This window comes from Triticum urartu, chromosome 6A (genome assembly GCF_056163025.1).
Source record: "Triticum urartu cultivar PI428250 chromosome 6A, HENAU_Tu73, whole genome shotgun sequence".
Lineage (NCBI taxonomy): Eukaryota > Viridiplantae > Streptophyta > Magnoliopsida > Poales > Poaceae > Triticum > Triticum urartu.
Window position 1 is genome coordinate 144,594,606 of NC_141878.1, and position 72,089 is coordinate 144,666,694.

The 72,089-nt window shown below is 46.8% G+C and overlaps 1 protein-coding gene across 1 annotated transcript; it reads left to right on the forward strand.

The window, feature by feature from the left end:
* The first annotated feature begins 22,498 nt into the window (after window positions 1-22,498).
* On the forward strand, window positions 22,499-38,426 carry LOC147964512 (uncharacterized). Its single transcript, XM_087527116.1, has 2 exons — window positions 22,499-23,562; window positions 24,352-38,426. Exon 2 carries the CDS (start codon window positions 26,843-26,845, stop codon window positions 28,520-28,522), a length of 1,680 nt encoding a protein of 559 aa, XP_087383242.1. The 5' UTR covers window positions 22,499-23,562; window positions 24,352-26,842; the 3' UTR covers window positions 28,523-38,426.
* Window positions 38,427-72,089: the final 33,663 nt, after the last annotated feature.

The window sequence follows — 72,089 nt, forward strand, 5'->3', positions numbered from 1 at the left end:
TGCAAACGTAGGGTTGTGTGATTTGACAGCGAGTTACTGTTGGACAGGTGGGGCCCGTGATTTGACTTGCCATTATTATTTTAACTGCGGCACTACGACCGGCTTGAGTCTCCCAGATTCCTGACCACCTCCATACAGGTGCCTCTCCCAATGCTCCACCATGTAGTAGAGGCTGGCTCTTGCATGAGAGCCCACTTCTCCACTTTTTCCTTGCCTCTCTTTCCTCCACATATGCAAAAATTGTCATGTAAAGCACACTATTGTACTTACTTTTACTTGCTCCTATAGGTGCTTAAGCTTGCCACATAAGCATAAAGTCTGATGTGGGAAGTTAATCAAGAAGAGAGAGACTAGTTTGGTGACCCAAGGAAGAAACGGTGCTAAGCGCGTGTACCTAGGTGAAAAGGCAATTTTGAATCTATAGCTAATTAAATGAAGCAAACTTAGCAACACCATTTCATTGGAAGAGGTCACTCCTTGGCAAATGCAATAAATACACGCGCTTAGCACTGTTTCTTCCTTGAGTATGAAGAAAGAGATAGAGAGGAGCAAAAAAATACACTTATAGCCAACCTTGTTGTAGTATGAGCGACTAAGCGATGACTATGTATGACATGCCAACATCAGATAGCCTAACACACCGTGTTAAATCTCCAAGGGCGCGACCGCGCGAGCGATGCAACGGTCGTGGTAGGCGCGACCATGATATGGGCTGCTGGCAGCCCTTGGATCTGAGATCAAACAGTCACATGCTAAGTTGCTGAAAATTTGCAGAATAACCCTCCAGGATAGGATATTCACCCATAGGTCTAGAATCACACCATGCAACTGTTCGATCTCAGATCCAAGGGCTCTCGGAAGCCCGTATCATGGGAGAACGGAAAGCCACTACCCTGCCATTCGCACGTTGGCAGTTCGCTCCTACTCGTCCCCGCACATCCTTCAATACTACGGCGGTTCGCTCCTAGTCATCCCGTCCATTCACATTACGGCAGTTCCACTAATCCTAACCCTCCTCCCAAATCCATGGCGTCCCAAATCTCCATGATTGGCGGTGAGTACAAGGTTAGAACCATCACTGGCGATGAGTTCGACGTCATCTACACCCGTTCTTCCGCGACGGTGAAAGGATGCCTTTCTCGCTTCAGACGCATGTTCGAAGACTCAGAAGATGAGTGGGTCGCTGGGCTAGATGTTGAGTAAACCACAGTCCTGGGACGAGAGAAGAATCTAAAGGACGAAGAGAGGAAGAAGCCCACCGTGATCCAGGTTTGCGTGCATGACTTATGCTTGGTCTACCACATATGCCATGCCGACGTTGAGTGCCAGGATTTTAAGGACTTCCTCGAGAGAAACCTAGTCAAATTCGTTACTGTAGACTTTGGTAACGACAAAGAAGTCATGCATCGGATAGGCCTCGTTGTAGGCAACACCTTCGACCTCTAGAAGAATCGGCTGGTGTCCTCTCGTCAGCCTTCAATGCTGACCCTGGCAGGAGCCATGGTTCATCCTTCGTACGGTAAACTGGAGAAACCTCATTACACGTTTCATTATCATGCATGGCAGCGGAATTTACTAGATATAGACCACATCCACTACGCTGCAATGGATGGCTACCTTTGCTTCAATATCTACAAGGGTTGGATGAAGAGCAACAGCCAAGTGTGCGGTTCAAGCAAAGAAGTATCGGCCAAGAGGAACAGGGACAAGGACGAAGTCGAGGACGTGGACGAGGACTCCGAGTAAGGTGGCAGTGTCGTTGCTCATGGTGGTTCTAATGCAGTGTCTACCGGAATAGTTGCAAAGTTTAATTTCAGGTGTGCTTAATTTAATTTGAGGGGTCTATTGTGCTGAGCCCCCAGCAGAACTATGTTATGTTTCTTCTTGTTACTTTAAATCTTCAGTATGTACATACTAGTATTTCTTACATTTCATCTTTTAGTTGGTATAGTACTACTACTCGTTTCTTCACATTATATACGTACAATATATATGGCCAACATCATATAGCCAGCAGTTTAGTTGTTAAAGAATTTCAGGGTGCTTAGTTTTGTCAAAGAATTCCAGGATGCTTAGAGGGTGCTTGGATCCAAGGGACTTATTTTAGTCTGACTAAAAATAGTCTCTTTAAGAGGCTAAAGTTCCAAGCACCCCTGACTAAAGAGGGGCTAAAACTAGTCTTGAGACTAAAAAAATTTAGTTAGGGGTACCCCTACTAAAATGTGGATTAGTCCTCTCTCTACTCATTTAACTCCTCTCCTTTAACACAGGCGAGTTCTGGATTGGAGGGTTTGGAGGATAATAAATGCTCATTAACTTGATTTTAGCCTTTTTAGTATTTGGATCCAAGCATGGGTGAGGCTAGCATGTTTTACTCCCACTACTTTTAGTCATGGGACTAAAACGTATCCAATCACCCTCTTAGTTTTATTTGAGGGGTGGGTTGTGCTGGACATCATTATTGTGACTAGCCTTTTTAATAGTACTATATGCATAATTTGGTGACGAGCGCTCTCTATATGTACCACCTTTTTTAATTTCAAGTTTTGCTCCATGGCGCAATCCATCGATACTACTGCTGTACAAAACTATACATTTTTAAAAGGCTAGAGGGCGGGGCAGTCTAGCTTGGTCGGTTTCACGAGAGGCGAGGGCCTTTGTGATTTGACGGCTCATTACTGCTGGAAGGTAGGGCCTTGTGATTTGACTGCTCGTATAAATGCACCGACGACCTGATCGAGGAGGAGCAAAGAACCGTGCGGTATACTCAAGTTTTCCACTAGAGTAGTACTGCGACGGAGGAGCACGAAACATGGCAGCCCAGTGCCATATGGCGATAAAAATGATCTAATTTGCTAGTCATCTCATTGTTAGCATTGTTCTATTCATTCCCTCAAAAAAACATTGTTCTATTCATGCCTCACAGAGAACATGACACGTGTAGCGAAACACCCGAAGCAAAAGATGAAACATAGGAGCAAAAGAAGAAGGAAGATTATCACCCCAAATGATCTAATTCGCCACGGAGTCGTAACTGCTTCTTCATCGCCTCCACGACCTCCATCTCCTTGCGCGTCTCCTCCGCCATCTTCATCATTGTGTCCATGACGCGGCATTTCTCGACGCGAGCCTTCATCATCTATTCCACGGCCATATTACATACCTAGACAGCAGTCGTGTGCTCGATGCGGAGCTTCGCCAACTCTTCCTTCTGTTCCATGGCGAGGGCCTGCAGCATCTTCATCGAGGAACTACTATTCTCATGCAGCTTCTTCCAGCCAGCGTTCTTCTCCTTCAATAGGTCGATCTCGTGGCAGAGCTTCGCATTGTCCTCCCAAAGTCACAGGATTTCACCGGTCGCCTTCTTCTCCGAGGCAATGCTCTTCTTCAGCAGCATCACCAAGCCGGCGGTCAACTCACCCTGCTGATTGAGCTCAGCGGGCATGTCATCGAGGCTCTCCTTCAGCAACTCCATCATGCCTTGGATGAACTCCTTCTGCATATTGAGCTGATCGGGCATGCCGTCAAGGGATAACGACTCCAGCTCCGCCGGCTCGGCATGTTCGCCTCCGCGGCTAGGGCGCTCCTGGGAGCCATTGCCTGCCCGTGAGAGATCTTTCGAGGTCTCTGCGTGGCGGCGAGCCCTCTCTTTTTTTCCGCAGCCTTGGTTGCCGCTCCCTTGTTACGAGTAGTTCTCGACCTAGAGCTCTGCTCACCGGCCATGGCAACGACGGACGAAGAAGAAGCACTTATGAGGAGGAAAGGTAGAGTGATTTTCGGTTAGGTAGTTCCCCTTTTTATAACCTAAGTACTAGCACTAGTACTAATATTTGCATAGTGGGAACATGTTCAGGTTTGGTACGTACTACTAGTAGGTGTGAGCAAGCTTTCGAATGTGATGGGAACAAGGTAAAGATTAATTGATGGTTTTGGTTTCGAGGCCCGAAACGACTCCCGATGAGTTTAGCGGAACATAAATTTCAAGTACTACACTACTCAAATGCGTAAATATTATGTTACTATCAAAAATTGGCACAAAATACGAAGGAGACCTATGGAATTACTACTAGCAACCCACGATTTAACTACTCGCATGCGCGCAGTGGAGTAATAATGTCTTTCTTCCGCCCTCACGTCCACTCAATTTGCATGCGCTGTATTAATTGACCATCAATGAAGTAAACGACTTTACACGCGTCAAATTATCACATGGGGTGGATCTTGGTACAAAATTGCGTCCGCCCGTGTACCCGCGTGTGCGTGCGAGGAATGAGTGCGTGCATGGCGTGCGTGCACATCTTCGCTTCGTGCATGTACCGCCAGTATGGCTCTGGGAGGACGAGTACATTCTTCTGGAACCAACAGCACGTCATTGTGATCAATCCACGCAAGGAGGTCGTGACAACGCCTACACATGTGCCACGTGGCTTCATGAACTGTAAGAGAGACACTGTGTAGCGTGCCATTGGTATTATAATTTACATGTTTTGCACATACTCGAAGTACTAGTAAGGTACACGTGCATTGCACGCATCAGATTTTGCAACCAAATTATGAATAAATACCACACTATAGAATGTAAGCTCTGAGTCATATATGCCTGATGTAGCCCTTCGTTTAATTCTTATAGTTCATCTCATTCAAAATCAATTAGTTTTTATAAAAAAGCTAAGAACGCGGGAATAGGAAAAAACATGGGATTATAGTGGAATGTCGTCTTGAATCCTACAGGATTGTACGAGTGTTTGATTGTGCATAGAAAAATGCAGAATTCTTTCAAAGAGGTTTGAGTGGATGGGATGTTTCCTATGAAATCTAGTGCAAATGAATCATATGGAAAAATTCCTATGGTTTACAATCCTACGAATCAAACAACCAAGATAGGAAAAATTCCTAATGATTAGAATCCTCCAAAATTCCTTTGAGAATCCTTTGAATCAAAGAAGCCCTTAATCTATTTTATGATTCATGGAATTGTGCGTTGTAAAGCATAAAGTAAAAACAAATAATGGCAATTCAACTAGAAAAAAGTTTGGGCAGTTATGATACGGAAGATTCTAGAACAAAAGAGAACCACTGTTGTTTTGAGGTTTGTGCATTATGCTTAAGTTCAACCATGGAGTCTGCTAGATTGTACATGTGGCAGAATCCGGTGGGGGGCTAGAAGATGGTGCGAGGGGCCGAGTGGAGGGAGACTATGAAGGAATGCACAAGTGCGAGATCGATATTTAGAGAGAGAGGGCGAACACGTGCGCTGATGCACGCAGTGGTGGAGCCATGAAAAATAAATGAGCTAGGGGGCCAAGCATTGCTAATCCTTTACGAGGAGGGTCAATTCATGAACTTAAACCATTTTTAGCAGCAATTGTCTAATGATCACATTCATATTAGCCTTGATATATAGTGATGTTAGGGGGGCAGGGCCCTTACTGCCCCCTGTCTTCGCCATTGTGCACGCGTTTGAGAGATGAAGCGGCAGGCATGGATGATGAGAGGGGGACGTTGGATACATAATTAATGTGGGTGTATTAGCTATATATGTTAATCCTATATAGAGAGGTATAGATTGATTGATTGGTTTGTGTGGAAAACTATGAAAGACCTCACTGGATATATCGATTGATTGGTTTGTGTGGAAAACTATGAAAGACCTAGCTATATACACACATACATAGAGGAACATCGATCGTTGCGCATGCATGCGTGAGAGATAAAGAATGCCCGATATGATGGAGAGGGGGATGTGTGTTGGTGTGTGCCTTCATGGGAGACCGACCTGAAGAAAAAGATTGCATGCATGCGATGGATAATGCCGACTGGTAGTGTGTGTGCATGCATGCACGAGAGAAAGTTAGTGGTACAATTATAAAGAGAAGACTACTGTGCGGGTGTAAAAGAATAGCTGAATAGGTGAGGTCACAATCAATGTAAAGTTGAATTCAAATATTTGAATAAAAGATCCTGATGTTTGAAACCCATGCATGCATGAATATAACGGAGATCTGCGCGGTGTGGTTTGGAAACGAGCATGTTGTAATGTATGCACATTGAACAAGGTCAGACTGATTTGAATTTGAGATACCGATGGCAGACATCATTTGGCCACGTCGCATCCGTGCATGGACACACTATTCTAATTGGAGATGATGGGCGGCTTTTGCATCACATATCTATATCTATACCCCTATATATATTATATTTTATATATTTTTTATATTGTGTGCGGGTAACTTTAACTTTGAAAGATGGTCGTTGGATGAGGCGAATCCGATGGTCCAAAGATGGCAAATTTGAGCACTACTGGCCATTGGATATCATCTAGATTCCACCAGATTTCGCCACATGTATAATCTAGAAGACTCCATGGTTGAACTTAAGCATAATGCACAAACATCAAAACACAAGCACTTCTTATTTGTTCTAGAATCTTCCGTATCAGCATTGGCCAAATGTTTTTCTACATGATTTGCCATTATTTGTTTTTACTTTATGTCTTACGACGCACAATTCCATGAATCTTAAAATAGATTAGCTTTCTTATAAAAACTAGATGATTTTGAATGAAATGAACTATAAGAATTAAACGAACATCTACATCATGCATATATGACTCAAATCTTGCATGCTATAATGTGGTATTTATTCATAATTTGGTTGCCAAATCTCATGCGTGCAATGCACGTGTATCTTACTCTAGTCTAAATGGTTTTTGTGTGTGTGTTGTGCGTGTTGAGGTGCAAATTGTCTTTTTTGGGTACACGTTAAGCTTGTTCTTCCGAAATTTCAAGCCGCGCCTTGTTATGCCGAAAATTCAAGCTAGAGTCTGTGTCTATCGTGCTGTGAAACTCCCGCCTCTTCAACCCACGCCTTGTTAGCCCGAAATATTTAAGATATATCTTTGTCTCGTTGTGCTCCGACAACTCCCTCCATCTCAACCCGCGCCTTACTATTCTGAAATTACAGCGCGCGCGAAAACTCCCACCTCCTGTGAAATCCCGACACACGAAATGCCCATGGTACCCCTGAACCGAAAGAACCGCATCAAATCCGTGGGGGTACATTCATAACTTACCCCACATTTCGGACAAGCGCGTCTCTAAGCCATGGTTCCCTACTGCCATCCCATCCGCCCACCCATTCATACACTGAGGCCGCGAAAACCCGCGACGAAACCCCACACCCTACTCCGTCCGCCACCCAGCCGGAGCCTCTTCCCCGACGACGTCGTCCACAGCAACATCTCGACGTCCCTCATCCACCGTACCGGATGAGGATCCGTCGTCGATCTCATCGTCCCGCCGGTTCAGCCACACCGTCCACCTCCAAGGAGCTACCCCGACGTTCCCCTCATCTTTCGCGCCACCTCCATTCCCACACCGCCGTCTTCACCTGCACCACCGGAAGAGCATCATCATCACCGTTTCCTCAGATGAAGTTGCGGCCTAATCGGCGCCAGCAAATAGGTTGTACACTAATCGCCGCATTTTCTTCTTGATTTGATCTCACGGTGCTGCCGGCGCTCAGTCCCGAGCCGACACGGCGCGGCTCCATCCACGGCGGCGTCGCCGGCCACTTCCTCCATGGCGTCGCTCCCTCGGCGGCGACGTCCACATCAGTAGGACCTGCTGCTGCTTTAGCTCTCGATCGTGCTGCTACTTTGCTCTTGCTCTCAGTCCCCTGCCTGGTCTGCTCTTGCTATTGCTCTTGCTCGCGCTGCTGCTATCGCTCTTGCTCTTGCTCGCGCTACTGCTATCGCTCTTGCTCTTGCTTGCGATGCTGCTCCAATTTAGCTACACTTCACTCCGATGCCGCCGGGGTGAAGGAAGAACCAGCCGCAGCGGGGAGGGGGGCTCACCGGAGAGGTACCCCACTGTCTATCTTAGGGTTCAGGATGGGGGCGGTGGTCGCCGGCGGTTGCGGGGCATTGGCGGGGCGGTGGCATGGGGATCACTGGAGAAAAAGCTCGGCATGGGGGGCCTAGAGGGATGGCCGGGGCGGTGGCAGACCGGCGGTGGGGAGTGTTTTTGGGGTGGGCGGGGCGGCACACTGCCGGCCGCGGGTGGCGGGGGGCTGCTGTTTGGCCGGCTCAGGGGGGTGGAGGTTGAAGATGAACCGCAGGCCCTTGATTTCGTATCCAACGGCTGCAAAATCGACTGACCAGAGATGAAAAAGTCAGTCGACCGACGTGTAGCCTCACCTTTCTAGTGCGTTCAGTTTCGACAGCAAAATTCAGTTTCGACGGTTAAGTTCAGTTCCGACAATTAAGTTCAGTTTCGACAGTTAAATTCAGTTTCGACAGTTAAGTTCAGAGATGAGCGGCTGATGTATTTTACATCTAGCACTTTGTGTTTATGTATTTTACGTCATGTATTGGAGATGCTATTAGAATTCCACTCAGGTTAACGTTGTTCGTTGTCTCTCTTGTCCTGCTTCAGCCTCGGCGTCGTACAACTCACCGGAGCTGCTCCAACGACGAAACCCTCCATCACAGTGGAGCAGTACCTCGGGCTCCATCTCCAGACGCATAAGATCTTCTTCCCCTCCTCCGACAGCCAAGTCAGCTAGAGCATCCTCACCGGCCAACCCAATCATGCTGAGATCGACATGGCTTCGCCAAAGAGGTTGTACACTTGTTGCATCTCTTTTTTACTCTACACGTTATATATATTGTCCACTGAGCACTCGTAGTAACGGGAAATACGATTATTTTATCCTACTATATGACAAGCAGTGAGGTACCAGGCAACTTAGCTATCCGTGATGGACTCTCTTGAACGCCGTCATTATTTATCTCTGCGCGTTTGAGTTGTGCATTTGTCGATGGGCCTGGGAGTTGAGCTAGTATGGTAGTGGCCTGGGTCCAAAGTAATAGAAGTTGCACAAAAACATTTTTTTAGTGTAGGACTTTCCTTGCTCAAGCCTGCCTACTAGAATCGCCAGTGCTTGAAAGGAAAAGTGAATGAAAAACATCGGAATTGGAAAGTTTCCTATGGTACTACTTTTCATGAATTTGGTGCAAAGGAATGGAGCAAAGGAAAACTGTAGGATATGTTCCTTTAGTGTCGCCTTGAAAGAAAAACCATAGGAATTCTAATTTCCACTTCTCCTCCTTTTCATATTCCTATTCATCAAGCACAAGACTAAGAGATAGTAGCATAATAGCATTATAACCGTACATTTTCTTGTGGTTTGACTTAATCTCACCATGCTTTTTTGCATCCTGTGATCTTCCAATTGTTGTGAATCAAACACCCAGATTGGCAGAAATCCTGTGTTTTTAAATTCTCTATTTTGCACATGCATTCCTATCCTATTCCTGTCTATTTCCTATCCCTGCATTGTTAGAATCCTCAAATTCAAACAAGCCCATACTCAATTACTTCTGTTACAGATATGTGTCAAAGAAAACCTTGTGTGGTTTGTCCTGCTCCTGCGGCGCTGTGTTCCACCCCAGCTCAGCTGCTCCAATGACGGAAGGGTTCACCACAGTAGGGATCCGCCCTCCAGACTGTCTTTCGCCGCCTCAGATCTTCTTCCCCGCCGCCGGCAGCCACGGCAACTGCATTACCATCATCAACTGAGCAAATGACCTTGAGGACTACACGGGTCCGCAAGAGAGGTCGCACTCTTCCGTGTCTGCTTACGTTATGCGTCGCTTAATATGATGACATGCTACATTATCGTCGTGTTCACCTATTAGACTCTGAGTCAGGTCCAAACTAATGCTGAAACTTGAGTTTTTAAATGGTTGTGGGGTACATATTGGGGCAGCAATCAGTACTATCTATCTACTATCTGGCTAATCTCCGGTGTCTACTATGAGTTTCATGTTGCGTGCAAACAAACATTAAAGGAGCCATTATCTGTATTTTTTAACTAAAGCTATTATCTGCCTGCTATCATTGGTTTTGGGTCTATCCACAGTTTGCTACCATCACTCTGGATTTGTGCATGCACTCCTTACATAATCTCACTATGTTTTATTCCTATGCATGCTAGTTATTGTACACAATGGAACTGATCATGTAGAGCAAAAGAGACGAGCCTTGCGTGGCAATAAAATTTCATGCAGACGTCGTTCCATGGTGGGCGCAAAGGCAGCCCCCCTCCACCCATTTCAGATCATAATCAAGAGGAAGATAACTGTTATGAGGGGGATTCAGAAGGAGAAGACCACTCCTATTTACCCCATGAGGTCTTCGCTCTAACTTGGCATGCTGATGTTGGTGATATCATGCATATGGTGCCTTGCATTGCTTACTGTATACATTAAAGATGTCATCTACTTAGTTTAGACATGCTTTGTGTCAATGCCATCTGTTTAGTTTCTTTATCGTATATGTGAATCATGCAATGCCATCTTTTCTAGCCAGGCATCATATATGTGAATTTTGCAATGCCACCCTGGTTAGCCAGTCATCTTATATGTGAATTATATGATGCCATCATTTTTTATTACGTGTTAAATTTGTCAACAATTTTAGTACATTCAATTACTCTTCCTGTGCATCAGCCATTTGGCACGGTCATGGAAAAATCTGGAGTGGAAACAAGGTCTTCAGAGCAGACAATGCTATCTGACGAAGCGCATGTCTTGCTGGTTACCGATAGCTCCTTAGAGGAGGATTCAGAGACAGATGACCAGTCATATCCCCCCCCCCCAAGGTGCATGCCCTAACTTGGCAGGGTTATGTTGCTCATATCGTGCGTATGGTATCTTGCATTGCTATGTCATTTGCTTAGTTTAGACATGCTTTATGTGAATGCCACCTTTTTAGTGTCTAATTACCATATATGTGAATTATGCAATGCCATCTTGTTGCAAGACATTATATATGTGAATTATGCAATGTTATCTTGTTGCAAGACATTATGTATGTGAATTATGCAATGCCATGTTGTTTAGGCAAGCGTCATATATGTGAATTATATCATGCCGTCCTTTTTTGTATTTCTCATTGCTTTTGCCGACATTGTTTGTATATTCAACTGCTCTTCCTATGCATCAGCCATTTGAATTGGTGATGGAGAAATCTGGAGTGAAAACAAGGTCTTCAGAGCAGACAATGCTACCTACTGAAGTAGATATCTTGCTGGTTACAGATAGCTCTTCAGAGGAGGATTCAGAGGCAGATGGCCAGTCCTATTATCCCCCTGAGGTGTATGCTCAAACTTGGAAGGGTTATATTACTCATATAATGCATATGTTATATTGCAATGCTTAGTTTTTACATCATATACACAATATTGAATGCCATCTCCTTAGTTGACACATCATATATGCGATTGCCCTCTGCTCACTTCCTTAGTATATAAATCATATATTTGAATTATGCCATGCCATGATGTTTACATAGACAGCATGTATCTGAATTATGGCATGCCAACCCATTTTCTAAAGACATAATATAGTTATATCATCTCATCCTGTTTACATAGTCATCATATTTAAATTATGGCATTCTATCCGTGAATTATATCATGCCATCATGTTTCCATCGACGGCATGTTTGTGATTTATGGCATGCCAACCACTTTAATAGACACATCGTAAAGTTATATCATGTCATCCTATTTACATAGTCATCATACTTTTAAGTATGTCATTCTATCCTGTTTAGTTAGCCATCATACATGTGAAATTATGTCATGCTATCATGTTTAATTAGCCATCATATATGTGAAATTATGTCCTGCTATTCTGTTTGCTTAGACAACATAAATGTGAATTATTTCAGGCCCTGTTTTCTTCCCTACTATCCATTGCACCTATCTATCTTACAATGTCTGTACATTCAATTACTTTTCTTGTTTATCAGCCATTTCAATTGGAGGGAGTGATGGCAGTATCTGTGGGAGTAAAAACACGGTCTTCAGAAAAGATCATGCTACCTGTCGATGCAGATAGAACCACGGTTGTACTTGCCCAAGAACCAGCCCCACCACACATAACCCACACTCATGTAGATTGTACCCCTACCCAGTTGGATAGAGAACCAACTACACCCCTTCTAACCCCAACCCCAGTAGATAGACACCCAGTTCCCGTTGACACAGCACCATCTCCACCACAGAGCACTCAAACACGAGCAGTTAGTAAGGCAACTGCAGTGCCCAAATCACGAGGACCACCACTCCAAACCCGAAGTCAACGCTTAAAGCACAAGAAGAATTGTTCTCAGGTCAGGTTCCGTAGCTATGGTTCATACTACTTTGCTCTTGCATCACTGTATTTACTGATACCAACTAATTTCAAATTTGAAGGATGCAATTGAAACTCCAATGGTGCAACAGGTATGTTTTAAACATGTTTCTTCAACGTGTTTGGCTATTTGTTGTTGTAACTTGCTCTATGTTGATTTCAGTTTCAATTGAATAAACAGTTATGTTCTCATGCCATGCACATTACAAGTGTTGTTATTGTTGTGTAGTTTCCCACACTTATATTCTGTCTATGCTGCTTTGTCTTAAATAGATTTGATTCGAACTGTATCTATCTTGATTTGGCAACATAAACTAGAATTATATAGACCATACAGTGACCATACTACATAGATATATGTTTGTTTCATGCTGTTATCCTATCCACCTTACTACTGAACTGGTTTACCAAAATGAGTTTCATATACTACATTGTAAACATGAGATGTGTTTATTTGTTTCTCTTATAGAACGCGGATAAAATATTGGAGAAGAGTACCCTGTTATGAAGTGGTAAAGGAAGTAATGCAGATAAGGTTCAAGATAGTGAGACATCACTGTTGGTCTCCAAGAAAGCTGATAAAAACTATATTGAAGACACTGAGACAACCCCAAAGTCTTGTCTTGATGTAGTGTTCGAGTTACTGGCTACCACTGCTGGCACCAGCTCTTCGAACTCATTGCCTGAATCAGTTCAGCTTCTTGAGTCTCAACTTCAAGTTGAAAGACATCGATCAGATGTTATGCGACAGGAAGCCGAAGGACTGAGGAAGTCCCTGCAGAATTCAGATGCATACTTTCTGGTGCAACAGCAAGCGCTGGAGGACTTAAGCGCCAAACAAGAGAAACTTAATAAGCTTGCTAAGCATCTTGCCAGCATTATGGGTACCCAGGATATTGTTTCTTGAGCTCTTCTGAAGTGGTTTCAGTTCTGGACTTGTTTTGCTACGGCGTTTATATGCTGCTGTGTTCCCTATATTTGCACTGGTGGCGAACTTTGATGCCCAGTGGATGTAATATGTGTAATAGCCGTGATAGCCTAGTGTAAGTTGCTTGCTTATTTATTTCCTTGTTGTCTTGTTTTTTGTTTGCTTGTAGTCAGTGCAGTTCTTTTTCTGCGGTTTGCTAGTGGCTGTAATAACCTATTTTTAAAACTAGGCCACAATAACCATGGGCTAATATTTACTGTAGTGACACTGGGCCTCCTACGGGCCGTAGAAACAGTGGGCCTTCTATGGGCCGTAGAAACAGTGGGCCTTCTATGGGCCGTAGAAACAGTGGGCCTTCTACGGGCCGTAGAAACAATGGGCCTTCTATGGGCCGTATCATCAATGGGCCTTCTATGGGCCGTATCATCAGTGGGCCTTATACGGGCCGTATCATCAATGGGCCTTATACGGGCCGTATGATCGATTGGCCAAACATGGGCCAAACAGACCGCATTCTGGCCGTAAACGGGCTAGAGTTGGAATCGTGCGTTCATGGGCCGACCATAATGGGCCATCATTAATAGGCCGTATTTGATGACGCTATGAAAACGACCCAACGTATTAACGGACCACAAACGGGCCGACTATAACCACGGGCTGAATTTGGCCCACAAGCAAAAAATGACAGTAATGGGTCGTAAGTAAACGAATGCTGGAAATGAGCCCAAGAATAAATGGGCTCTGAGAAGGCCGAAAGATAACATGGGCTGGAGACAGCCCAACGGAATAATGAGCCGTTAATGGGTATAAAGTGATACACTGTTCATTACGGGCCAGTTTCACCACGGGCCGTTAATGGGTGTAAAGTGATACACTGTTCATTACGGGCCAGTTTCAGCACGGGCCGCTAATGGGCCAAGAGTTACAAAGGGCCTCATATGGGCCAAAAGACGTCATGGGCTATACATGGGCCGGAAGTGAAAACGGGTTGGAATCATATTGGACGGCCCAGATGATGCTACTGGGCCTAATTCGGATAGGGCGTAACGGGCCTTGGGTTAGCGGGCTGTAAATGGGCTATATGCGAACAGGCCGTTAACAGGCTTTCCATGGGCCGGCCCACCAGCTTTTGACCAAGTCAAATGGGCCGGCCTTTTCACAGGAATGGGCCACTGTTGGGCCGTGCCACGTGTCGACGTATCATAGGCGCCTTCTGTCCAGGGAGTGGATGACATCTGTCCCAACGATGAGCCGACACGTGTTTCCTCTAGCCAATGATGATTTTACATGTGGAAAATCCCCATTGGTCGGGGCTGTTAACGGGTTATCGGATCCAAAACCCGACCTGATAGCTTAACGATGTTCTGTTACGGTGGATGCCACGTGTCGGTCACCCTTGACGAAAGCACTTCTGTGACGCGCGATTTATTGTCATGGAAGTGGACACTTCCGTGATGATAATTTTGGTAATGTCATGGAACACTTCTACGACAGCACAGGTATGACTATCTTGATTCTGTCATAAATTTGCATGGATGTACATGCATGACAAAAAAAGCGACCTACTGTGACAAACACGTATCATCACGGAAGTGTATTTTTTTTGTAGTGTAGCTTGGGGGAGACTTCTCCAATTACTTAATGCTTTTCCTGATCATCCTCTTAAGAAAAATGAAATACTTGATATCTTTTATAATGGACTAACCGATGCTTCCAGGGATTACCTGGATAGTTGTGTTGGTTCTGTTTTCAGGGAAAGAACACCGGATGAAGCTGAAATTCTATTGAATAATATGTTGACAAATGAAAATAATTGGACACTTCCTGAGCCAGCTCCTGAGCCTATTCCTAAACAAACTCCGAAGAAGAGGGGTGTTATATTTCTCAGTCCTGAAGATATGAAAGAGGCAAAGAAATCTATGAAAGAAAAAGGTATTAAAGCTGAAGATGTTAAGAATTTACCTCCTATTGAAGAAATACACGGTCTTAATTTACCGCCTATTGAAGAAACATATGATCTTAATCCATTACCTATTGAAGAAACACATGGTCTTGATAACCCGACACAGGTAGTAAAGGTAAATTCTCTCTATAGATATGATAAAGCTGAAATCCCATTTACTAAGTTAGCTAGCCCATGCTTAGATGAGTTTGATAAATTTATGGCTAAGCAAGAAGATTTTAATGCTTATTTTGGTAGACAATTGAAATACAATTCCAATATGCTTGAACACTTGGGTGATTATATGGCTAATGTCAAAGGTGAACTTAAAGTTATTAGTAAACATACTTCTATGGTTACCACTCAAGTAGAACAAGTGCTTAAGGATCAAAATGATTTGCTCCGTGAATTGAATAGTAAGAATAATGATTATGATGTTAGAGAGGCTACTAGAACTGGTAGAATGACTCGGGAACCTTTTTATCCTGAAGGCCACCCTAAGAGAATTGAGCAAGATTCTCAGAGAAATAATATAGATGCACCTGGTCCTTCTAAAAGGAAGAAAAAGAAACATGATAGGACTTTGCATGCTTCTAGTGAACCTATTGCTCAACCACCTGAGAATCCAAATGATATTTCTATTTCTGATGCTGAAACACAATCTGGTAATGAACCTGAATCTAGTGATAATGTTAACGATAATGTTCATGATGATGCTCAACCTAGTAATGATAATGATATAGAAATTGAACCTGTTGTTGATCTTGATAACCCACAATCAAAGAATCAATGTTATGATAAGAAAGACTTTGTTGCTAGGAAACACGGTAAGGAAAGAGAGCCTTGGGTTCAGAAACCCATGCCTTTTCCTCCCAAACCATCCAAGAAAAAGGATGATGAGGATTTTGAGCGCTTTGCTGAAATGATTAGACCTATCTTTTTGCGTATGCGGTTAACTGATATGCTCAAGATGAATCCTTATGCCAAGTATATGAAAGAAATTGTTACTAATAAAAGAAAGATACCGGAAGCTTAAATTTCCACCATGCTTGCTAATTATACTTTTCAGGGTGGAATACCAAAGAAACTTGGAGATCCAGGAGTACCCACTATACCATGCTCCATTAAAAGAAACTATGTTAAAACTGCTTTATGTGATCTTGGAGCCGGTGTTAGTGTTATGCCTCTCTCTTTATATCATAGACTTGATTTGAATAAGTTGACACCTACTGAAATATCTTTGTAAATGGCTGATAAATCAACTGCTATACCTGTCGGTATTTGTGAGGATGTGCCTGTTGTGGTTGCAAACGTTACTATTTTAACGGACTTTGTTATTCTTGATATGTCTATTATTCTTGGAAGACCCTTTTTGAATACTGCAGGGGCTGTTATTGATTGCACTAAAGGCAATGTCACTTTTCATGTTAATGGTAATGAGCATACGGTACACTTTCCGAGGAAACAACCTCAAGTTCATAGTATCAACTCTATTGGGAAAATTCCATCGATTATATTTGGAGGTTTTGAATTTCCTCTTCCTACTGTCAAGAAGAAATATGATATTCTTATTATTGGGGATGTGCATATCCCCGTTGAGGTAACATAGTGTTATTCGAAATTTCTCCGGTTCCATGTTATTCGGAATGAGTTCGTTAACAAGACTTGATCAACCTTGTTAGTGGATTCCTTTTGATGATCATGAGATGGATGAAACTAGAAGGCACAACCTTCTGTAACCTCCTTTTACTTTCTGTTATTTATAATAAATAAAATAAAAATAAGTATTTTTCTGTCTGTTATCTGATTATCCATGCAATATAAAAATACCCCGAAAATAAAAGTTCTCCAAATGCTGTGAAATTTAAATATGATTTTTTTCTGGAATATTTGAGAATATCTGGCACTGAGAACACAGAAAGAGGAGCTGGCACCTGGCCACGAGGGTCAGGGACGCGCCCTACCCCCCTGGGCATGCCCCCCTGCCTCGTGGGCCCACGGTGGCCCTCCTCCACTTATCCTTTCACCCACACACTCCTTCTTCCTCCCACAAACACGAATATCCAGTTCATACCCGAGTCCGAGCTCATTTTTTTGCCATTTTCGATATCCTTGCTCAAAGCACCTCTCACAAAACTGCTTGGGGGATTGTTCCTTGGTATGTGACTCCTCCATTGATCCAATTAGTTTTTGTTCTAGTGCTTTATTCATTGCAAATTTGTGCTGCTTAGGTGACCCTGTTCTTGAGCTTTCATGTCAAATTTATATGGCCAAAAGTAGTTTCAATGCATGATATAGGCTCTAGGCACTTGTAGGAGTAGTTGCTATCAATATTATTGATTTTGGTTTACTTTTATTTTGAAGTTACTAAAAATTTCAGAATTTTTCAAAAAATAATGAAGAGACTTCTGAGGGGCTCATCGAGCCGAAGCTCGAAGGAAAAGGCACAGAAGCCCAAATATAATCTGCCTCGCACCATGGAGGTTCGGTCGTGTGAATGGCCTTCCGATGATTTCTTGAGAGCAGCTGGGATTTATGAAGATTTTTATGAATTGGCTGAGAATGCAAGCCTCGCCGCTTTCCTCCACGACCAACGCGACCAATATCTCTTACTCAAAAATATCTTTGTGCAAAATTTTCATTTCCATTCTAGGAGCTCACCACCTACGGTGGAGTTTTATTTATATGATGAGCATAAGGAGATGTCACTTTATGATTTTTGTCGGGTTTGTTTGGTCCCTTTCGAGGGCACGACGGAGGAACCACATTGCGGCGATGTGGATGGGTTTATTGATACCATCACTGTAGGGGAACCGAGGAAGGTTTCCGATGCATGAATTACTAGCATACATTTTTTCTGTTTTACGCTACTTTGCAATATTTGCTAGTCGTTGCTTAATTGGTCGTGGAAATTGTGGAAACCTTAGTGTTGCTGGTATTATTATTTTGTTCCATGGTTTATTCAGTGATAACTCTGTTAGCATGGGCCGTATTATCGCTAAACGGTTAAGTCTGAACCGTACAAAGGGCCCCATCTTTGGAGGCATCTATGCTTCATGCCTAGCTGCACATTTTAACATACCTATTAGGCATTATGAGAAGGAAGAAAAATTGCTGCCTCGTGTTTATTTAGATTATAAGAGTATGGTGGCACATGATTTTATTGTTAAGAATAGGGAAGGAGAGCTTAAATACAAATTTTTCTTTGATAAACATCATCCTGAGACTATTACCCTGCTTGCTCCTTCCTTGTTTGATTTACCTGCAGGCTAGTACCTTGTTCCATTAGAGGCTATTAACGCCTATCGGAACCCTACATCAGCCACAGAGCCAGAGCCAGAACCACAAGTTGATCCTCCACGACAGTCTAATTACCAGTGGGATCCGGAGATGATTGCCAACCAGTGGCAATCAGAGTCTTCTTCTTCGCAGTACGACCCCAACTATTATTATGGATATCCGCCAGGCCAACCGTGGCCATAGACCAACTTAGGCCAAAAGCCTATGCTTGGGGGAGTACGTATTTCTCACCGACATTATATTCATGTCACACACTCATTGCTAGATGTCGGTGCTCATACTTTTTCATTGTATCATCCATGCTAGTTTTTTTTTCCTTTTATGCTTTCTTCTTGTGTGTTTAATAAACCTTAAGAAAAACCAAAAAAATAGTTGTAGCTTTTAATTAGTTTAATTTCCATGCTTGTAGTAGTAATTAAAAAGAAAACCCAAAAAGATTTCATGTTCTTCTTTTGCTTTTAATTAGTTTTATTTCTTTTCTTTTCTTTGGGGGTCGATAGGAGAAGACCATGATTAAATTGTTGAAGTGGCTCTTATATGCATTATTGTTGATCTGACAAAAGAGCCCATATTGCCTTGTCTTCTCCTGTTTATTGAATGCTTCCAGATTCCATCTTAGTCCAATGCACGTGCACTATTATTATCCACATCGTTCGGTCGTGCAAGTGAAAGGCAATTATGACTATATATGATGGACTGACTGAGATGAGAAAAGCTGGTATGAACTCGACCTCTCTTGTTTTTGTAAATATGATTAGTCATCATTCCTGATTCAGCCCATTATGAATAAACATGTTTGCAATGACAACTAGAGATCATAGGTCTTGTGCCATGCTTGATTAGCTATGAGATTATAATGGTTTACCTTGCGTGCCAACATGCTATTAAAATGGTTGTGATGTGGTATGATAGGGTGGTATCCTCCTATGAATGATTTAAGTGACTTGACTTGGCGCATGTTCACGCATGTAGTTCAAACAAAATTAACATAGCCTTCACGAAATTTATGTTCATGGTGGATTATATCCTACTCATGCTTGCATTCGGTGTTGATTAATTATAATGCATGTTCATGACTGTTGTCGCTCTCTAGCTGGTCGCTTCCCATTCTTTTGCTAGCCTTCACCTATACTAAGCGGGAATACTGCTTGTGCATCCAACTCCATAAACCCCAAAGTTATTCCATATGAGTCCACCATACCTACCTATATACGGTATCTACCTGCCGTTCCAAGTAAATTTGTATGTGCCAAACTCTAAACCTTCAAATAAATATCATGTTTTGTATGCTCGAATAGCTCATGTATCAACTAGGGTTGTCTGTATCTTCCATGTAAGGCGGGTTATTCTCAAGAGGAGTGGACTCCGCTCCTCACTCATGAGAAAGTGGCTGGTCACCGGGATGCCCAGTCCCATGCTTTATGCAAATCAAATCAAAATAATTGCAAACAAAACTCCCCCTGGGACTCTTGTTAGTTGGAGGCACTCGTTGTTTCGAGCAAGCCATGGATTGATGCTTGTTGGTGGAAGGGGAGTATAAACTTTACCATTCTATTTGGGAACCGCCTATAATGTGTGTAGCATGGAAGATATCGCTATCTCTTGGTTGTTATGTTGACAATGAAAGTATACCGCTCAAAATATTATTCATCTCTATTTCAAAACCGAGCTCTGGCACCTCTATAAATCCCTGCTACCCTCTACGAAGGGCCTATCTATTTACTTTGATGTTGAGTCATCATCCTCTTATTAAAAAGCACCAGTTGGAGAGCACCGCTGTCATTTACATTCATTACTGTTAGTTTACATTGAGTATGACCTGGATCTCTTTTACCATGAATTACAATGTCTAGTCAGTCCTTGATCTTTAAAGGTGCTCTGCATTTATGTTTTGCGGTCTCGGAAAGGGCTAGCGAGATACCATCTTGTTATATCATATTATGATTGTTTTGAGAAAGTGTTGTCATCCGAGATTTATTATTATGGCTTGCTAGTTGATCATGTTATTGATATGAGTAATCATGAGACCTGAGAATTATTGCAAATGTGGTTAGTTATGATCTATGCTGAAAACTTGAATACTGGCTTGACATAGTTACAACAACAAGAGCAAACAGAGTTTGTAAAAGTTTTTCTTTCTTTCTTTCAGTTTGTCAACTGAATTGCTTGAGGACAAGCAAGGGTTTAAGCTTGGGGGAGTTGATACGTCTCCGTCGTATCTACTTTTCCAAACACTTTTGCCCTTGTTTTGGACTCTAACTTGTATGATTTGAATGGAACTAACCCGGACAGACGCTGTTTTCAGCAGAATTGCCATGATTGTTTTGAGAAAGTGTTGTCATTCGAGATTTATTATTATTGCTCGCTAGTTGATTATGCCATTGGTATGAGTAAACTTGAGACCTAAGTGTTATTCTGAATGTGGTTAGTCATAATATTTGCTGAAAACTTGAATGTTGGCTTTACATATTTACAACGACAAGAGCAAACAGAGTTTGTAAAAGTTTTTCTTTATCACTTTTAGTTTATCAACTGAATTGCTTGAGGACAAGCAAAGGTTTAAGCTTGGGGAAGTTAATACGTCTCTGTCGTATCTACTTTTCCAAACACTTTTGCCCTTGTTTTGGACTCTAACTTGCATAATTTGAATGGAACTAACCCAGACTGACGCTGTTTTCAGCAGAATTGCCATGGTGTTATTTATGTGCAGAAACAAAAGTTCTCGGAATGACCTGAAACTTCACGGAATATCTTTTCGGAAATAATAAAAAATCCTTGCAAAAGATGAAGACCAGGGGGCCCACCACCTGTCCACAAGGGTGGGGGCGCGCCTGCCCCCCTAGGGCGCGCCCCCTACCTCGTGGGCCCCCTGGAGCTCCTCCGACCTCAACTCCAACTCTATATATTTGGTTTCAGGGAGAATAAAATCAGAGAGAAGAAATCATCGCGTTTTACGATACGGAGCCGCCGCCAAGCCCTAAAACCTCTCGGGAGGGCTGATCTGGAGTCCGTTCGGGGCTCCGGAGAGGGGAATCTGTCACCATCGTCATCATCATCAACCATCCTCCATCACCAATTTCATGATGCTCATCGCCGTGCGTGAGTAATTCCATCGTAGGCTTGCTGGACGGTGATGGGTTGGATGAGATTTATCATGTAATCGAGTTAGTTTTGTTAGGGTTTGATCCCTAGTATCCACTATGTTCTGAAATTCATGTTGCTATGACTTTGCTATGCTTAATGCTTGTCACTAGAGCCCGAGTGCCATGATTTCAGATCTGAACCTATTATGTTTTCATCAATATATGAGAGTTCTTGATCCTATCTTGCAAGTCTATAGTCACATATTATGTGTTATGATCCATTAACCCCGAAGTGACAATAATCGGGATACTTACCGGTGATGACCGTAGTTTGAGGAGTTCATGTATTCACTATGTGTTAATGCTTTGGTCCGGTACTCTATTAAAAGGAGGCCTTAATATCCCTTAGTTTCCGCTAGGACCCCGCTGCCACGGGAGGGTAGGACAAAAGATGTCATGCAAGTTCTTTTCCATAAGCACGTATGACTATATTCGGAATACATGCCTACATTACATTGATGAATTGGAGCTAGTTCTGTGTCACCCTAGGTTATGACTGTTACATGATGAACCGCATCCGGCATAATTCTCCATCACTAATCCATTGCCTACGAGCTTTCCATATACTGTTCTTCGCTTATTTACTTTTCTGATGCTATTGCTATCATCACTACAAAATACCAAAAACATTACTTTTGCTACCGTTACCACTACTATCATATTACTTTGCTACTAAACACTTTGCTGCAGATACTAAGTTTCCAGGTGTGGTTGAATTGAGAACTCAGCTGCTAATACTTGAGAATATTCTTTGGCTCCCCTTGTGTCGAATCAATAAATTTGGGTTGAATACTCTACCCTCGAAAACTGTTGCGATCCCCTATACTTGCGGGTTATAAAAAACATCTCCATTTTGTTAATTGGACTTCCTAACCTATATTTTCTCGATCACCCGATAATGATCGGATGGACCGTATAGCCCCTAAGCTTAATCCCACCGCTATATATAATGGCCAACCCTAACTTCTAGGGAGTTTGTCCCAGCAATCCCCTCGCAGTGCCGCCACCCCCCACCTAACTCCACTCAGTTTTCTGTGCGCGGCCAATCAAGAGCGTAGCTCCTCCCTGCCTCGATCTGGATCGAGAGGAGCGTCGAGTTGAAGCCCCAGCGCCTCCCATGTCCCTCCTAGATTCCCCACCAAACCAACCGATCCATCCAATCCCGCAGCCATCTCCTCATTTCTCCTCTGCCTCGACCGGAGCAAGGATCCCCCTGCTCATGGCGCCCGAGCACCACCCAGCGCCGGAAGCAGTCCACCCCATGGCCGTCCTCGCGGGCCCGCGCCAGGAGCTCCAGGACCGGCCATGCCCCGCTGCTTCTCCTTCCCTTCTTCTTCTCCCGTTCCATCTGGTTCCCTCTCTCATCTGCTCTCTATCCTCTCCAGGAGACTGCAGGAGGCAAACACCCCGCCATGGCCTTGCAGCTCTGCCACCGCGCCATCTTCAGGCGCTCAGGCACGAGCTTGCCCACGCCCCGTCTTCCTCCTCGTCGCATGGATCTAGGCGGTTCGATGCCCAGACGCTTGCCTCCCGCTCGCGTTGACGCTACCGCTCCCCCTGCATCGCCCTGTTGCCGCATCAGTAGCAGCCGTTGCCGTGGTCTTCTCCATCGCCAAGTCCCAGCGCTGGACCTGGAGCCCGCGACTCCCACCGGGAATCGGTTCCCCTCAACCTCGCGCCTCCTCCGGTGGTCGTCCCGCCGTCTGCCGTCGTCGGAAGGACCAACGCCACCATCACTCGTCTTCCTGGAATGCAGGCAGCCACTTCGCCTATGACCCCAGCTTCGTTGACCGGTCGTGGCGCGTCCCTGCCGCGCCAAGTCTGTCTCCAGCCGTCGCGGAGCCGCTCCTTCGCCCGCCCCGCAAGCCTGCTAGCAGCCGCCGCCGGCCTCTGCTCTGCTCTGCACGAGCAGAGGAGTTCGCTCGATCCCGCGCAGTCAACGCTCGCAGCATCGCGTCGAGTCCAAACCGCAAGGCCTGCTCCAGAGCCCCGCTTGGGCCTCTTCGAGAGACGGCGTAGTTCCAGTTTCGGCCAGATCTAGCCCGATGTGAGCATCCGCCCAGCCCCCACACTGTGCACTGTTGGGCTTGACAGATCCGGCCCATTTAGTGTTTTTTCCCTCGGGATGAATTTAGCTATTTTTCTAGGATTTTTAGTTTTGCAGAAAAACCCTTCTAGTTCATTCATTTAATTACTCCACAACCATGCTTCGGATTAAAATGATTTAAATATGAAAAATGCTTAGAATTTTGTGTAGATTAATAATATGCCACTTTCATCCATGTTAAAAATATTTAAAATGTTTTTTGATTAAATTTGCTCTAATAATATGTTAAAATGCTTTAATTCATAACTAAATAACCGTAGCTCCAAACTTAACAAACTTTATATGTAAATGGGGTGGAAAATGCCTAGTTTAACATGGTGCACTCATCTTGCATGTTTAATAACTCTGAAATATGGTTTAGGGCAGAACAGTACCAAATCTAATATATGCACATGAGGATGTTCTGGACTTGTTGTTTGTTGTTCCGGACTCATTTAAACTTGCCTAGTTAAGTAGTTATATTATGCTTCACCCCTTGCCATGCTAACCAACATTTAATTTTATTGAGTACTTAAATGGGAGAGAACTAAATAATTGTTGTGGTGCTCCGTCAATATGCAACTCGTTGCATATTGAGCTCCACTTAATTTGTAGTATTGTTTGTGAACTTTGCCATGCCATGTTTCATTTAACTGTACATGCATCATACTTGTTTGTGCATCATGCCATGCTTATGTGTTGGTTGTTTACTATGTCGTTTGCTTCTTTCTGGGTTGCTTCTCGCGTTAGCTTCGGTTTCGTTCCGGAGTGGTGAGGATCCATTCGACTACGTCTGTTTGTCTTCTTCATGGACTCGTTCTTCTTCCTTGCGGGATTTCAGGCAAGATGACCATACCCCCGAAATCACTTCTATCTTTGCTTGCTAGTTGTTCGATCTATTGCTATGCCGCGATACCTACCACTTGCTATATCATGCCTCCCATATTGCCATGTCAAGCCTCTAACCCACCTTTCCTAGCAAACCGTTGTTTGGCTATGTTACCGCTTTGCTCAGCCCCTCTCATAGCGTTGCTAGTTGCAGGTGAAGATGAAGTTTGTTCCATGTTGGAACATGGAGTTTGTTGGGATATCATTATTATATCTTATTTAATTAATGCATCTATATACTTGGTAAAGGGTGGAAGGCTCGGCCTTATGCCTGGTGTATTGTTCCACTCTTGTCGCCCTAGTTTTGGTCATACCGGTGTTATGTTCCTTGATTTTGCGTTCCTTACGCGGTTGGGTGTTATGGGAACCCCTTGACGGTTCACTTTGAATAAAACTCCTCTAGCAAGGCCCAACCTTGGTTTTACCATTTGCCTCACCACCACCTACCTTTTCCCTTGGGAGTCACGCTCTCGAGGGTCATCTTATTTTTAACCCCCCCCCCCGGGCCAGTGCTTGTCTAAGTGTTGGTACGAATCGGGCAGCCTGCGGGGCCACCTCGGGGCAACTCGAGGGCTGGTCTTACTCGTAGCTTGACCTATCCGGTGTTGCCCTGAGAACGATATAGGTGCAGCTCCTATCGGGATTGTCAGCACATCGGGCGGCTTTGCTGGTCTTGTTTTACCATTGTCGAAATGTCTTGTAACCGGGATTCCGAGTCTGATCGGGTCTTCCTGGGAGAAGGAATATCCTTCGTTGACCGTGAGAGCTTGTGATGGGCTAAGTTGGGACACCCCTGGAGGGTTTCAAATTTTGAAAGTCGTGCCCGCGGTTATGTGGCAGATGGGAATTGGTTAATGTCCGATTGTAGAGAACTTGACACTTAACTTAATTAAAATGAATCAACCGCGTGTGTATCCTTGATGGTCTCTTCTCGGCGGAGTCCGGTAAGTGAACACGGTTCTTGTGTTATGCTTGAACGTAAGTAGTTTCAGGATCACTTCTTGATCACTTCTAGATTCTCGACCGTTGCGTTGCTTCTATTCTCGCTCTTATTTGTGTACGTTAGCCACCATATATGCTTAGTGCTTGATGCATCTCCACCTCATTACCTTATCCTACCCATAAGCTTAAATAGTCTTGATCTCGCGGGTGTGAGATTGCTGAGTCCTTGTGACTCACAGATACTTCCAAACAGTTGTAGGTGCCGATGATACCAGTGCAGGTAGCGCAACCCAGCTCAAGTGGGAGCTCGATGAAGATCTTGATAGTTGTTTTGTTTCATTTCCTATTGATCAGTAGTGGAGCCTAGTCGGGACGATCGGGGATCTAGCATTTGGGGTTGTATTATTTTATATTGGTTCTGTAGTCGGACCTTGATTGTATTCTGGATTATGTTTGTTTAACTTGTATTTGTGTGAAGTGGCGATTGTAAGCCAACTCTTTATCCCTTTCTATTCAGTACATGGGATTGTGTGAAGATTACCCCTCTTGCGACAAACCTACCATGCGGCTATGCCTCTAAGTCGTGCCCCGACACGTGGGAGATATAGCCGCATCGTGGGTGTTACAAGTTGGTATCAGAGCCATCCCCGACTTAGGAGCCCCCTACTTGATTGAATCGCTGACGTTGTTGAGTCTAGAACAAAATGTTTTGAGTCTTAGGATTATATATATCTGAGAGTAGGATTCTTTTTACTCCTCAGTCCCTTCGTCGCTCTGGTGCGGCCTCCTGACGTAGAAGTTTTGACTTTTCTCTCCTCAAATTTCACGAATTTTTTTAGGATCACGCGGGTAATTTGGAATCTATGGGGGATATTATTATCAGACATGACCCGCCCAGGAGGGGCCGGGTTAGCCCCAATGGCGGGTTACACTAGAAGCCTAGTAAACACTCAAGACGATAGTTTATTAAACCTTATAGAAGGCCCAAAGGCCTGGAGGCAGCTTAAGTCCCGATATTGTAAACCGCCGAATGTAAGGAAAGACTTGTAAAGAAAGGCATGTAAAGGAAGTCACCGAGCCGGACACGATTATGAGCCGGCCGGGACTCTGTAGGCCACCAGGCGTCAACCCATGTATATAAGGGGACGACCCGGTGGCGGCTTAGGGCAAGAAACAACAAATCGATAACCAAGCCGGCGAGTTGAGCCGCTTGGTGATCGAAACCCCAGCAATACCAATCCCAACTAGACATAGGCTTTTACCTTCATCGTAAGGGGCCGAACTAGTATAAAACCCTCTCGTGTCCTTTGTCCCGATTAACCCCTTTAAGCTTCCTAGTGCGATGGCCCTACGACTAAGTCCTTGCTCTAGGACATCTGCCGGGACAATTCCACGATAGTTGGCACCCACCATGGGGCCAGCGCATGATGGATTTGAGTTCTTGAAGGGCAGCTTCGAAGGACTCAAGGGATACACTGTGGGACGGATGACCAAGAGTCGTCGAGGCAAGCTCTACATCGACGACGAAGGCTGGGGCCCCGAGGCCGGCTCAATTGAGTACGGGTACCAGGTCCCCTTCGGCGGAATTCACGTCTTCATCGGCCAGATCAGCGAGTCAGGTCCTGAGCCGGACGTCCACACCAACCTCATCGAAACGGCTCAGCGCGCGAGGACCGCCCGTGTTCAATCTGCCGTGAAGCATGCCTTCTTAGGCTGCGTCCATAGCGGTGAATACTCTGAAGGATCGGTGGAGGGCGGTGAGATGGCCGTCTGTTCTGACACTGCATCACCAACGGGCGAGACGGACTCTTTGTACCAGCTACAGGACGGCATGCTCGGGGGCTGTTCCGATGGCAGCAGTATTCCGGACCCCCTTGAGCCGACAAATTGGGCCGGAGTCTTCATGGCAGGAACACAGCCTGGGCAGAACTCTACAGCAGCAGCGGCAATAGCTACCGGGTCGGCTGCAGCCGGGTCAGGAGACCCCGCGCGCCCTCCGGCTCAGATCTTGATGGACCTCATGGATAAACTGACAACTCTGTTGACTTCCGTGGTAGAGCCGGCAGATAAGGCCCATCATGACGCAACGGTGGCACGCGTACGTGAAGAGATGGTGCAAGCTAAGGAAAATCTAGCCGCAGAGGAAGTCAGGATGGCGGCAGAGCAGGCGGCTTTGGACGTTCGTGCTCAACAGCTTCAAGCGGAGACCTTCCGGCTCTCGGTGGATCTGAACACATCGAACGAGGTCATGAGGAGGAGGCATCAAAAAACTCAATCACGTCTGCCTCTGACGCTCGATCCTAGGAATCTTTTTCATACACCCGGAGCCGGGGGAAGTAACTCGCCGGAGGCACCCCGGATTACAACGCCCGGCGCGCTGGTCCAGCCGCGTGCCATGGATCCACCTCGTATAATTACCGCTCCGCCTCATTACGTCCCAACACCGCCGGGTCACTTCTCCAACCCCTTGGAAAACCTCATCGCAGCATCGGCTCGTCTGGCGGCTCTTCCGATGGAAGGTGACTCACCGGCGGCGGTTGAAACACGGAGGGTAAGAGAGCTTCTTCAAACAGCTCTGGCACAGCAGGATGCCTACTCCTACAGTCGAGACAGGATCCATTCAACTCCTTGTCCAAGCCAGAGCCCGAGTTACAGTAGGCATATGGAATCCGCAGACATGTCAAGCAATTCTCAACGCCACAACCGGTCGTACAGGCATGAGCCGGTGCGGGCTGGAGCCCTTAACTTGGCAGATCAGGAGAGGATTCGACAAGAGGCAGAACGAGCAGTTCAAATGGCAGCAGAGCAGGCGTCTCATCAAACTTTTCCGGCTTATCCAGCAACCTCAGTCGAGGCAGGAGTGGCCACAAGAACCGGAGGTGTTCCTTGCTTGGTACCGGCCATACATAATGGGCGTTTGCCAAAGGATTTTAAGGGGCCTCTTAAGGTGCCTAATTACACGGCTGACTTACAGCCCGGGGCTTGGATTGAGAGTTATGAGATGGCTATGGAGTTGTTGGAGGTCAGCGACGCAGCAATCGCCAAGTATTTCACTATGATGTTGGATAGAACAGCTCGTACTTGGTTGTAAGGATTGCCACCCAATTCTATCGGCTCATGGGCGGAGTTGAAGGCCCGGTTCATCCAGAACTTCAAAGACACGTGTAAGTAGCCTATGTCAATTGTGGACCTGACCAATTGCAAGCAAGAGGATGGTGAATCCACAACCCATTGGGTGCGCCGGGTCAAGGAGATAATACATTCATCTGATAAAATGGATGCCGGCTCAGCAGTCTTAATGTTGGAGAAAAAAAATGCCGTTTTGAACCTCTGAAGCAGAATCTGGGGCGGCTCAAGCGTGACTGTAATGACATGGGAACGTTGATGGAGGCTCTCGTCAAGTATGCTGATTCTGATACTACCAAGGACCCGGTGTCTGACGAAGAAAAGGCAACAAAGGGAAAGAAGAACGGCAACGGCAAGGGTCATCGGCATAACCCGGTGAATCAAGGAGGTAATAAACGTAAGGCTAACGAGTTTGTTGCTAACACCAATGCACAGGGCGGAAATCAAGGGAGCAAGGGCAGACAGCCCCCTCGGTCGGGCGGGTCAGGTCCCACCCTTGAGCAATTATTGAATGAGCCTTGTCCAAAGCATGGCACCCGGGAGAAGCCAGCCACCCACCTATGGAAAGATTGTACGATCATGAAGGCGTTTCAAAATTCAAACATGTTTGATGGAGGTCACGGCCCAGGTGGCAGCTCAGGTAGAGGCGGTTTCCAAGGCCCGGGCGCCGGCTCAGGTGGAGGAGGATTCCAGGGTTAGGGCCATCCCGGTAACCAAGGAGGGTATAATCCGCAACCCGGCCAAGGTAATCAGCAGTAGTAGTCTGGATATCAGAGCAACCCGAAGCAACTGAATAGTGGGAAATACCATGTATTCACCACTAGTTTATGTAAGAGAGACCAGAAGCTTCACAAGAGGGCCGTCAATGCCGTTGAGCCGGCGATTCCATGTTACTTACGTTGGTCAGAGCAGCCTATTGTGTGGAGCAGAGAGGATCACCCACCCCGGGTCGATAATCCGGGCCACTTGGCTTTGGTAGTGGCACCTTAGGTTGGTGGATACAAATTCACTAAGGTACTCATGGATGGAGGCAGCAACATCAACATCCTCTACTACGAGACATTCCGCCGGATGGGATTGACTGATAAGAGTCTTAAACAATCCAACACTGTTTTTCACGATGTGGTTCCTGGCAAGTTGGCATACCCAGTGGGTAAGATTGAACTAGAAGTAGCTTTTGGGGATGAGTATGACTCCAGAGCAGAAAAATTAACCTTTGAGGTGGTTAAGATCAAAAGCCCGTATCATGCTCTGTTTGGACGGCCGGCTTATGCGAAATTCATGGCTCGGCCGTGTTATGTGTATTTGCAGCTTAAGATGCCGGGTTATAAGGGCACCATTACAGTACACGGGAGCCTGAAAATAGCTTTGGAGTGTGAAGAAGGTGATGCTGCCTATGCTGAATCTGTCTGTGCAACAGAGGAGTTAAAGTTTTAGAAAGAGCATGTTGACCCGGCAGACATGACATCACTAAAGAAACCAACAACAGAGCATAAGCCGGTGTTGAAGTTCAAATCAGCTGATGACACCAAGATGGTTGACTTTGTGCCTGGCGACTCATCCAAGCAGTTCATCATCAGTGCAAACTTGGATCCAAAATAGGAAAGCGCGCTCATCGAGTTCATCCGTGAGAACCGGGACATCTTCGCATGGAAACCTTCCGACATGTCGGGTGTCCCGAGGGAACTCGCTGAGCACACTCTCAATATTGATCCAAAGTTTAAACATGTCAGACAGTTTCTCCGACGGTTCAATGAAGAAAGGCGCAAGGCCATTGGAGAAGAGGTGGCCCGGCTTTTGGCAGCTGGGTTCATTGTAGAAGTCTTTCACCCGGAGTGGTTAGGCAACTCGGTGCTTGTACTCAAAAAGAATGGCACGGGGCGTATGTGTGTGGATTACACCGATTTGAACAAGGCTTGTTCGGCTGATCCTTTTGCCCTCCCTGTATTGATCAGATCATTGATGCTACGGCGGGTTGCGCATGTTTGAGTTTCTTGGATGCTTATTCTGGTTATCATCAGATCAAGATGGCAGTCAAGGATCAGGAGAAGACGGCTTTTATCACTCCTTTTGGAGCTTTCTGCTATGTGTCTATGCCTTTTGGGCTTAAGAGTGCCCAGGCGACTTACCAACGGTGTGTGCAGAATTGTCTTCACGATCAAATTGGGTGTAATGTTCATGCTTATGTGGATGATATAGTGGTAAAATCCAGGAAAGAGGAAACCTTGGTCACAGATCTGAAAGAGACTTTCGATAATCTTCGGATCTACAAAATGATGCTTACCCCGGCCAAGTGTGTTTTTGGAGTCCCAGCCGGCAAACTCTTGGGTTTTTTGGTGTCTAACCGAGGTATTGAGGCTAACCCGGAGAAAATCAAGGCAATTACATCCCTGGCCAAACTAACATGCATCAATGACGTTCAACGACTGGCGGGCCGTGTTGCTGCTTTGAGCCGGTTCATAAGCCGGTTAGGGGAGAAGGCAATGCCTCTGTATTAGAAGATGAAGAAAACAGATGATTTTGTTTGGAGCGATGCTGCGAACTCTGCTTTTGAAGATCTGAAGACACAGCTTGCTGAGCCACCGGTCCTAGCTGCTCCAGTTGAGAAAGAGCCGCTGTTGTTATACGTGGCCGCCAACTCACGAGTTGTTAGTGTGGCTATTGTGGTGGAGCGCAAGGAGTCTGGCAAGGAGCATCCGGTTCAACGGACGGTTTACTACATCAGTGAGGTGCCAATTGAATCCAAGCAACGATATCCACATTGGCAGAAGCTCGTATATGGGGTGTTCATGGCAAGCCGGAAGCTTAAGCATTATTTTCAGGGACATCCAATCACCATGGTTAGCTCTGCTCCTTTGGGAGACATCATTCAAAATAGAGAAGCCACTGGGCGAGTCGCCAAGTGGGCGATTGAGCTTGGGTCTGATGGGTTGAAGTATGTGCCACGTACCGCGATCAAATCTCAAGCACTGGTTGACTTCATTAATGACTGGACAGAGATGCAGATGCCAGAAGAGAAACCAGACAACACGTATTGGACTATTCATTTTGATGGGTCCAGACAGTTGGAAGGTTCGGAGGCTGGAGTTGTGTTAACCTCTCCGCGAGGTGACAAATTTTGTTATGTGTTACGGTTGATGTTTCCTTGCACCAACAACGCAACAGAGTATGAAGCCTTACTCCATGGTCTTCGAGTGGCAAAAGAGATGAGTTTGAGCCGGGTCAGATGTCTTGGCGACTCAGATCTAGTGGCTCAATAGGTATCAGGCAAGTGGGATTCCAAGGACCCTCTCATGGCGGCTTATCGCCGGGAGGTTGATGCTGTTGCAAGGCATTTTAAAGGTTATCAGGTGGAGCACATTGACCGTCGAAAGAATGAAGCGGCTGATGCTTTAAGCCGGTTGGGGTCTCAGCGTAAGCTGGTACCACCTAACACCTTTTTGGATGTTTTGCATAACCCATCTGTCAAGTTGCCCATAGAAGAAGATTTAGTTGTTCTTGATCCGGAGGCTCAGTTGGTGGCGGCTCTTCATGTCATCCCAGATTGGACAGTGCCGTTCTTGGCTTACATGACCCGGGGAGAGTTGCCAGTGGATGAGATCCTGGCTCGATAGATAACACGGCGGTCTAAGTCAATGACGATTTCGGATGGAGAACTATACAATCGCAGCGTCTCCGGAGCATTTCAGCGGTGTGTTTCCCCCGAAGAAGGTCAAGAAATACTTCGTGAGATCCATGAAGGCGATTGTGCTCATCACGCCAGGTCAAAATCTCTGGTGGCCAAGGCTTTTCGTCATGTTTTTACTGGTTGACGGCTCATGCTGATGCAGAGGATCTGGTCAGTAGATGTGATGGATGTCAAAAGTTCGCACGACGAGCACATGTGCCGGCTCAAGAGCTCCGGATGACTCCAATCACTTGGTCGTTTGCGGTCTGGGGGCTTGACATGGTGGGACCTTTCAAAAGGTCTAAGGATAAAAAGACACATCTCTTAGTGGCAATTGATAAATTCACTAAGTGGGTTGAGGCGGAGCCAGTGAGTAAGTGTGACGCGGCCACAGCGGTTCAGTTCATGAAAAAGGTGATCTTCCGTTTTGGTTTTCCACACAGCATTATCACTGATAATGGCACTAATCTGTCCCAAGGGGCTATGGAGGAGTTTTGTCAACGTGAGCATATCCGGCTTGATGTTTCTTCTGTAGCTCATCCTCAATCCAATGGTCAAGCTGAGAGAGCCAATCAGGAAATTTTGAAAGGTCTCAAACCCCGGCTTATGGTTCCCTTACAGCGAACGCCGGGTTGTTGGGTAGAGGAATTACACTCGGTGTTGTGGAGTGTCAACACCACGCCTAACAGGTCTATAGGTTACACACCTTTCTTCATGGTTTATGGAGCATAAGAAGTGTTGCCTAGTGACATCCTCATGACTCGCCCCGTGTGGCGGCTTATGTTGAAGCTAATAATGCACAAGCCAGACAGGATGCACTTGACTTGTTGGATGAAGAAAGAGACTTAGCAGCGGCTCGATCAGCAATTTATCAACCGGACCTGCGCCGTTATCACAGCCATCGGGTTAAGTCCAGGACTTTTCAGGAAGGCGACCTGGTGCTCCGGCTCATCCAGGATCTGTCAGATGCGCACAAGTTATCCCCACCTTGGGAAGGACCCTTTGTGGTCAGCAAGAATTTAAACAACGGGTCGTATTACCTCATCGACGTTCGAGAGCACAAAGATTCATGTAAGTCGGAGGAGGAGACCCGTCGGCCGTGGAACATTGCTCAACTTCGGCCATACTACACCTGAGCCACCAGCTCTCATCATGTACATGCTTTAACATTGTATATACCATGATAAAGCAAAAAAGTAAGACCATCGGTCTCTTTTCTTTTCAAAGATTATGCATCTTTGTTATTTCTTATTTTCAAATGACTATTAAGGAGCTGATCATATTTGAATCAAGTCTAACCTTTTTTGGTCCGGCTTATGATCATATTCGAATCTAGCTGCAATTATCATGGTCACTTGGGGGCTTCCTGTTTAAACATAGGTCGTATTCGAACCAAAGGGAACATAGCTGTCGTAACCCTCTTGACCGGCTCAAGGCCAAACTCACTAGGGGGCTTCTTGATCGTATCCGAATCATAGCTTAACCCCTTTTGGGTCCGACTTGGATCATATTCGAATCAGGGTCGTTAAAAACCTCTCAAGGTCATTTGGGGGCTTCCTGTTCAAACATAGGTCGTATTCGAACCAAAGAGAACATAGCGTTCGGTACCCTCTTGATCGGCGCAACGCCACAGCCACTGGGGGCTATATGGTCGTATTCGAACCCTAGCTTAACCCCTTTGGTCCGGTTTACCGATCGTATTCGAATCAGAAGCCACCATCCTTTAAATATAAGGTTAAAGCATACTTGTTAACTGTTATTTGCCTTGGAGTTTCTTGTTACAAATAATTAGCATGATCTTCTTCATCGGCTTGTCTATTTGACAACAAAGCTACCAAGGTATGATGATCATTAAAGTATTCAAAGGCATTGATTTCTCAGAAAGATTGAGTTATCAACTTCATTACCCGGGTACTCAAGCCGGTGGTCTAAGGATCAAAGGTACAAGTATGGCTATTATTTATATGTAATTGCCTGCGGCATTAACTAAAGAGTTAGTTTCAGCCCTTGTCCTTTATTTATATCTATTTTCTGTTTTCTATTGTGATAAACATATTGGATATAAGCCGGGTGTTTTAACCCGTTCGGTTCTAAGCCGCCAAGCCAGTCTTTTCTCTTGTATCTACAGGGAACAGAGCTAAAGTATTGCAGAAACGATCATCAAATATAATGCATATATTGCCATCAGGAAACACAGAGTCACACACAGTGGTTTCTGCACGATGGCATAAGCAAGGCATTCAGTGTTTTCACAGCTAAACTATTACACGGCTATTTATAAAGCCAATGAAGATGGTTGTTACTCCTCCCTCACCGGTTCACTGCCCTCTTTTGGCTGGAAGTTGGGTTTTGACCAGTCAAACCCATTCACGGCGACAAATTCGGCTTCATCGTCGATCAGGCCTGCCAGGTCAACTCCCGGGGCAAATGTATTTTCTCTTATAGGCAGGATCAAATTTGTCACCTTGTATGAGGGAGTCGCCATCTTCTTATTTTCAGTATCAAAACCCGGCTGATATTTGTCAATGTTGGTATCATCTCCAAGGGTAGTTGCCTGAGGCCGGACTCCGCGCATGCAAGCCATGAAGTCATCCTGCTCAAAGGGAGATCCATCTTCCTTCACAGTAGGATAGCCTCTAGCCACGTCCGTCGGGTCTAGGTCTGGCACCCAAGCCTTGGAGCGGCTCAGGGCAGTCAAAGCCCCGGCTCGCGCACAGGAGCACTTCACTTCTTGAAATCTGGCAGGCAGGATTGATAGTTTCTTCAAGACGCCGCTAAGCCGGTTGGGTCCTTGATTGGCAGGAGAGATGGCGGCAAGTGCCCATTGTGCACCAATATACAGTTGTTCTACTAAGGTGTACACTGCCTTCAATTTAATCAAAGGATCTTGGCTCAGGTTTTTGCTTCATGGGCCTGCACATGTTTTATACACAAAGTCAACTGGCGGTTTATATTTTGGATCAGCAAAAAGTACATAAGATTAAAAACGGACGGCTTACCAAAAATGGCAGCCACCATTTGAGACACCCGGCCTTTTAAGCCGTTCAGCTCTGTTGACACCTCTTCAAGGGCCGCTTCGGCTCTCTCAGCGCGTTGTGTCAGAAGCATTTTTTCCTCTGCCCAGGTTTTCTTCTTGGCAGCCAAACTGGTCTTTAAGTTTTCCGTCTCAGAGAGACTTATTTGCAATTTGGAGTTAGCAGACTTAATTTCTACTTCCTGACCAGCTAGTCGGGTCTTCGCATTAGTCAATTGCGAGTTTAGTTCGAATAAGGCATTCTGTAAGAATACATACTCAGATAAGTCACGATTTTGCTCAAAGGTTCAAATATCAAGATTCAAGTCTCAAGTATTTTCCAAAAAACCACTTGACACTTGGGGGCTAATGTATACCAAAACAATTTCTTATGGCTCTAAAGACATACTTGAAGTCCCAAGTACTTTACAAAGTAACATCACTTGGCACTTCGGGGCTAATGTATGCAATTCAGCAAGTTTCTCAAGGTTAAGCTGGAATGTTAAGTTCTTTGAATACAGTACAAAACATTTTAAGGTACCGGCTCATTTATGATCAAAAAGAACCGGCCCTTGGGGACTACGGGTGGAGTTTTGTTCTATTTTATTGAATTCAAGAAAATCAAAGGTAAAGGTCTTGGCCTATATGCTAAAATCTATAGATCATTCTGGTTGTTTCATAATCTGAAGACTTGGGGCTGAAGGAATGTAGATAAGCCGGAAGAACATACCTCATATTTCAGTTGCAACTGTTTGACCATTTCGATCTCAGAGTCGCGACTGGAGTGCACGTGGCTGAGATAGCTGGATAAAATATCGTTGGCATTTAGATGGTCATAATTGGCAACGTCAAAGCGCACTTTATGCCTCTCCAATGCCTCTTGTTTCGCAGTACACCGAGCCAGCACAGTTGGATTCCCTGGTTCAATAAAGCGACTCCCGGTGATCTGAACGTCTTGTGCAGAAGGTGATGGTGAGTTGGCTGAGCATGATGATCCAGTAGCAGAAGGGTTCACAGTGGTCTCATCAAACGACGGCTCAGGAGGATTTGCTTCTGCATCAACAGGCAGGTGCGTTGGTTAATGGAGAAGATGGCCTAGCCGGGTCAGATGCAAGCACCGGTGGGTCTTCCGCCGGTTTAGCTACCTTTGCCTTCTTGGATTTAGCTTGGCCACTAAGAAAAATGTTGCAGGATTGTCAGTATAAAGATACAATTTGAATAAACCGGAAAACATGAGGATTTTTCATTACCCAGGGGCAGTCTTGAAGGCCGGAAATTGCGTCTGCGATGAGTTGCCAGAAGAGTGAGACACCTCCTGAAAAGATAAAATAGAGTTAAAGTAATACAAGGGGAAGGATCCATTAAACAGAGTTAAAGACAGAAAGAAGTAAACCTCATTCGGCCGCTTCTGAGGAGTTTGTTGAAGAATGACAGCCGGCTCATCTTCAGTCCGAGCTTGACGGCGGCTTTCATGTTGCTGCTTTTTCAAATGAAAGTTGGGATCCAAGTGAGCTAAAGGGGTAGAAAACCTTACTTTACGGATCACTCATGGAACTTTTTGTCTTGGCAAGGGCTCTGAGTCGGAGGAAATGATAGTTACCTCTGCTTCCACAGCCTGACTGGCCCCAGTGTCATCCTGGTAAGGATCAGTGTCAATAAGATTGTTAAAAAATTAGCCAAGGGAATCAAGGGCTACCTCTGAATCAGATGTGTCATCAAGCTTCATCCAATCTTCAGCAGTGTTCTTTTTCTTCTTTTTCGACCTCCGGGTCGTTTTCTTGGCATTTATGGCGGCGGCTTCCGCTGTCTTGGCAGCCTCATGGTCATACTTAACTTTCCAGAAGTCAGAGTTGGCCTGCAGACAGGTAAAAACAAGATAAAGAGTCAGGCAAGTATTAAAACAATACGGTTGGGAAAATACAAAGGAGAGAAATAACAATATCCTTACTTCTGGCACCAGGTTAAGCTGGCAGAAGGGGTTTAACCCAACGACACTGCAATCTTCATATTTCCCGTTCACCAGAAGAGTTGACATTGAAACAATATCTTCTTCTGTTAATTGAACGGGGCTATGACGAAGAGAGTCATCCGGGCCTCCACCATACTCATACATCAGCTTTGATCGACGGCTTAAAGGGATGACCCGCCATGAGATCCAGCAGCGAGTCAGATCAACTCCAGTTAACCCGTTCCCTAATAGAGCATTAACCCTTTTGATGGAGGGTATTAGCCTCTTGCGTTCAGCGGTAGTAAGTTTGTCGAAAAGCGCGAACTTGGAGTCAAGATGATCGGGGCGATAACCCGGCAGTGGCTTCTCATTCGCCGATGAAATGTCTTGACAGTAGAACCAAGTCTGGTTCCAGTCCTTTGGGTGACTTGGTAAGACTATGAGAGGGAAGACAGCACCCTGCCGGCGCTGAATTGAGATGCCTCCGAGTTCTAAGCTGAGGCCGTTGGTGCACTCGTTCTGCCGATTCAGATAAAAGTATTCTCTAAACAACTCCATGGTCGGCTCTTGTTGAAGATATACCTCACGGAGCACTTGGAAGTTACAGATGTTAGATACGGAATTGGGCCTGGTATCTTGAGGGTGGAGTTTGAAAAAGTGGAGGACCTCTCTGAAGAACTTTGAGCCGGGCGGTGAGAAGCCACGGTTCATGTGGTCAGTAAAAACAATTCCTTCACCGTCTCTTGGATTGGGCCGTTCTTCTTCTGAGTCAAGGGCACGGTAAGACATGACGGTTTTCGCTGGCAGAAATCCTATGGTGAAGAACTCTTTCAAACGCTCCTCAGTTATGGTTGAGGGAACCCAATTACAGATGGTTGGTGCTTTGGACGGCATAATGTGCAAAGAAGAACTGAAAAGAAAAGCAACATGCCAGTTCAGTTTAATGGTGAGATTGAAAGTTAAGTGATGAAGATGCAAACCAGTAATGGCGGCTTAGTTAAGGGCTAATGACATATAAGGAAAATTAAGCCGGCATGATAAGCCGCCATGACTACAGATATTTGAAGAAGGCAATTTCAGCTAAGTGTTGAGACAAACAAGTTTCATAAATGGTTTGGTATTATTCCAGATCAAATGGCTATTCAAAATGGAAAAAATTCTAGACCTAAAAAAGTTCAGCGCAGAAGAGTATGTAAGTTCTAATGCAGCCTTTGAAACAGAGAAAGGGATCTGTGAATCAAGAAAAGGCACAAGAACACTACCGCACGAGCATATATATAAGAAGATAAGAAGAGTGAAGATAAGAAGATGGATCAAGAAGAGGCCTGCAGTGGAAAAACTACAAGGGACTGCGATGAACCCGGAAGAACACGAAAGAATCTGGAAACCCTAAGTGAGGATCTGAGAAGTGAAAAGAAGAGAACTTACAGTCACAGGTCTTCTGCGGAGGTCGCTGCTGTTCTCTGGATCGGTTCAGGTTCATGCTGTGGCCAACGTCGACGGAGACAGAGGTGAAGCGCGGCGGCGGCGAAGCTCGAGCAGCAAGGGGTGCGCGAGAGGAAGAAGACGGAGCGAGAGAGGAGAATGAGGAAGGCCGAGGCGTGCCTATTTATAAGGGAAAGATGCGAACAGATAGGCGCAAAAATCGAGGAGAGCCGAATAATGGTTATCTAGCTACACAGACGCCTCGATTCTCGGGAAGCATTAAAGATAAAAGATCCATTGGGAGATGACGTCATGAAAGTTTTTTGTGTTTTCAAGAGATGACGTCATGGCGGGTTACAAAAACTTCAGTGAAGATAAGAAGATGGATTTTGGTCTAAGTATTGAAGATTGACAAAGAATGAAATTCGAAGTCAACCTGGGGCCTAATGTGGGGGATATTATTATCAGACATGACCCGCCCAGGAGGGGTCGGGTCATCCCCAATGGCGGGTTACGCTAGAAGCCTAGTAAACATTCAAGACAATAGTTTATTAAACCTTGTAGAAGGCCCAAAGGCCTGGAGGCGGCTTAAGGCCCGATATTGTAAACCGCCATATGTAAGGAAAGACTTGTAAAGAAAGGCATGTAAAGGAAGTCACCGAGCCGGACACGATTATGAGCCGACCGGGACTCTGTAGGCCACCAGGCGTCAACCCATGTATATAAGGGGATGACTCGGTGGCGGCTTAGGGCAAGAAACAACAAATCGATAACCAAGCCGGCGAGTTGAGCCACTTGGTGATCGGAACCCTAGCAATACCAATCCCAACTAGACGTAGGCTTTTACCTTCATCGTAAGGGGCCGAACTAGTATAAAACCCTCTCGTGTCCTTTGTCCCGATTAACCCCTTTAAGCTTCCTAGTGCGATGGCCCTACGACTAAGTCCTTGCTCTAGGACATCTGCCGTGACAATTCCACGACAGAATCGTTCCGATGGTTTTGTGACGAGAACACTGTTCTTGGTGCCTCCTGACATTTAGGGGTTGTGGCAGTGTCCCGGGGAGTTGAGCTCCGAGGTGTTGTCATCACAATTTTATCGTTGCAGTTCTGGAATACCTGAGTTCGCCGACATCGAAAATCTCTTTTATGCAGTTGTTGGTGAGATAACCTCGACGCCACCCAGTACTGGGATGGGAGTTCGGGAGTATTGCCGTAACTCGTATAACGGATGATTTTTCGAAGGTTGAGGTAAATGATTTCCGAAGGTTTCTTGGTTATGTGTTGAAGGATGGATACAGCTGGATGTAGGTATTGTTAGTTTGGGTGAGATATTATGCTTCCCCTGTATCCCCAACACCTGATTGCATAACCAGAAAGTTTCAGGAGTTTATAAGTGGGAATTCAAGTATCACGTAGGATATCTTTCCAACAGACACATGATAAGATATGGGATCTATCATATGTTTGTTCCGGCTTATTTTGCAAGCCAGTCCTTTGTTTTTGTTTTTGTTTGTGGTATTCGAGTTGCTTCGAAGTCAAGTGTTGATTCCATACCTTTTCTAAATGGTGTTCTCATATTTCTATGTGAATACCAATCCTTCTTGATCATCGAGATTGTCTTGTCAATTCTTTCCAATTGGCGTTCTTCTCTTCGAGATGATCCCATCATTCTCCCCATCCGTAAGATCAATTATCAGTTCTTCTCAACGGTGTTTGTTTCATCCGTCCCAAGTTGCCTTTTGTTTTACCCACCCTCCCACCCTTTTTCTTCAAGGACTCAGATTTCTGAATCAAGTATACATCTTATGGTTGTGAAGTTTCTTCATTCTTTCCTCAATGTTCTTATCCGCTGATTCTCAGGAAGATACTAACGGAGCCTCAAGTTCATCATTATTCGTTATTTTGTTCTTCGGTGGACTAAATTCAAGCTTTCGGTATTCATCATTTTCACCTTCCCCAGTTCACATGTTTTTCCATGTTGGAATTTCTTATCCAAGGCTCTCTTATTTATTCACCTCTATTCATATCCGGAGTGCTGAAGATATCTCGGAAGATTTGTGTCTTCGTTATCAAAATGTTCAAGATATTTCGAGGTTGTTATCTCATTCAAGCTATTTAATTCAACCAACGCAATCTATCTTTTAAATCATTTCAACAATGTGTCTTTTCAGTGGGCCCTAACCCACAGGTCTTTTCCCAGGATCTTACCTGACACTTCTATTTTTCCGGAGCTACTATCAAATTCTTCTCCAAGTTGACGTAAGAATGAATTATCATCAGTCATATGTCTTTCTCCAAGATCTTTCGAATTCTTTTCATCGTTGGTTCAACCTTTCTAATTTATATTCCGGAGTGCCTCAATGATTCAGGGTGGTGTTTCTCATCGTCATTCTCAACATTTGAAGACCGAAGAAGAGTTTTTCCTCCAAATCTTATCCGTTCTCTCAAAGATTCGTGATTCTAGCTTGATGTCTTCCTCCCATAATTGTTTTCGATTGTGAGAATCCTTTTCACCCTTCCGGAGCAATTCATGAGTCTTTTCAGTTTGATTCTTCGAAGGCCATCATTGCGGGATTATTCATTCCAGCTTTTCAGCTCTCGTTCTCCAAATCATACCGGTGCTTCATTGAAATATCCTCTAATTAGTTCATGATCTCTTCGTTCTCATGTATCTAAATCCCAGCAAGTATTTTCTTTCATTTTTCTAATTCTTCCCGGTGATTTGTGCCTTTGCTACTTTCATTTTCAATTCTTACGGTGGTTCATTAAATATTTCTCCTCCTTCGTTATCGTATCAATTCATTCATTCTTTCCAAATCCTACCGGTGGCTTGTTCAAGACTTTTCTCAAGTTTACGATATATCTCTCCTCAATCCTTTTTCAAGAAGAATAAGTAGTATGCCAAATTCGTTGCTTGTCATCAATTTAATTGATGAAGGATAAGCATAATGTAATTCTTATTCTTGTTTTCTTTCAAGCGATTAATTCCTTATTCTGGAGGTTCACCAAAATTCTTGATCTCATTTGTTCATCTTTCTTTCCGGAGTTCCAAGTTTTCTCGGTTATGTCATCGTGAAGCTCCATCTAATCATTGCAAGGCTTCACCTTGTGTTTTCAACTTCTTTTTTCTTTTGATCATTCTTTTATTACTGGAGTTCTTCATGGAGGTTCTACATGATGGTTCATTAAGGATTTAATTCCTTCTCGAAGTGCTCATCGAGATTCTTTTCAGATGATCTCAAGCATTCTTCTTCTTGCATTCCAAAGTGCAATTCTTTCTACCTTATCATTTGATGTGGTGTTATGTCATTGTTGATAATTTCCCTTCGTGTTTCATGACTCACAAGTTTTCAAGAGTGACATATCTAAATCCATCATTATCTCTTCGCTCAAGACATCTTTTCAACCGATCTACCTCTTCATTGGAGTTATCTTGGGTTATATTTCACCTAAAACTTTCCCTAAGGATTGTTTCTATTTATGGTGCTTATAAATGACCCAAGTTCTTCATTTATCCTCCCTATGAGATAAGCTTCTCGTCTCCTTGTTCATATCAATCCAATCTATTGTTTCCGCTAGTGGCAAAATTTCACCTCATAGTTTTGAGAAGTTTTCCATAACCCCACTACAAGCTTACTCTTTTCGCTGTTGGTTTTCCAACAACTCCGTTCGACCCTTCTCCTAAAGATGCTATTTCAAGCTCATTTGAGGCAGAAGATGTGGTTTTCTCCTCCGTTCTTTTGATTCGATTCTTACATTCATTCCGGAGGCATTATGTTGTTGCTATATTCACCCATTATCTCGTTTTGTCAAAGATCGTGTTCTTTTCGGGCTTATCCATTCAACCGGAGTGTCGTGCCCTCTCTTCAAGTTCTTCCTATTTTGTCAAGTTTTACCGCCCTTCTCAACTGGAGTGCTGTTTGAAATCTTTCTTACCCATTGTGCCATTCTTTCAATAGTTCCAGAGACAGTGTGTTGTTGATATCATCAAGTATCCTCTCATCTTGTCAATTCATGTTCAATTCCTTCCATTTACAGTTGGAGTGATGTCCAAATTATATCATTCTTATTCCTTCTCTATTTTTTTATAACGGAGTGTTTTCAACTTTGTTCACCTTCGTTGTTTTCTTTCTTTCAATTGTTTAACCTCTCAAGGTCCGTGGTTTCACTCGTTTGTCCAAGAAGCAACTTAGTTTTACCTCTTCTCTTCCTCTTCTGTTTCCCTCCGATGCCAACCTAGATCTTGGGACGAGATCCTCTCGTAGTGGTGGAGTGTTGTGACGCCCCGAATCCGATGTGCCAGGTGTCTTCTAGTTATTCACCGATGTTTCCATGTATTTTTCTTGCGTGTTGCATTTCCTCATGTCATCATGTGCATTGCATCATCATGTTTTTCAAAACTTGCATCCGTCCCGGTCTCCTCGTTCTTTCCGTTGTCCGTTCTGAGCCCAGACACACTTGCACGCGCCCGTGGCACGTCCGAAATATTATTTTATAAGTGGCCGAAAAAAGTTCTCAGAATGGGTTGAAAGTTGACACGCGGTGTTGTTATGTTGTCAGTAGACCGCCTGTCAAATTTCATCGCATTCGGAGTTCATTTGATAGCCCAACCGTTAAACTATAGTGGCAATAGTAGTCGGTCTATCGTCGGACGTTTTCGGTCTCCGGAAACAGTCGCTAGACTGCATTCCCCCTCTTTCCTCTCAGCCCAAGCCCTTCTTCACAGTCCACCTAGGCCCAGCCTACCCCTCTTTGCGCAGTGCATAGACCCCACTCGTGCGTCCGAAACTGTCCCGAACCCGACCCGGACAGTCGTCACCGTTGGACTTAGATCATCCCCAAACATCTATAAAACATCTCTGTTTTATTAATTGGACTTCCTAACCTATATTTTCTCGACCGCCCGATAACGATCGGATGGACCGTATAACCCCTAAACTTAATCCCACCACTATATATAATGGCCAACCCTAACTTCTAGGGAGTTTGTCCCATCAATCCCCTCGCAGTGCCACCACCCCCACCTAACTCCACTCGGTTTTCCGTATGCGGCTAATCAAGAGCGTAGCTCCTCCCTGCCTCAATCCGGATCGAGAGGAGCGCTGAGTCGCAAGCCCCAGCGCCTCCCGTGTCCCTCCTAGATTCCCCACCAAACCAACCGATCCATCCAATCTCGCAGCCATCTCCTCGTTTCTCCTCTGCCTCGACCGGAGCAAGGCTCCCCCTGCTCATGGCGCCCGAGCACCACCCAGCGCCGGCAGCAGTCCACCCCACGGCCATCCTCGCAGGCCTGCGCTAGGAGCTCCAGGACCGGCCATGCCCCGCTGCTTCTCCTTCCCTTCTTCTTCTCATGTTCCCTCTGGTTCCCTCTCTCATCTGCTCCCTGTCCTCTCTAGGAGACTGCAGGAGGCAAACACCCCGCCATGGCCTTGCAGCTCTACCACCGCACCATCTTCAGGCGCTCGGGCACGAGCTTGCCCGTGCCCCGTCTTCCTCCTCATCACGTGGATCTAGGTGGTTCGACGCCCAGCCGCTTGCCTCCCGCTCGCGTTGACGCTACCGCTTCCCCTGCATCGCCCTGTTGCCGCGTCAGTAGCAGCCGCTGCCGTGGTCTTCTCCATCGCCAAGTCCTAGCGCTGGACCTGGAGCCAGCGACTCCCGCCGGGAATCGGTTCCCCTCGACCTCACGCCGCCTCCGGTGGTCGTCCTGCCGTCTGCCGTCGTCGTAAGCACCAATGCCGCCATCACTCATCTTCCTGGAACGCAGGCAGCCACTTCGCCCATGACCCCAGCTTCGTTGACCGGTCGTGGCGTGTCCCTGCCGCGCCAAGTCCGTCTCTAGCCGCCGCGGAGCCGTTCCTTTGCCCGCCCCGCAAGCCTGCTAGCAGCCGCCACCGGCCTCTGCTCTACTCTGCACGAGCAGAGGAGTTCGCTCGATCCCACGCAGTCAACGCTCGTAGCACTGCGTCGAGTCCCAACCGCAAGGCCCGCTCTAGCGCCCTGCTTGGGCCTCTTCGAGAGCCAGACCAGTTCCAGATTCGGCCAGATCTAGCCCGATGTGAGGATCCGCCAAGCCCCCACACTGTGCACTATTGGGCTAGACAGATCCGGCCTGTCGTGGGTTTGTCACGGCAGATGTCCTCGTGAAAGGACTTAGTCGTGGAGCCATTGCAACGGGTTAGCTTAAAGGGGTTAAATCGGACAAGGGGACACGGGGAGTTTATACTAGTTCGGCCCCTTCGATGAAGGTAAAAGCCTACGTCTAGTTGTGATTGGTATTGCTAGGGTTTCGATGACCAGGGAGCGAATCCGCTTTGACTGGCCCTTGAGTTGTTGTCTGTTGTCCCTAAACCGATGTCGGGTTGTCCCTTTATATACATAGGTCGACACCCGCCGGTTTACAGAGTCCCAAAGACGGATCATAAACGTGTCCGGTTCGGTCTCTATACTTCCTATCTTACAATGCAAGTATAATAAGGTCGGTTTACATCTACAGGCCTTAACTCGCCTTTGGGCCTTAGGCCTTCATAAAGCGCCATCATTCTTACGTCTTCATGGGCTTCTAATCTTCATAAAGTTAATCCGGCTAATCCTGGCCGGTTTACGTCCAGTAGTAATATCCCCAACATTAGGCCCCAAATTGGTTTGAAATTGTTCATGTCAATCTTCAACACTTAGAAAAAACTCCTCCTTTGCATCTTCACCTTGATCTTGTAAACCGCCGTGACGTCATACCCCAGGATCATGATAAACCACCCTGACGTCATCTATTCGTTGAAGCCAAAGATTACTTTCATTAATGCATATCCAATCATCGAGGCAACACCAGTATTAACTACCCATTTTTGAGCTCCTCGATTCCCGCACTTGTCGCTTTATCGCTTCGCCTTATAAATAGGACCATAGGTCCTTCTTCTTTTTCCCCTTCGTCTCCTTCACTTCTTCTTCCTCCTCGCGACATCTCTACTCCTGAGCACTGCCGCCGTCACCGAGCTTCACATCTGCTTCGACAAAGGCTGCTGCATCAACCTGACCGTTTACCAGAGACACGCGGTGACCCTCCGCTGCTTCTTCCTGCACCAGTAAGTTCCTCTTCTCCTCACCCCAGATCCGCCATTAGGGTTCGGTGTCCTTCAGAAACTGAAGTTGTTCCTCCTTTAGTAACACCAATGGCCAGTTAGATCTGATTGTTTTCAGCGCCCTTTGTAGCTTAAACTCCTTTCTTCTTGTTAAGGCATCTGCTTGATATCAAACTCATCTGAACCTACTGAACCTTTTGAGCACTTGAGATTAGAACAGAATATATTTTGATTATCCAACTCACGGCAGATCTGAAATTCCCATGCTAAACTGTGAAATCTTTTTTACCTTACTTAGCCTTTTTCGCCTTAGATCTGTATCCTCTTTACCATGTAGGTGGTTTACCCTTGTAAAAACAATCTATATCATACCATTAGTCCCCTGGTAAACCGGCAAACCTCCTTTACATTCATTGTAACAATCCGGTTTAACAACACATGTATACTTTTGATATGACCTTGCCATTCATTATTGTATCAGTCTCCGGTTTATGTAATTTCACATATCTGTATATTTTTAATCCATTGCATCTTTCGTGCCACCATGAATGATTTGCAAACCGGCATTTCCTTTTCAGCTTTTCATTTCACAATGGCCAAACAGTTTTTTGCTTGCAACTAGGCTCGCTCCCGGGTCACCGAAGAACAGTTGAACGGAATGGTCAATATCGGCACCTTGCCCAAGAAAACTGAAGTTCGATGGCGAGTTCTAGGAACAGAGAATCCTCCTACCCCGAGGCAGGGTGAGGTAGTGGTCTTTGTCGACCACATAGGCCGTGGTTTCAAACCGCCCGGGTCGAAGTTTTTCCGAGATGTGCTTGCCAGTTTTCAACTCCATCCTCAAGATATCAGACCCAATTCGATGTCCAATCTATGCAACTTCCAAGTCTTCTGTGAAGTATACTTACAAGAAGAACCAACTGCTGAGCTGTTCCAGGACTTTTTTCATCTGAACCGGCGTACAGAATTTGTAAACAGTCCCAACACTAAACTTGGTGGTGTCTCCATTCAAAAGCGGAAAGAAGTTGAATTCCCTCATGCCAAACTGCACAGTCACCCTAAGGTATGGAACCAGACTTGGTTCTACTGCATAGATACCTCTCCTCAAGATGAGAACCCTCTTCCAGGCTACCATGATCACCGGCTTTCCAACACTCATCCAATGCCGCAACGTTTAAGTTCCGTGGAACGGGCCAAATATGCCCCTCAACTCGCCAAGCTCCGGGCCTTTATGGCCAACGGTTTAACAGGCGTTGATTTTGTGTGTTGCTGGATATCTTGGAACGTCTTGCCACTAAGCCGCCGCCCTGGTTTAATGTGTGAGTACACCGGTGAATTAGAAGACCCCCAACGCCACATAAACATTCGGGTAACCGATGAAGAGGTCACTGAAAGCATCAAGAAAATTTTGAATGAACCAGAGTCAGTCTGTCACCAAACTGGCTTGAACCCCTTCTACACTCAAAATAAACCGCCTGCTGTAAGCACTATGCTTCCTTTTTATCTTTGATATCTTTAAATTGTTCAACTTGTAAACTTTCTTCTGTTTGTGTATAAACGGGGTGATGATCCCTTCTGGAAACGGAAATCCGCAGATAAAGCGGCAAAGCCATCCCGTCCCAAAACCAAAGCCGTCAAGTGTACCTCAAAGCGGAAAATGGCTGACCAGATCAACATGGAACTTGATGAAGATGCAGATGATCTGGAAGTTGAGGTAGAACTTGACTCACTTGGCTCCCTTTTCATGCACCTCATTAACAATGATCTTTATCAGGAGGATGTAGAAGGCAGCTAGGCTAATGATGTAGGGGTAATTACCCTTTCCTCAAGTTCAGACTCTATGCCAACACAAAAAACCCGTCAAGCGATCCGGAAAGTAAGCTTTTCTCATCCTCTTGCTTACTTGGATCCAACATTTATTTTGAAGATGCAGCAGCATGAAGCTCGCCGAACCACCCGGCACAGCGGCCAACAGGTCACTTCGGCCGGTTTACCTGATACCCCGGTTCGGAAGCGTCGATCTGAGGTCTCCCCCACTTCTGACAATTCTTATCCCAAGGCAGGTTATTTCAGACAACCTCTTAATCCGTCCGATTCAAATTATCAGGTGACACCTCCCTCATCTTCTGGCGAGTCAACAGCAACCCTACTCCCTCCTCTTAAAACTGTAGCTGGGTGAGCATTCAAACCCTTTCTTTAAATGCGTTGTAAATCTTGAATAAGATGCTAAACCTCTTTTAATTTTGTTTGCAGAGCCAAAGCCAGACCCAGCAACAAATCTCGTGTCAACAATCCGTCAGAAGACCAGGTGGTTTTTGAAGAAGAGCAAATAGGTGAACCGGACCAAACTCGTGAACCGGAGGGTCCTCATCCTGAAGCTAACTTTGATGAACCGCCCCTTCAAGACCAGAATATTGATGAACAACCAGAAGCTGATCCTGCTGTGCCTGACACTGAACCAGCAGCTCCAAACCGGGCTAGTCCGGTGAGAGGTACTGATACTCCATCATCACCCGCAAAAACTACTGAAGGCCAAGGAGATGATGTTATCATTACTGGCATGGGCCACAGCTCTCCTGGCCATCCTGTAATCTTGGCCCAACATAGTGCCAAAGAAGAGTGTGCTGCCAGGGGAAAGGGTAAATGGAGCACTGACTTACCAAGCTATGCTCATCTCAGTGTTGAAGAACTTCACTCCAGTTTTTTAAACCGTCTGCACTCAAACCGTGACTATGAAGCCGGTTTAGTGAACCTGATGAAGGAACGCTATGAGGTATTTTCATCTCCCTTTATTTCTTGATTCCAAAGTTGAAACACTAGCCCAAGTAGCCCCCAAGGGCTGTTTTATGATGTTAATCTTAAACTGGGACTTTGTAATACTTTAATCCTTTCCTGCTGATCCTCAAAATGTCAGGTCCTTAGTGAAAACAAAACCGATACTTTACCAATGTAATTATGTAGCTTTCCTCAGTGTAGCCCCCAAAGGCCGGTTTAGCTTTGCGAGGTAATCCGGGTCTTGAATCCATGCGTCCGTTTTGAACAGATATACATTAGCCCCCAAGTGTCAAGGATAATGCTTGCATTGTTCTGGAGACTTATAAAAGATGTATTGATAATAGAGCAAATAGGCATTAGCCCCCAAGTACGAAGTGCATAACTAGTTATACACTTAGTACTTAGAAAATACATATCCTGTTGTTGACATATCTTCGCTGTTACAGGCCGAGCTAAGCAATAGAGATGCCCGAACTGCTGATTTGCAAGAGAACGTGAAGTCCCAACAAGAAGAGGCTGTGAAAGCCAAGGAGGAGCTGACCAAAGCCCTGACAGCTATGGAAAAGCTAAAGGAGTCTTTTAACAAGGAACGTGCTGAGTGGGAAACTGAAAAGGCCGGTTTAACCAAAAGAGCTGAGGATGTCGAAGCAGCCCTGAAGCCAGTGATGAAGCTGTGTACCTAGGGTAGGGTCATGGACCTGTCCAAACTGACCTACCCAAGGACATCTCCAGAAGAAATCATCTTTCAATCGACTTGAAGGTGTCTCACTCGACAGACTTGAGGATACTCGACCAAGAAGCAATCACTCGACCAAGACCAAGCCACTCGACGGTCAGGTGACCTAAAGGCGCTCCGCATGCTAACGGTCGGTTATTAAGTAGCTTTTATGGTAATCATAGCACTTTATTACTAGCGTTACCAGTAACGCCCTGCCTTAATGTACATTGAACCCTTTGTATCGTGGGCTGGCTGGGGTCTTGGCGCACTCTATATAAGCCACCCCCCTCCTTCGAAACAAGGGTTCGCACGCCTGTAATTCACACACGCATAATCCAGTCGACCGCCTCCGGGCTCCGAGACGTAGGGCTATTACTTCCTCCGAGAAGGGCCTGAACTCGTAAATCTTGCGTTCCTACAACTCCTCTATAGCTAAGATCTTGCCTCTCCATACTTACCCCCCTACATCACTGTCAGACTTAGAACCACGACAGTTGGCGCCCACCGTGGGGCAGGTGTTTTAGCGTTTTGTTGGAGGAGTTGCGATCTTTTCCGACCCGAATCATCATGGTTTTCGGCAGAGTTTTGGTGGAGGGCCGCGAGATCCGTCTCGGCACGCTCACGTTCATCGCCGACGACTCCGCTTGGCTTCAGGAGGCTCCGCTCGACGTGGACGCACTCCCTGTCCGCGCGGCAACGCACTTTAGCGCGTGCGTCCGCGGCGTTCTCCTGCGGCAACCGTCGACCCCCTACCGGTCGGCTCCTGTGTTGTCCTCCCTCCCAGTTTCCCGCCGGCGCAGGCGCTCTGGTCGGTCGAGACTTCAGCGGTGGGTGAGACACGCGGTGGCGCGCCAGTCGGCCATCCCTCAAGTCGTGGCGATCGAGCCCGACGAATCCCTCTACGGCCTGTTCGACCTGTCGACTGGCTCCACAGAGACCGCATCCGAGTGCGACAGCAGTGATCCGGCGGCGGAGGTTCTGATGGTTGACGGACTGCCCAGTCCTCCCGGGTTTCCCCGCACCGATGGAGGCGCGGGTGGAGGCGACCCGTCGCGTCCTCATGATGAATATCTTCCCGAGCCTCTCACGTCGCTGCAGAGAGAAGAACTTCGCCGCCGGAACATGGATGCATTACACACTCCTATCATTGGAGAAACCCCCGAGGCTCGTGCCTTGGAGGACGCGCGCCTGGCAAACTTGGCCGAGCGCACTCGATTGGAGAACCTCCAGCGAGCACTCGATGAGCGTGCACAGCAACGGGTTCCTGAATCCAGTCGACGTCAGCTCTTCCCACCCCCACAGGTATATCGAACTCCGATTCAGAATTTAGCAGCTGCAGCCCGCATAGCAGAGTCGATTCAGCCTTCCCAGTCGGAGGTCGGCAGAGCCTTGCTGCAGATCAAAGCGTTGCTCCGGGCAGCAGGAGACCAGAATTCCGCTGTTTCTCAGTCGCGGAACAGGATTCACAGCAGATCTGTTGCCGCAGACACAGTCCAGTCGGCTCATAGCCCAAGATCGCCCCCAAGGCGTGAGGGACGTGGGGACCGGCGTAATCAGTTTGGTAACCGTGAGCAATTTGATCACCGATTCGATCATGATGATCGACGTCGAGTGCCCACCCCTCCCTCGAGGAGCGGGTCGTATGCGCCTCGACAACAGGATGACAGGCGCCCTCGTAATGTTGGGCGAAGGGTTCCAGTCGACTCCAGGGAGCCAGGCTTTGATGCGATATCCATTCTTGTTCAAGGTTTGGTTGACAGGAACAGAGCTCACCGGGAAGGACACGACAGAGATGCTCCTACCAGCATCAGAGCACATGTTTCGGGGCCAGAGTGCTTTAGTAGAGCCATCAGGGCCGCTGTGATTCCTCCCAACTTCAGGTTGGTGACTGGAGTCGGCAAGTTCACTGGCGAGTCCAAGCCTGATACTTGGCTCGAAGACTACCGAGTGGCCGTCCAGATTGGCGGCGGCAATGATGAGGTGGCCATTAAGCATCTGCCTCTCATGTTGGAGGGCTCGACCAGAGCATGGCTGAACCAGTTAGCACCCAGCAGCATTTACACTTGGGAAGATCTCGCCCGAGTGTTTGTCACCACATTTGAAGGAACATGCAAACGGCCGGCAGGGTTGACGGAACTGCGGTCCTGCATGCAGAAGCCGAATGAAACCTTGAGGGATTACATCCAGAGATGGATCATGTTGCACCACACGGTAGAGAATGTGCCTGACCACCAAGCAGTCTGTGCCTTCAAAGAAGGCGTCAAGTACAAAGAACTGAATCTGAAATTCGGTCGAACCGGAGATATGTCTCTGAACCGAATGATGGAGATTGCCACCAAGTACGCTAATGGTGAAGATGAGGATCGGCTCCGGAGTGGCAAGATAAAGTCAGTCGCCCAAAAAACCGGAGGAAATTCCAATCGGAAACAGAAGCGGAAAGCCGAGCCAGCTGCTCCTGGGGAAGCCTTGGCTGTGACTCAAGGAAAGTTTAAGGGGAAACCCAAAGGACCTTGGAACCCCAAGAAAGTTAAAGACCAGGACGGAAATGATGTGTTGGATTTGCCGTGCCTCGTCCACACCAAGAAAGATGAAGAGGGTAATTTTATTTACCCGAAACATACCACTCGACAATGTCGACTCTTGATCCAGCAGTTCCAGGGCAAGCAGCCCAAAGATAAAGAAAAGGAGTCAGACAAAGTTGAGGACAAGGAAGATAGCGACGATGGATACCCTCAAGTCAATTCCACCCTGATGATTTTTGCTGATGTTGAGAGCAAAAGTCGACTGAAAGTCATCAACCGAGAGGTGAATATGGTTGCTCCGGCGACGCCAAGTTATATGAAATGGTCTCAGACTGCCATCACGTTCGACCAGTCCGATCACCCAACGCATATTGCCACCCCGGGGAGGCAAGCTCTGGTGGTCGACCCAGTTGTTGAAGGCACTCGACTGACCAAAGTCTTGATGGATGGTGGCAGTGGTTTGAACATATTGTATGCTGAGACATTGAAAGGGATGGGCATTCCGATGTCCAGACTCAGTGCCGGCAACATGAGTTTCCATGGAGTCATTCCTGGGAAGCAGGCTGAATCACTCGGCCAGATCGCTCTTGATGTGGTTTTCGGTGATTCCAAGAATTACCGCAAAGAAAAGTTGACATTTGAAGTTGTAGACTTCCAAAGTGCCTACCACGCTATTTTGGGCAGGCCCGCTTATGCACGCTTCATGGCCCGACCATGTTATGTGTATCTCAAATTGAAGATGCCTGGCCCCAAAGGTGTGATCACTATTACGGGCAATCAGAAGAAAGCGGAAGAATGTTTTCAGAAAGGTTCGAAGATTGCTGATGCTCAGATGGCAGTGGTGGAGTTGCAGGAATACCAGAAGACTGCAGACCCGAGTGATTTGTTGCGAGCCAAGAAGCCCGCTACAGAATCGGCTTTTCAGTCGACTGGCTATACGAAGACAGCTCACATCCACCCGACCGATCCCGGCGCTGCTCCGACTCATATCTCGACAACACTCGACTCCAAATAGGAAGAAGCGCTCATCCAGTTCCTTCGTGAGAACTGGGACATTTTCGCATGGAAGCCTTCTGACATGCCAGGTGTTCCCAGTGAGCTGGCTGAGCATCGCCTGAGAGTCAACTCAAAAGTAAAACCTGTCAAGGAACATCTCCGACGGTCCGCCGTCCAGAAGAGAAAGGCCATTGGCGAGGAGCTGGCTCGGCTCTTAGCAGCGGAGTTCATCCGAGAAATCTACCACTCCGAGTGGCTCGCCAACGTTGTTATGGTCCCCAAGAAGGACAAGTCACTTCGCATGTGCATTGACTTTAAACATATCAATCGGGCCTGCCCGAAAGATCATTTTCCTCTCCCCCGCATCGATCAGATAGTCGACTCGACTGCGGGATGTGAGCGATTGTCTTTTTTAGACGCCTATTCCAGGTACCATCAGATCCGTCTGTATGGACCTGACGAGATCAAAACAGCTTTCATCACTCCATTTGGGTGCTTCTGTTATGTTACCATGCCGTTCGGCCTCAAGAATGCCGAAGCCACGTTCATGAGGATGATTCAGAAGTGTTTTCTCACTCAGATCAGTCGGAATGTGGAGGCGTACATGGATGATATTGTGGTCAAGTCACGGAAGGGTTCCGACCTGCTGACTGACCTTGCTGAAACCTTTGCCAACCTCAGGAGGTATGATATCAAGCTTAACGCATCAAAATGCACATTCGGAGTTCCTGGCGAAAATTGCTCGGTTTTCTCATTTCCGAACGGGGAATCGACGCCAATCCAGAAAAAGTCGGCACTATACTCCGAATGAAAAGTCATCTGCGAGTGCACGACGTCCAGAAGCTTACTGGTTGCTTGGCCGCTTTAAGTCGATTCATATCTCGTCTCGATGAAAAGGCATTGCCCCTTTACCAATTGATGAAGAAGTCCGACAAGTTCGAGTGGACTCCTGAAGCTGATGCAGTGTTTGCAGAGCTCAAAGCTCTGCTCTCCTCCCAGCCGGTGCTTGCTGCCCCAATCAGTAAGGAGCCTTTGCTGCTTTACATTGCAGCCACGGGACAAGTCGTCAGTACGGTACTTACGGTCGACCGGGAAGAAGAGGGAAAAGTCTTCAAAGTTCAGCGCCCAGTATATTATATTTCTGAAGTTTTGACCCCGTCGAAGCAAAGATATCCCCATTATCAGAAGCTTGTATATGGGATTTATATGACCACAAAGAAAGTTGCTCACTACTTCTCTGATCATTCCATTACAGTCGTCAGCGACGCCCCATTATTAGAGATCCTGCATAACAGAGATGCAACTGATCAAGTGGCAAAATGGGCGATTGAACTCCTTCCTCTAGATATCAAGTTTGAAGCAAAGAAAGCTATCAAGTCCCAGGCAATCGCAGATTTCGTCGCCGAGTGGATTAAACAGCAACTGCCGACTCAAGTTCACTCGGAGCATTGGACCATGTTCTTCGACGGTTCCAAGATGCTGAATGGTTCCGGTGCCGGACTGGTGTTGGTCTCCCCCAGAGGAGATAAACTCAGATATGTTCTTCAAATCCACTTTGATTCCTCCAATAACGAGGCAAAATACGAAGCACTTTTGTATGGGTTGCGCATGGCCATTTCACTCAGCGTCCGTCGCCTCATGGTCTATGGCGACTCAGATTTGGTGGTTAATCAGGTGATGAAGGAATGGGACGTCAGAAGTCCAGCCATGACTGGTTATTGCAATGCAGTAAGAAAGCTGGAGAAGAAATTTGAGGGGTTAGAGCTTCAACACATACCCCGACTGAAAAATCAAGCAGTTGATGATCTGGCAAAAATAGGTTCCAAAAGAGAAGCCATCCCCAGGAATGTGTTTTTGGAACACATTCACATACCATCAGTTCAGGAGGATCCCTTCAGTGAAGAGGCCCCGCAGCCAAAAAGCGCCACGGATTCGACTGAAGTTGAAATTCCAGCTGTAGTCGACCTGATCATGGAAGTCTTGGTCATCACTCCCGACTGGACAGTACCGTACATTGCATACATCCTAAGGAAGAGCTCCCAGAGGACGAAGAAGAGGCTCGACAGATCGTCCGACGATCCAAGGCCTTTACAGTCATAAAAGGACAGTTATATAAAGAAAGCGCGACTGGAGTCAGTCAGAGGTGTATTACACCAGAAGAAGGTCGGATGATCGTTGATGATGTCCACTCGGGGACCTGTGGTCACCATGCGTCCTCTCGGACCATTGTGGCTAAAGCATACCGAGCGGGATTCTACTGGCCAAGAGCCAATGAAATGGCAAAAGAGATAGTTGACAAGTGTGAAGGATGTCAGTATTACTCCAATATGTCGCACAAGCCCGCGTCAGCCCTGAAAACCATTCCACTCGTCTGGCCCTTTGCTGTTTGGGGGCTGGACATGGTTGGACCACTGAGAACAGGCAGGAGCAGCTTCACTCATGTGCTAGTAGCAGCCGACAAGTTCACCAAATGGATTGAAGCCAAGCCTATCAAGAATCTTGACGCTTGCGCTGCTATCAGTTTTGTCAGAGGGTTGATATTCAGATATGGAGTTCCGCATAGCATCATCACTGACAATGGGTCAAACTTCAATTTTGACAAATTCAGGGCCTTTTGCGCCTCTCAGGGTACCCGAGTCGACTATGCTTCGGTCGCTCACCCCCAGTCGAATGGGCAAGCAGAAAGGGCAAACGGCCTAATCCTCAAAGGACTGAAACCCCAGTTGATGCGCGATCTCAAGCACGCAGCAGGTGCATGGGTCGACGAGCTTCCATCAGTCCTTTGGGGATTGAAGACAACCCCAAACCGATCGACTGGAAGAACCCCATTCTTTCTAGTCTATGGAGCCGAGGCGGTCTTGCCGTGTGACCTGCTTCACAACGCTCCCCGAGTCGAGATCTACTCTGAAGATGAAGCAGAACAAGCCCGGCGGGACGCAGTCGACCTCCGGCCATGATCCGATCGACCGTCTACCAACAAGACTTGCGTCGATTCCATGCCAGAAATGTGAAGGGTCGAGCCTTCCAAGAGGGAGACTTAGTCCTCCGAGTGGATCAGCAGAAACCACACAAACTCGCCCCTACTTGGGAAGGCCCCTTCATAGTCACCAGAGTTCTTCACAATGGAGCATACCACCTCTACAATGTCGATCGCCAGATTGATGAGCCGCGAGCCTGGAATGCGGAGCTACTCCGCCCCTTTTATACTTGAATTCTCACTCGGATGAGATGTAATAAGAAAAAACTCATGTAGTTTAATTTTCCTAGTGATTGTTATTGTTTTTTGTTTGCAAATGAAATCCCCCAGTGGGTGGCTTAGCTGCGAATCCGTTCCGCCTAAGTTTGAAAAAAATCCTACCGAGTGGAGAGCAGTCCTCCCACTCGGGGGCTTAGCTGCAGTCCAGTACTCGCCTAAGTTCTCTCACTCGAGGACTTAGTTGCAGTCAGGCACTCGCCTAAGTTTGAAAAAATCCTACCGAGTGGAGAGTAGTCCTCCCACTCGGGGGCTTAGCTGCAGTCCAGTACTCGCCTAAGTTCTCTCACTTGAGGACTTAGCTGCAGTCAGGCACTCGCCTAAGTTTGAAAAAATCCTACCGAGTGGAGAGCAGTCCTCCCACTCGGGGGGCTTAGCTGCAGTCCAGTACTTGCCTAAGTTCTCTCACTTGAGGACTTAGCTGCAGTCAGGCACTCGCCTAAGTTTGAAAAAAATCCTACCAAGTGGAGAGCAGTCCTCCCACTCGGGGGCTTAGCTGCAGTCCAGTACTCGCCTAAGTTCTCTCACTTGAGGACTTAGCTGCAGTCAGGCACTCGCCTAAGTTTGAAAAAAATCCTACCAAGTGGAGAGCAGTCCTCCCACTCGGGGGCTTAGCTGCAGTCCAGTACTCGCCTAAGTTCTCTCACTTGAGGACTTAGCTGCAGTCAGGCACTCGCCTAAGTTTGAAAAAAATCCTACCGAGCAGAGAGCAGTCCTCCCACTCGGGGGTTTAGCTATAGTCTAGTACTCGCCTAAGTTCTCTCACTTGAGGACCTAGCTGCAGTCAGGCACTCGCCTAAGTTTGAAAAAATCCTACCGAGTGGAGAGCAGTCCTCCCACTCGAGGGCTTAGCTGTAGTCCAGTACTCGCCTAAGTTCTCTCACTTGAGGACCTAGCTGCAGTCAGGCACTCGCCTAAGTTTGAAAAAACCCTACCGAGTGGAGAGCAGTCCTCCCACTCGGGGGCTTAGCTGCAGTCCAGTACTCGCCTAAGTTCTCTCACTTGAGGACTTAGCTGCAGTCAGGCACTCGCCTAAGTTTGAAAAAATCCTGCCGAGTGGAGAGCAGCCCTCCCACTCGGGGACTTAGCTGTAGTCCAGTACTCGCCTAAGTACTCTCACTTGAGGACTTAGCTGCAGTCAGGCACTCGCCTAAGTTTGAAACAAGGGGCAGGTCGACTGCTACCTCCTCCTTGGGGAGCTTCGCCACAAATACAACGCGCACTTCATCCTGCTCTGCAGTAACAAGGGGCAGGTCGACTGCTACCTCCTCCTTGGGGACCTTCGCCACAAATACAATGCGCACTTCATCCTGCTCTGCAGTAACAAGGGGCAGGTCGACTGCTACCTCCTCCTTGGGGAGCTTCGCCACAAATACAACATGCGCTCCATCGCTGACCCGCAAGGACAACAAGGGGCAGGTCGACTGCTACCGTCTCCTTCGGGGCTGCGCCGCAAATACAAAGGTTGTCTCGAATAAAGAACGATTTCCACTCGACAGGGAATGCATAAAGATATTCAACGATAAACCAAGTTCGGATAAATCCTAAAGGTTTCCGGACCACAGATCAAAGTGCTCGGGCATTCAGCCCAAAAGAGTTTAACGGTTACAAAAACCACTCGGCATTCCGAGGCAAATTTAAGGTGAGGCATAAAAGTTTGTTCACTCCGCAGGAGGAGGGCTGGCAGGCTCGACGAACTCATCCAGGTCGACGCTGTCGGCTATCCGAGTGGCTGCAGCGATGAAAGTCTCCATAAAAGTTCGGAAGTCATGCTTCTGGGTGTTGGCGACCTTGATTGCTGCCAGTTTGTCTTGTCGCACCTCCTTGCAGTGGACACGAACCAAAGACAGAGCCACATCAGGGCCACACCGAGCAGCAGACTTCTTCCACTCCTGCACTCGGTCAGGGATTTCATTTAGTCGAGTCATCAGGGACTCAAGATCATTTTGGAGCACAGCCTCTGGCCAAAGTGCCGGGTCGATCCGTGACATGGCCACCTTCAGTCGAGCCAAGTAGTCCATGACACCGTCAATGCGAGATTCCATTCGGAGCAGATTCATGGCAGTTTCATCTTTCACGGGAGAATTGATCGGATCCAAACCAGGTTCGATCCGCCCAGTCTCCTCCTCGAAGCTCTGGCAAAACTCTGCATCACGATCCAAGGATAAGTCAATTTACATACGCCGAGTCGACGCAAAAAATCAGTCGGAACAAAATGTGCACCTTCAAGCTTGATGAACAATTTCTTGGCAAGACTCCTCAGGTAGCTCTCCAGATCGTCCCTCCTGCGAGCAATGCTTTCCATCTTCTCGCCCAGGATGAGATTCTCCTTCTTCCAGCGCGAGCACTCCTTGTTGGCGTCATTCAGAGCAGATTTCAGCCTGGTATTCTCTTCTTCCAACTGGCTGACCGAAGCCAGTTTCTGTGCAGCTAGAGCGGTTTTGTCGTTAGCCTCCTTTCGAGCAGCATCCAAATCCTGATCCTTCTTCGCCAGAGCTTCTCTCAGTTTCTCTACAAAGAAATGATGCCTGATTCAGAAAGAGCAGAAGGGTACTCAAGCTTAAGACAGACCAGTCGATCAGTAGCGCCGTCCTTGACCCTTTGCAGCTCTATCTTGGCCAGCTCCAAGTCAAGGTTCAGTTGGATCTGCTGTTTCTCCAAGTCAACAAAGCGAGCTCCAAGATCACAAGATTTATGAAATCAAAGGGGAGAAGTTATTTTTACAGCAAAAAAAGAGTTACTAAGGCTACGGTCGACTGCACGCAGTCCACCATAGCCTCGGGGACTACACCCAGTGGGTGGACTTTGCGTGCCCCCACCAGTTCTGATCCCACTCGACCGGCCCGCCAGAGTCGAGTGCAGGGAGTAAAACAAAAAGGGGGAACAGAAAGAGCTCAGACCACAGTCGACTGCCAGCAGTCGACCGCGGTCTCGGGGACTACACCTAGTGGGTGCACTTGGCGTGCCCCCACCGGTTCCGACCCCACTCGACTAGACCGGGTGGAAGATACAAACTATCAATTCGGTTTACACACGACAAGATACAAAGACTACAGTCGACTGCCCGCAGTCCATCACAGTCTCGGGGACTACACCCAGTGGGTGCACTCAGCGTGCCCCCACTAATTCAAAGTTCAAGCAACGCACCCAGTGGGTGTACTAACGCAAAGATTTTCAGAAAGGAGTCTTCAGATATCATATCCTAACAGAACAAGCGGCGACCAACTAACCTGAATGTTGCTTTGGAGAGCCGAGCTGGCGTCATAGGCAGCCTGACTGGCGTCTCGCACCATCTTCATCTTCTCCATCATGACACCCGCCTGGCGTATAGCTTCCCTGGCAGCGTTCACTTCGTCCTCCGGGACATGATGGGTCGCAAAAACCAAAGGTGGGTCAACAGAGGCCTGAGTAGTCGACGAAGAAGGCAAGGCACTCGACAGTGGCACGGCGAAGGTAACAGAACCCCGATTGGCGTCGCCAGCGTCCTGAACGACTAGTTCCGCCCTCGGTGTCGACTGTAGCGCCTTGCTTGTAGGAGCTTGCCTACTCTTCCTCATCAAAGGCCTCTCGGGCTCTTCGTCATCGTTTGGGAGGTCAATAACGTTGGGAGTTGTGCAGAGTTCAATTGCCAAAGTCACATCACTCAATGATGCACATTGCAATTGGATTGACCAAACAAAGACAGTATGGCAGAAATCATACCCAGATTAGAAGTGACCGCATCCTCCATCACCTCGTCCTCGTCCCTGTAAGCTGAGGTCCCGGAAGTGGCAGCACTGACAATCCCAAATCCATCCAGTTAAAACAAGAAAAACAAACAGCATGAAGCGTCGAGTGAATACGAAAGGAGACACTCACGCGGAAGCAACGGGGATGTCAATCTTAATCTTCAGCAACGCCTTCCGAGTCTTCGGCTCTGCAACTTTGGGGTGCTTTGGCGCTTTCTTAGTCGGGGTTGGTGAAGAGACCCGAGGACGCTTCGAAGACTGACCAGCCTGAGCAGTTACCTTTTCACGGGCACTCGGTCGTTCTTGGTTGAGCTTGGATCACCTCTCCCGGCGAGGAGGCGACTCGACTTCTTCTCCATCACTTGAGTCGTCGCTTCCTCCACCCCCTTCACCGTCGGAAGTCCACTCGCCACTATCGCCGCCGCTCGCCTCGCCTTCCAGGGCTTGCTCTTGCTCTCCATTGGGCATTGAGTACATTTCAATAATGGCCTGAAAGAAAGCGGGGAGAACAAAGTCAGTCGACGCAGTGTGTGCAGGAGCAAATTCAAATTACAAAGCAAAAACTCAGAATCAGACCTTCTCTGGTGCATGAGACTGGTCGAATGGAGGGACTCTCCTGGCTCCCCTGGGGTTGTCCTTGTTCTCGGTAATGCCCGACAGCCACTTCTCCAGTGTGTTGTCATCGACCTCCTCCGGGTGGATCCGAGTGGAGTCTTCAAGACCCGAATACATCCACATCGGATGGTCTCGGGCTTGAAGAGGCTGGATACGCCGCTGAAGGAAGACCTCCAAGAGATCCATACCGGTGACCCCGTCACGGATAAGCTGGACCACTCGATCGACCAGCACCCTCACCTGCGCCTTCTCCTCCGGGAGCACCTTCAAAGGGGAGGGTTTCCTTACTCGGTCCATGGTAAAGGGAGGGAGGCCAGTCGACTGCCCTGGCGTCGACTGGTCCTTAAAGTAAAACCAGGTCGACTGCCATCCGCGGACTGAGTCGGGAAGAATCATGGCCGGAAAATAAATTTTCCCTCTCATCTGGATACCAAGACCCCCACACATCTGAATCACTTGCGTCCTCTCATCACTCGGGTTAGCCTTTTTCACCGTCTGGGAGCGACAAGTGAAAATGTGCTTGAAAAGACCCCAGTGAGGCCGGCAACCCAGGAAGTTCTCACACAAAGAAATGAAAGCGGCGAGATAAACGATTGTGTTGTAAGTAAAGTGGTGGAGTTGTGCCCAAAAGAAGTTCAGAAACCCTCGAAAGAAAGGGTGAGGAGGCAAGGAAAATCCACGGTCGACGTGGGTGGCAAGAAGAACACGCTCACCCTCCCGAGGTTGCCGCTCAGATTCCTTCCCCGGAAGCCGCGCCGAGTCATAGGGGATCAGCCCCCCTTCGGCCAGGTCGTTGAGGTCTTCTTGGGTGATCCTCGAGTGGATCCAGTCGCCCTGGATCCAGCCCTTCGGCAGGCCGGTTCACGAGGAAGATCCGCCCCGACTGGTCGCCTTCCCCTTCGACCTCGCCACCGCCTTCTTTGCCCGCTCCAGAGCCGTCGTCTTCTCCTTCCCCATTGTCACCGGCGAGACGCGTACGGAGCGGTGGCGCTGGGGCGAGAGCGAGCACAGTGGAGGGGCATGAAGAGGAGAAGAGGTAATGGGAACGCACTGTTCGGGAGACCCCGGTCCAACGCCTTATATGAGGCCACTTCCGAGTGGCTGACGGGTAGGCCCAGGCGGCTCTGTCAAATCCCGTAACAATCGCGCGCGCGATACGTGGCGAAAAAGGTGGTGCGGGGATCGAGGTGGCTCTGCTCTATCCCATCTGATTAATGCGGCCTCCCCCGTCCCGCGCGCTTCCCAAAATTCGGATCCCACGAAATCCGCGGGCAGCAGAACAACTTGTCAAACCAAAGATCTCCTCCGCACCATCACTCGGAGCCTTTCGAGTAAAGAAACTCACTCGACAAAGAATTAAGAATGGATCAAGGCGACTGGAAAGGAAGTCACTGTCAACACTCGAGTTCATTGATCTGAAACAAGGTATGCTCGCGGTATGAAAAACGAGTTCGAAAAATGCTCAAGCCATGTCCCACTCAAACCTCGATCCATTCGGGGGCTAATGATGAAGTTGTGTACCTAGGGTAGGGTCATGGACCTGTCCAAACTGACCTACCCAAGGACATCTCCAGAAGAAATCATCTTTCAATCGACTTAAAGGTGTCTCACTCGACAGACTTGAAGATACTCGACCAAGAAGCAATCACTCGACCAAGACCAAGCCACTCGACGGTCAGGTGACCTAAAGGCGCTCCGCATGCTAACGGTCGGTTATTAAGTAGCTTTTATGGTCATCATAGCTATTACTAGCGTTACCAGTAACGCCCTGCCTTAATGTACATTGAACCCTTTGTATCGTGGGCTGGCTGGGGTCTTGGCGCACTCTATATAAGCCACCCCCCTCCTCCGAAACAAGGGTTCGCACGCCTGTAATTCACACACGCATAATCCAATCGACCACCTCCGGGCTCCGAGACGTAGGGCTATTACTTCCTCCGAGAAGGGCCTGAACTTGTAAATCTTGCGTTCCTACAACTCCTCTATAGCTAAGATCTTGCCTCTCCATACTTACCCCCCTACATCACTGTCAGACTTAGAACCACGACAGCCAGTTGTAGATGCACTAACTGGTTTGAAGCGGCAAATCAACGCCATGACGTCCGTTGTATTTGGTAAGTATCTCCTTATGATGTTTGTCCAAGTCATGAGATCTTATTGTGTACCAGTTGGGTTGATATCAAACCATGACAGGCACTCGCATTACTCATCTGGGCGCTGATATGCGGATGAAGCTTAAAGTGGCTTACACCTTAATAGAACAGCTTTACTCTGGATCCCAGTGTGCTATATGCACTGCAGCCTACAATAAACCGGCATCAACACTGATAAAAGAAACCCTTGACAAGCTGGCCATGCTACCAGCCCGGATTACTAAACTGAAGAAGGCAGCCGCAAGAGCAGGAGCGCTGACCGCACTAATCCGGGCCAAAGCATGGATTCCGGATCTTGAAGCGGATGACATCATTAAAGGATATCCAGGTGTGAAGGAGGACGGTTCAAACTTCGACAATGATGATCTCCGAAGGCTAACAAAGGAGATGCGGCCAATAGCCAGCAAACTGGCAGAAGACACATATTTATCTCATTTCCAGCCGGCTTACGACACTAAAGGGAAGAGACAGCCTGCCGAAATCCATGAAGTCAAAGAACTTGTGCCTCCAATCCGTAAGCATACTTACGCTCCTGACATTAACCCCTCCAGCCTTATCCATGAAGAAGCCGTGTTTCAAGCTTTATCCGGAATCGATTGGTCAACGGTTGATTTCCATCGTCTGGGGAGGGATGAAGAAGAAGTGATTGCACTAGACGAAGCATCTTAAACCGGACGCCGGTTTACCAGCTATTGTGTGCCACTGCTTAGAAACAATTATTCAATTGGAGCCATTTTGAAGCTTCTTGTAATAGGATAGCAAAAACCCCTTTATCTGTCATGCCATCGAGCATGTTTTGTGGTGCTTTGACATTGGGAGAACTTGCTCCACTTTTGGAATTCATGTATGCATAATCCTTTATATTCCTGCATATGAAAACTAGAAAGCATCCTAGTGGTTTACCACTAGACGGGTTATGATGCCCAAAAGCCATACACAACTTGGATGGATAACCAAAGTTTGTAGTAATCCGATAAAATAAGTAATACCTGTGATATACCTCGTTGGCTGACCAACTGCTTGTATGGTAGAGGTAAAAACATTAATCTGGAGTGTTAATAACTCCTGGCCCTCTTGCCGATTCATGTAGAAATCATACTGGGCTAAAAACCGTTGATTTGTCCGTATAAGGTCGGTGACATCTAGTCAAGACCAGTCCGGAGCAATGCGCTACCAGTTTAGAATCTGATCATGTACTAACAACGAAGCGCTAAAAGTCATGGCGGTTTGTAATGAACACCGGTTTTTTAGAAAAAATGTTTATAAATCCCTTATCATGAAAATAGCAAAAACAACAAAAATGTGCAAGGCTTTTCATGGGCTGCCAGGCCCTAAATCGAGGCTTTTCATGGGCTGCCAGGCCGCTGAGTTAAACCATTTTGCAAAGCCTTTTTAAGATGGACCTCAATCTTTAACCAATCACCGATTTAACTTTGACAAGTTCAGGGTCCATGGGATTGACTTGTGAAACGTTCGATGGGTCATACCAGGTTTACCTGGACGGAGTGACTTACTTAAAGAGGCAGGATAACCCGGGGTTTTAGGTGAATACATCTGGCTTCCAAGCCTGGCTTGATAGCCTATTACATGGGTTCAAACTCATTGTTCTTTGAGAAGCAAAGAGCCCCCAGGTAATATGTGAGCTGTGCTCGGTGGTTACCTATGTTTGAACTGTGCTTAATGCAACAGACTCTCTTTGGCTCCACATAATTTCCTTTTTGGCTTAACGCCTATCAAGAGGTGTAGCTATGGTGTTATAACAACCAAGCCCCCTAGTGATATCCCTTTGTGGTGTTAAACCGATCAAGAGGTGTAGCTATGGTGTGACAACAACCAAGCCCCCTAGTGATATCCCTTTGTGGTTTCAAACCGATCAAGAGGTGTAGCTATGGTTCAGATATGACCAAGCCCCCTAGTGATTTTCTTTATATCCGTGCGGCTGCAGAGACCGGTTTAACAAAACTCCGCTTTGTCAGTAGAAACTCTTGTAAGCACACACATGATGTAAAAAGAACAGAGACCCCGCTTTATTCGAGGCTCCGGTTTATTATATAATATATACATTGTCATAAATATGTACATATGAAGAGCCTGTGGCTCAAGTATAGTAAGGCCGAAGAAGAGCTATATTCCACGGCCGCTTGGTCTCCTCCTCCGATTTACATGAGTCTTTGTGCTCTCGAACATCAATGAGGTAGTATGACCCGTTGTGCAGATTCTTGCTGACCACAAAAGGTCCTTCCCAAGGTGGGGATAACTTGTGCATATCAGTCTAATCCTGGATGAGCCGGAGCACCAGATCGCCCTCTTGAAAAGTTCTGGTCTTAACCCGGCGGCTGTGATAACGTCAGAGATCTTGTTGATAAATCGTCGAACGTGCTGCTGCAAGATCACGCTCCTCATCTAACAGGTCCATGGAATCCTGACGTGCCTGCTCATTATCAGCTTCAACATAAGCTGTCACACGGGCGAGTCATGACGGATGTCACTAGGAAGAACTACCTCCGCTCCATAAACCATGAAGAAAGGTGTGTAACCCGTAGATCTGTTGGGTGTGGTGTTGATGCTCCATAACACAGAAGGTAACTCCTCAACCCAACAACCCGGTGTCCGTTTCAAAGGAACCATAAGTCGGGGTTTAATACCTCGCAAAATTTCTTGATTTGCCCTCTCCGCTTGACCATTAGATTGGGGGTGAGCCACCGATGCTATATCAAGCCGGATGTGCTCACGTTGGCAAAATTCCTCCATCTCTCCCTTTGATAGATTAGTACCATTATCAGTTATAATACTGTGTGGAAAGCCAAACCGGAATATCACCTTTTTGATGAAATGAACCGTCGTGGCCGCATCACACTTACTGACTGGCTCTGCTTCCACCCATTTGGTGAATTTGTCAACTGCCACTAACAAGTGGGTCTTTTGTCCTTGGATCGCTAGAAGGGTCCAACCATATCAAGCCCTCAAGTTGCAAACGGCCACGTTATTGGAATCATCCTCAACACCTGAGCTGGAATATGAGCACGGCGTGCAAATTTTTGACAACCGTCACATCGTTTAACTAAATCCTCAGCATCAGCATGAGCTGTTAACCAATAGAAACCGTGGCGAAAAGCTTTAGCCACCAAAGACTTTGAACCGGCGTGATGACCACAATCCCCTTCATGGATTTCTCGCAAAATATCACAACCCTCCTGAGGAGAGACACAACGCTGAATTGCCCCTATCACGTTGTAACGATGTAACTCCCCGTTGATTATGGTCATTGACTTGGAACAACGGATTACCTGTAGGGCCAAGGTTTCATCCTCCGGTAACTCGCCCCGATTCATGTAAGCCAGGTACGGGATTGTCCAATCCGGTATGACATGCAAAGCTGCCACCAATTGAGCCTCCGGATCAGGAATAGCCAACTCCTCCTCTGTTGGTACCTTGACCGACGGATTATGCAGTATGTCAAGAAAGACATTTGGTGGGACCAGTTTACTCTGAGAACCAAGGCGGCTTAAAGCATCCCCCGCTTCGTTCTTTCGCCGGTCTATATGGCCCACCTGATAACCCTTGAAGTGACCAGCCACTGTGTCCACCTCTCGTCGATATGCAGCCATGAGTGGGTCTTTAGAATCCCAAGTGCCAGACACCTGTTGAGCCACCAGATCTGAATCCCCAAAGCACATAACCCGGCTTAAGTTCATCTCCTTAGCCATCCGAAGACCGTGGAGTAAGGCCTCATACTCAGCTGCATTGTTAGTACAAGGGAACATTAAACGGAGGACATAACAAAACTTGTCACCTCGTGGGGAAGTTAGTATGACTCCAACCCCTGAGCCCTCCAATTGTCTGGATCCATCAAAATGAATAGTCCAATATGTGTGATCTGTCTTTTCCTCTGGTGCCTGCAACTCTGTCCAATCATTGATGAAATCCACAAGTGCTTGGGATTTAATTGATGTGCGAGGTGTGTATTTGAGCCCGTGAGGTCCAAGCTCAATAGCCCACTTAGCAATCCGGCCAGTTGCTTCTCTATTTTGAATGATATCTCCCAGAGGGGCTGAACTAACCACTGTGATAGGATGACCCTGGAAATAATGTTTGAGCTTCCGGCTTGCCATAAACACTCCATACATCAGCTTCTGCCAATGTGGATACCTCTGCTTTGATTCAATGAGCACCTCACTGATATAATAAACCGGCCGTTGAACCGGATATTCCTTTCCAGCTTCCTTGCGATCCACCACAATAGCCACGCTAACAGCTCGGGCATTAGCAGCCACATATAGCAATAACGGCTCTTTATCGATCGGGGCTGCAAGCACAGGCGGTTCAGCTAACTGCCTCTTCAGGTCCTCAAATGCTTTATCAGCCGCCTCACTCCAGACAAAATCATCTGTTTTCTTGAGCATCTGATATTGAGGGATAGCCTTCTCCCCAAGATGACTGATAAACCGGCTCAAAGCCGCAATCCGGCCGGCCAAACGTTGAACGTCATTGATACATGTCGGTTTAGCCAAAGATGTAATTGCTGAGATTTTTCCGGGTTAGCCTCAATGCCTCTGTTTGACACCAGAAAACCCAAGAGTTTGCCTGACGGGACACCAAAGACACACTTGTCCGGATTGAGCATCATCTTGTAAACCCGGAGGTTGTCAAAGGTTTCTCTCAAATCATCTATCAATGTTTCCTCCTTCCTGGACTTTATCACAATATCATCTACATATGCATGAACATTGCGCCCAATCTGCTTATGAAGACAATTCTGAACACAGCGTTGATAAGTCACTTGGGCACTCTTGAGCCCAAAAGGCATGGAGACATAGAAGAAGGCTCCAAAGGGAGTTATAAAAGTCTTCTTCTCCTGGTCCTTAACTGCCATTTTGATCTGATGATAGCCAGAATAAGCGTCCAGAAAACACAAACGGTCACAACCCGCCGTAGCATCAATAATCTGATCAATACAAGGGAGGGCAAAGGGATCTGCAGGGCAAGCCTTGTTCAAGTCTGTGTAATCTACACACATACGCCAAGTGCCGTTTTTCTTAAGAACCAGCACCAGATTAGCCAACCACTCCGGGTGAAAGACCTCCACGATAAACCCTGCGGCCAACAACCGAGCTACCTCTTCACCAATAGCCTTGCGCCTTTCTTCATTGAAGCGGCGGAGAAACTGTCGGACCGGTTTAAACTTAGGATCAATGTTAAGTGTGTGCTCAGCGAGTTCCCTCGGTACACCTGGCATGTCAGAAGGTTTCCATGCAAAGATGTCCCGGTTCTCACGGATGAACTCGATGAGTGCGCTTTCCTATTTGGGATCCAGGTTAGCGCTGATGCTGAACTGCTTGGATGAATCGCCAGGAACAAAATCAACCATCTTAGTATCTGTGGCCGATTTAAATTTCAATGCCGGACCGTGTTCCGTAGTTGGCTTTTTCAAAGAAGTCATATCTGTCGGATCAACTTGGTCTTTATAAAACTTCAGCTCCTCCGTGGCACAAACCGACTCAGCATAAGCCGCATCACCTTCCTCACATTCCAAAGCGATCTTCCTGCTCCCGTGTACTGTGATGGTCCCCTTATGACCTGGCATTTTAAGCTATAGATAAACATAACACGGCCTCGCCATGAACTTAGCGTAAGCCGGCCGCCCAAACAAAGCGTGATACAGACTTTTGATTTTCACCACCTCAAAAGTCAATGTTTCTAATCTTGAATCATGATCATCTCCAAAAGCCACCTCTAAGGCTATCTTGCCCACCGGATATGTAGACTTACCAGGCACCACACCATGAAAAACGGTGTTTGACAGTTTAAGATTCTTATCTGTCAACCCCATACGACGGAAGGTATCATAATATAGAATGTTGATACTACTTCCCCCATCCATGAGTACCTTAGTGAACTTATATACCCCAACTTGAGGGGCCACCACTAAGGCCAGATGACCCGGATTGTCAACCCGGGGCAGGTGATCCTCTCTACTCCATAAAATGGGTTGCTCAGACCAGCGCAAATACTGAGGCACCGCCGGTTCAACTGAGTTCACTACCCTCTTGTGAAGCTTCTAATCACGCTTACACAAGCTAGTGGTGAAGACATGATATTGCCCACTATTTAACTACTTAGGATTGCCCTGATAACCCGACTGCTGCTGTTGCTGCTGCTGGTTCCCCAAATGGTTGTAACCTCCCGGGTTGCCTTGGTTCCCTTGATTGATGTGTCCGGTTTGATTGCCCTGAAATCCTGAACCGGAGTTGTCGCCTCCGTAAGCCGGCCCATGGAAACCACCTCCTGAACCGTCGGGCAGGCCATTATCGTACTGAAACATATTGGAGTTCTTGAAATCTCGCATGATATAACAATCCTTCCAAAGATGCTATGCTGGCTTCTCCTTTGATCCATGCTTTGGACAGGGTTGATTTAACAGGCGCTCCAAATTGGGGCCTGAACCTCCGCCCCTCTGGGGCTGCTTGCCCTTACGGCACTGACCATTCTCCTGAGCATTGGTGTTAGCCACAAAGTCCAAATTGTTGTCGGCCTTGCGCTTACCATTGTTCCCATGGCCTGCCGGATTATGCTGCTGACCCTTGGTGTCGCCATTCTTTTTTCCTTTCCCCGGTTTGTCCTCCTCTGAGTCAGGGTCTTTGGTATTATCTGAATCGGTATATTTAACCAAAGCGGCCATAAGCGTTGACATATCATTGCAGTGGCGTTTGAGCCTTCCTAACTTCTATTTGAGCGGTAGAAAACGGTAATTGCCCTCCAACGTTAGTACTGCGGTATCTGCATTGATACGATCTGATGAATGCAAAATAGCTAAGACCCTCTTTACCCAATGGGTCGTGGACTCCCCATCCTCTTGGAAACAAGCGGCCAGATCCACATTTGACATGGGCTGCTTACAAGTATCTTTGAAGTTCTGGATAAACTGGTGCTTCAATTCGGCCCATGATCCGACAGAGTTAGTTGGTAAGATCTTCAGCCAAGTATGAGTCGTTCCTTCCAACATCATGGTGAAGTATTTAGCACATACCGCTTCATCCACATCTAACATCTCCATTGCCTTCTCGTAACTTTCAACCCATGCCTCTGGTTGCAGATCGGCGGTGTAATTGGGTACCTTACGAGGTCCTTTGAAATCCTTGGGCAGTCTCACATTACGCAAAGCGGGGGTAAGACACGGCACCCCTAAGGAACTGAATACCACACCTAGTTCTACTGAAGCGGTAGGGTGAACCTGAGTAGGTTGATGGGCTCTGTGCAGAGCTGCTAACTCGGCCTCTCGACGTGCGCGACCATGAACCACCACATCCTGCGCATTAGCACCTCCCCCTGCCGGGTTGTACCCTCGCGGTGAGTTACGGCGACGTGCACTGCTTGACACGGCCAGTTCATCCTCAACGTGCCTGCTGTAGCTCCGGCTTGGATGGGGGGTGGAATGAATCCTCTCACGACTGTGCGAATATGCCTGCTGCTGGTTTAGAGCTGTTTGAAGGAGATCTCTGGCCCGTCGTGCCTCAACCGCAACTGGTGATTCGTCGTCGGTCGGGAGGACTGCCAACCGTGAAGCGGCGGCCACAATGTTGTCCAACGGGTTGGAGTAATGCCCAGGGGGTGTTGGAACATACTATGGCACAACGTTGTTCTGACGGGGCGGGTCCATCGTGCGCGGCTAAACCGGCGCTCCTGTCCCTGGCGCCTCCATCCGGTTTAATATTGGCTGGTTACTAGTTCCTGCTCCTGGCGTATTGAAGAGATTTCTTGGCTCATAACTCGGCGGGAGATGCGATCGGTACCTTCTTCTCATGACTTCCTCTAAAGCATTCTGATCCAGCCTAAGCCGGTAGGCCTGAGCTTCCAACTCGGCCCGTTCTGTAGCCATCCTAGCATTCTTTGCCGCTAGGTCCGCTTTAGCCTGAGTTATCTGATCTTTCACCTTTGAGATCTCCGCGTTGTGCTAATCTCGGGCTGCTGCGTCCACCTCCGTGGCCATCAATGTTGCCAAAGCGTCGAACAAATCAGACAGAACTTGAGCCAGAGGTGGCGCAGAGCTCCCTGCCCCCGCCGGCGTGGTTGTTGCTGAACCGGAGAGCATTGCTGTGGTGGTTGATGAGTGGGGCACTGATTGTGTGCCGGCCATGAAGATAGCGGCCCGGTTTGGTAGATCAGGGGAGTCCGGAATACTGTGGCCCTCGGAACCTCCACTAATCCGTCCATCCTGCAACTGATAGAGCGATTCGGTCTCTCCAGAAGACTCGTCGTCAGAGCAGACAACGGTTTCTCCGTCGGATGCCGGTCCGTCCTCATATTCTGCTCCATGGATGACACCTACGGTGGGCGCCAACTGTCGTGGGTTTGTCACGGCAGATGTCCTCATGAAAGGACTTAGTCGTGGAGCCATCGCAACGGGTTAGCTTAAAGGGGTTAAACCGGACAAGGGGACATGGGGAGTTTATACTAGTTCGGCCCCTTCGATGAAGGTAAAAGCCTACGTCTAGTTGTGATTGGTATTGCTAGGGTTTCGATGACCAGGGAGCGAATCCGCTTTGACTGGCTCTCGAGTTGTTGTCTGTTGTCCCTAAACCGCTGTCGGGTCATCCCTTTATATACATAGGTTGATGCCCGCCAGTTTACAGAGTCCCGAAGCTGGATCATAAACGTGTCCGGTTCGGTCTCTATACTTCCTATCTTACAATGCAAGTATAATAAGGTCGGTTTACATCTACAGGCCTTAACTCGCCTTTGGGCCTTGGGCCTTCATAAAGCGCCATCATTCTTACGTCTTCATGGGCTTCTAATCTTCATAAAGTTAATCCGGCTACTCCTGGCCGGTTTACGCCCAGTAGTAATATCCCCAACACGGCTCATTTAGTGTTTTTTCCCTTGGGACGAATTTAGCTATTTTCCAGGATTTTCAGTTTTGCAGAAAAACCCTTCTAGTTCATGCATTTAATTACTCCACAACCGTGCTTCGGATTAAAATGATTTAAATATGAAAAATGCTTAGAATCTTGTGTAGATTAATAATATGCCACTTTCATCCATGTTAAAAATATTTAAAATGTTGTTTGATTAAATTTTCTCTAATAATGTGTTAAAATGCTTTAATTCATAACTAAATAACCGTAGCTCCAAACTTAACAAACTGTATATGTAAATGGGGTGGAAAATGCCTAGTTTAACATGGTGCACTCATCTTGCATGTTTAATAACTCTGAAATATGGTTTAGGGAAGAACAGTACCAAATCTAATATATGCACATGAGGATTTTCTGGACTTGTTGTTTGTTGTTCCGGCCTCATTTAAACTTGCCTAGTTAAGTAGTTTTATTATGCTTCACCCCTTGCCATGCTAACCAACATTTAATTTTATTGAGTACTTAAATGGGAGAGAACTAAATAATTGTTGTGGTGCTCCGTCAATATGCAACTCGTTGCATATTGAGCTCCACTTAATTTGTAGTATTGTTTGTGAACTTTGCCATGCCATGTTTCATTTAACCGTACATGCATCATACTTGTTTGTGCATCATGCCATGCTTATGTGTTGGTTGTTTACTATGTCGTTTGCTTCTTTCCGGGTTGCTTATCGCGTTAGCTTCGGTTTCGTTCCGGAGTGGTGAGGATCCATTTGACTACGTCTGT

Coding starts and splice junctions, on each gene's coding strand:
- LOC147964512 (XM_087527116.1), top strand. CDS start 26,843: ATGGGGCCAGCGCATGATGGATTTGAGTTCTTGAAGGGCAGCTTCGAA.